This window comes from Adiantum capillus-veneris, chromosome 24, assembly GCF_014529385.1.
Source record: "Adiantum capillus-veneris isolate H3 chromosome 24, ASM1452938v2, whole genome shotgun sequence".
Taxonomy (NCBI): Eukaryota; Viridiplantae; Streptophyta; class Polypodiopsida; order Polypodiales; family Pteridaceae; genus Adiantum; species Adiantum capillus-veneris.
This window is the reverse complement of record NC_140954.1, coordinates 32472338-32544426: the sequence shown is the minus strand read 5'-3', so window position 1 is coordinate 32544426 and position 72089 is coordinate 32472338. Positions and strand designations below refer to the sequence as shown.

Below are 72089 nucleotides of genomic sequence, written 5' to 3'. Positions count from 1 at the left end.
TTGTAGCAGATGTAAATAATCATGATTATTTACTCCAGCTATTTTTTTGCAAGTTTTTGTTTCAATCTTGACATAGATCTGGTAAGTATCTCAACTTATTTTCCCCATCCAAGTTTCATCAAGTTTGGACAATTTTTTGTTCAATTGGTCATCGGTTTTGTATCTGCAGAGACTGACTTTACAAAATTGGCCACAATTTTCAATCCAATGATCCAAACCTTACCAAATTTGATTTGTGGGCTTATTATAACATGCTAAAGCTAGTGGTATGCTGACTTGGTCAAAAAAATTGAAAAATGGGACAGATATAAATAATCATGATTATTTACTTCTGGTAACTTTTTGCATCTTTTTTATTAACTGAGCATGTACACATGTTTATCACATCAATATAAGCCTATGGCTCAAGTTTCCTTGAGTTTGAACAAAATTTCCTCAATTTACACTTAAGTTCGCGAAAGTTAGTACATAATTTAGTTTTTACCCAATTTTTGGTCAATTTGGTGATCCAAATTCTATGTGCCTTTACAAAAGTTGTTTGTACACATGCATAGAGTCTGTGGTATCAACCTTGGTCACTGTTGAGCCAAAAGTAAATAATCTTGATTATTTACTTTAAGCCCAAAATGAATACTTTTTTAAACTTTTGCACTGGAAAGTCTTTTCATGAGCTATTTTAAGCCTCTGTGTCAAGTCAAAACTTAAGTTGGCCTAAATTGTCAAGAAAAAGTAAATAATCTGAGTTTTTGCAAACTCTTGAAATTTTTACCTCATTGTGTCCTTGAGCTTACCCACTGGTTCATACAACTTTTAAAGCATACTCTCCAGTCGGATTGAGTGGTTGACAATCTTCTGGTGCTATTTCTACCCGTGGACCTGAAATTCTGCAACTTCACATAACAACTCACAATTGATTCTTTCGGAGAGAGCAATGTTCTGAATTCCACCTCGGATTCTACTTACCCTACTCCTAGGTTCTACTGCAATGGGGTTGTGGAAAGCGTCCACAAACACTCATTTTCTTGTTTTTAATGGTTTTTTGAGCCTTGATTTTAAGACTTGTCTCGTCCATTCTCAAAATCCTAATCTAATTCTACAGTTCTACAATTCTAAAGGCACTCAGCAAGTACGATTACTTCCAAGCTACCTCTACACAACAAAAGACGACACTCTTAAGCTATGCAGTTTTAAAAGGAAAGTTTTTACTCTAGGAGATCCTAGAAAGTTAAAGGATAACTTCATAAGACGCTTGTGTTTTTCCTTAGTTTAGTCTCTTCGATCCCTGGAAGCAGCGCCAAATGTGGGACGGGTGTCTAACTTCACTCCTATCTTATTGCAGACATAGCGAGAACCACGGATATATTGTTAATCCATGGGACGAATTTGACTCGACTAGTGCATAGAGGCTACAAGAGGTTGTCAATCGTTTGGAAAACAACAAACAACTTGCATCTAACTCAGGCTACACTCAAATGATAGAAATCACCAAAAGCCAATCGCTCATAGGCAACAAATAACATCCGTTACAGCATCAAATGACATTCAAACGTAATAAAAATTCTAGGACATGTTTATAAGACCTAAGCACACATGCTTATGGTCTCAAATTCCACTTTAGGTCAAGTGCAAAAAAAAATTGGTTTTTATACCGTAGCAAAGGTTTTTGGTGGTCAAAACTAATAATCTAGGAGCTCTAACTAAAGACAGGTTGATACAATCTGAAGCTTGTAGCCCCGGCTCATCAATTACAAAATTTATCTGAAAAATAGGAGTTACAATATTCTCGATTCATCAAAATAATAAATGTTTTTACAATGAGAGCTCCAAAAAATGGTATCCGAGTTAGCTTTCTGCTAACACCCTGTTAGGAATCTGTTGAGGAAGTGGAAACATACCACCTCCCATCCTTGTTGGCTTTGAACAATAAGTGCTGATATAACTAACTTCACCACAATCATAACAGGTAGGGATGAACCTCCTTTGCGGCTCAAAGACACCTTGTCTACAACCCGCATTAGCATTAGGCTGATCTTCACATGGCTGGGCCATTCCTCTACCACGACCATGACCATGACCACCTCCAAGAACACTGAGTTGTAATTCTTGCATCATGGTTATCATGTCTTACATATTTTGTTGTAACTATTCAGTGTTCGCAACCCTTTCAGCAGGTTGGGCTCTAGCCTTTGTCTGATTTTCTACATTTTGGCCACCATTACTTTGCACATGGACCCCTTTCCCATACTCATTGAGTCTTTGAGCCTTCCATTCTTTCTCCCTGGCAATAGTGACTGCTTCCTCAAATGTAACAAGACTTTTTAGCTCAACTTTGAGCTTCAGACTTTCCTTTAAGTTTGCCACAAAATGTCCTTCTTTAACATGGCTGGAGGGATTTCATTTCCCAAAGCTCGGGCCCATTTATCCCATAAACAACTAAACTACATGACAAAATCATCAACACTTTGATTAACCTTCTGAGTGTACCCCAAAATTTCATGCCAAACTTCATCAGGTACTTCAACGGATCTGTATAGTGCCAAAAAAGCCCGCTTCACACGATTGTAGTCCAAAATCACCCATGGAGTTTGTGTCTGCACCACCTCTACATAATTTTGTAACCAAACTTTTGCATGATCCTGTAAAGTGTACTGCAACAACCGCAATAATATAGCTTGATCTAGTATATTTTGTAGTGAGCAATTGACTTCCAATTTCTCAATAAAAGTCCATGCATTCTCATTAGGCAATCCATGAAACTGTGGAAACTCGTCCTCCATGTTTGATTGCCACAAAAACACTTACATGTGACGTCGAAAGTTCAAGGGATGTCGATGGATCACTCCAGTACCTAATCCACCTCACACTAGGTAACCCGGCCCCCAGTGCTCGTCTTCACAAAACCTCACGACCCTCCAAAGGCTGCGATCCAATTACACGACCGCCTCAAGTGTTGTCCACAATTTGCACATACATAGGCGGTTGTCCATAAGGAACCACATCCCCTTTACATTCTCTGCGTGCAGAATAGACATATTTCACAAGGATTGGAGCACAGGAGCACTTGCTCCTCAGTGGGGGAATCAAAACGATGTTAGCGTGCAAACGACAAGGAAAACGAGTGCCACTATAGCCTTGCACAAGTCACACCGTCGGAAGGAGGAACTATTGCACTGCCCAAACCACCTGTGAGCACATGTAAAGATTTCTAAAGAACCCTTCAAGCATGAAACACACTTGGAAATAGAAGAAACCAAGGACATCATGATGTAGCTCATCTCGTGGAGATGTCTGTAGAGTATCCATAGGCAAAAAACTGATGAAAGATAAGAGAGTTATGGCCACTAAAAACTGGGGGTGTACTCTTTCTAGCTCAAAAATGAGCTCTTTTGGAAAGTTTGCAGGTGTTGTAGCTATTAAAAACAGGCATCTCTTATTCTCTTTAATCAAATTTTCCTCTTCTCTCTCCTGAGTCGACATGGCCTCTTGGGGTTTTTATTTAATTGGTTCATTTTGGGCCCTTTTTGGTAAAGCCTGGAGTTAAGTCGGTGACTTTGTGCACATGGGAAGGGGGGGCATTTGTCCAGAGGACCAAAAGGGGAGAAAAGCGCTTGGGCAGGCAAATGTGGAGAGCTGGAAAAGGTGCCCCCATCTCCCAAGAGCCTACGAGCCCAACAAGCCAAACTCCTCACCAAGTGACACAACCTATGGGAGTTCCCCCTTTGCCCTATATACCCCCCATTCTCTCCTTATCCCTTCCCATGTGGAATAATTCCCATGCCACATGTCCATTTCCTCCACAATCCTCCCAACTCCCTTATATGCAAGTTAATTTCCAGCTTCCCCCCCAAGTGAGAGAACTTCTCGGACAACTTTCCAGAAGCTTAACTTACTGCTCCTGTCACCAAATGACACATCGTAATATACGGCTTGGAGCCCATCACCTCGACTACTTTTAGAAATCTCAAATCTCAGCATTTCTAAGTCAAATTATCAAGTTGGCCAAGTTGCCCTTGTCGCATGCAACTGGTGCACATAACTCATGATGTACAAGTCCGATTCACGAGCTATAAAGCACGACTAAGAATATCTATTAGAAACCATGTCTTGGGGACTTGAACAACCCAAAACATCAGCACCCAAGCCTAGAAAAACCAAACCTTTGTACATGAAGTTTTACATGGTCACTTCCAAGACTCGAAGCACTATGTACACATATCAACATAAGGCTAGTTAGCAAGCTTTTTGGCATGATCTAATGACTTTATGCTCATCCAAAAAATGCATGACAGCATCTCAAGATGCAAACACTATCTCTATCTGTTCAAGGGGGTTCACTATCATAGCACCACGTTATGGATACACCAAATTCCTTGGTTGTGAGCGAACCTAAAACTCACGATTGACAAGTACACCAAAAACTCGAGGTATCATGAGAGTGGTCTGTCTAGTTTTGGCTTGAGGGGGGGATTGTTGGGTTCAAGCTCTCGTTCAGTTTTTGGTGTCAACCTGTGGGAAACGCTCCAAAGGCATGCAATTAGGAGAGCCAATTTGCATGGCAACTTTTGTTGTATATTGTAAGGTACAAAGGAATATCATAATATATCATAGCATGTTTTTTGCTTGCTTTGTCGAGTTCATCTCTCTCATTCTTTTTTTTTTTTGCTCCTCCATGCCATGGCATCTCCTTGATGGCACCCTCCATAGCCGCCATGTCCTAACAATCCTCTCCAAAGAGACTCACGATATATGGACATCTATTAAAGACAATAGACTAATTCCATTCTTGATATTTGAATAAATTTGGATATATTTGCGACAAAAGGATATCTATTAAGGAATGGCGTTGAACCATAATGGATATATTAAGGTTGAACATATCTGTACTAGTGTTTGGATACCCTTTTTCCCCATGGAAAGACTCCAGAAGGCCAAAGATAAAATCTATGGCTATACTTTCGCATGCACGTCTCTAATATCAAAAGTGGTTGCAATTATTCACATTTGATCTTTGGGGATGTTATAAACTCAATGAGATATGTATTCTATAATGTACTTTTTAATTGAAGGCCAATAGAAATTGTTCAGATAAACAACTCAACATGCTATTTGCTTGAATGACTTCTCACCTACATTTAGCATTGGCATGAGGTAGCAGAGACAAGGATCATTGCCAATGGTACTACAACTTGACTTTACCAACGTCTACCTACCAAGAGTGATAACCTCTTGTCTTACCAACTCTCTCTCTAGTGGTTTGCAATTGACCATCATATAGTCAACTCATTATGTTGTATTTCCTACTTATGTTTTGTACATCTATATTGTCATTTGAGTAGTGAACTTGAAGAAGTAGCTTTCAAACTCCATCTCTGTGGTGTGTTGGCGTGTTCTCTCTTAGTGTGTATGTATGTGCTTGTAAGAGCTCAAGCTCTATTATTTTGCATCTTTTTACATGGCATTAGAGCCCCTTGTTAGAGCCTAGCTATGGATAAGGAGCTTTGATTAGCAACCAAGAGCAGCAGAGGAAGTGGTTTGAGGGTATTAAGGATTTCTTCATTCTCTCCCCTCCTTGTTAGCACCACATTCGTCAGTAAGCTTTCCAATATACATTGGAAACTATCTCCCATTTCACCAAATTTCATGTGAGACTGTTCATACAAAAACTTACTTTTTACAGCTAGATTTCCATTTTGGAGTTAAAAGGACTTTGCATGTAGGAACACTACAGTTTTAGGTTTGCAAAACTGTTTTTTTGTGGTTGCAAGAAACTCAATTGGTGCTGCAATTTTTGTAGCCACTATATGACAATATTGAACATAAGATTGGGTGATGTGTGCATGTTATGATTGAAGATTGTGACAATTAATTGCTACTGCAAGTTTTATGTAGATTTTTGATTTTTTGCAAACAAGTTTAGCAATGATGAGACCAACCACATTGTAAGTAGAAGTTAGATAAGAACAACTTCCTTGCTACTTGAAAGTTGAGATAGCCCAATATCTTGATGCGTAAAGCTTATTCAAAGTATATTGAAACTGAGCAAGAAGATGCACCATCGTTGCTTGAGGAGAATCTTAATCCTGATGCGTAAAGGTTATTCAAAGTATAATGAAAGTGAGCAAGAATATGCACCATCATTGCCTGAGGAGAATCTTAGTCCTCAATGGGTGAAATCTTGGAAGGATTGAAACTAGGGAGTACAAAACATTATGTGCTTATCAGAATATACCCTTATCCCGATACTAGCCCAATTTTGGTATAGCTTAAAATTTTATCTATGTTGTATTGTGATGTGTACATGATATCATGTGCCATGAAGATCAAGGGAGCATTACGTTGTGATACCAAGCCCTTCAGCAAAAACAAATTTTGATTTGAATTAGGTACAATATGTTAAAAAAACTCTAGAGTGCTACATATTCCATTGAAACAACATCAATATTGGTTATGTTTTTTGCTAAAATTTGTAATATCAATATTCTATGTCAATTAAAAGCATGATGGCATGTCAAAAACTAGTAGAGCTAGTTCTCTAGCAACATGAAAGAGACCGTATAAGTTAAAAAGTGATCTAAATTGCAACTTTGAGAAAAATAGTAAATTAAGCGTTCTTTTTTCCATATAGATTAGGGTCAAATATATTTTAAAGAATATGGTGGAACCCATAGATCAAGAAAAATGTCAAAGTTTTTTTTTCATCTCAAAATGTAACTGCATAGATATGAAGCTCTTAAAAAGTCATTCTACGTATTTTAACAAAATTCTTAAAAGTTTCTTGGTTAACAAGACATAGAAGTGTTGGAGGACATGAAAATGTCCGATTTTTTACCTAGTATTAATACCACTATTCATAATAGAGGACATTTTGGTTCAATAGATCTTGTATCTATATCAAGGTGCAAGTCAAAGAGGTGCCTTTGTAATTACCACAGTGATTTACCTCACCCTACCAAAATCACCCAAACACTGTGGTTATCCCTACCATTTCACTGTACATAGGCGTGCGTGAGTCACGGGACTTTTCCCATATCTTCTTAAAAAACCCTCAATTAGCTAGTCATTGGGCTAGTTGAGCCAAAATATATATATATATATATATATATATATATAAGTATATTATGGCCCATGCGTATGTAAATATTTCTTTATATATAGGGCCTAAATAAAAGATTTTTTCATAATTATTTTGGTATTTATTTAAATATTTCTACCTAAGTGTGTGTTATTTACGCTCTGTACATTGCCTCACCATTACCACAATTTTTTCTTACCATTTTTCATACTCTTTATTCCATATAGAAATATTTTCATGTAAGCTTCTCTTATATTTGGTGTAACTCCACCCCAACAAAAATCCAAAAAAAAACTAGTTTTATTTATGTGTATATTTTTTCACTATTTTGATTTTTCCCTTCCTACATCTATTTTGTTTTTTTCTAAAAAATTAGAACACCAAAAATATTTATCTTTTTATGGTAGCCTCATAATGAGAGAGATTTCTTTTGACCCCTTTATATTTTTTCCACTTATATTATTTATATTTGACATGTACATATTTTTTAGACCCCTCAATATTTGATTTTCTTAGTTGTACTATTCACTTATATCCTAATCTCAACAATATCTTCAATTATAGACCTACCAAATAAGGTCAAGGGTAGGTGGCATGCATACATGCACTATGGAGGGCTCACTCTTGGAGGTATTCAAAAGAATCATCCAAAGAAGGACCCCACAAGGACCTTGCAGTGGAAAAAAACGGTCGGTTTTGCTGAATTTTTAAAGTTCACTTGCTCTCCAAATTTGAAAAGGTGATACAAACAAAAGTTGTAGCTCGTGGGCTGAACTTTTGCCTCAAATTTTTTCATATTTTTTTGAGGTACGAGCTGTGAGCTATGATTTTTTTAGTGGACCCCAGTTTTCCCATGCTATGCAGCCACACTCTCTCTTCCACTATCATTTTCCTCTTTCACACACACTTCTCCACTCATCATCCCCATCTCTCTCACCACTCCTCTCTGCACACTACTCACCTTCTCCTCAACCTTGAAGAATAAGAGAAACCATGGTGAACTCATACCTCCCACACACAATTCCATTCCAAAATTGACCACCTAGTCTCATTTTTCCTCCTCCAATTTACCCATATCTATCAAAAAAACCACAAAATTCGGCCTCTTCTCTTAAAAGACAGCATCATGGTGGTTGATTACTCAGCTTCAATTATCTTGTCTCTCAAGGAAGGTCAAGAGTGGAGAAAAAATGTACCGTCAAAGCTAGTGGACCGTCAACAGGCGTCAAAATCGGCCCTACTCAAGACACTTGGAGCATCAACCTTGTAAGAAAGCCACCTTTTCTTACCTCTTAAGAGTTTTTTTCTTCCTTATTTGTATCCTACATGGATACTCCCATTGTAAATATCCAATTCCATTTGTAAATTAATACTAACTCTACTAACACTAACCCACTATGAAAAGTCCTATCACCTCCATTTCTCTCCTCTCTCTTTCCTCACCAACTTCTTGATAATTCCAAGCAAAAGAAATTAGATAAATTGCTGAAAATCTAACCCAACCATGGTTAGAGGAGTAACCCTAGCCTTCAAAATTGCTATAAAAGGAGGGTGTAGCTAGCACAAAGGGGGAGCCATAAGCAAGAGCACTATGCTATAGCTTGAGAAGCCAAGCTCAACCTCTCTAGAAGGAGCTCTTGAGTGGAAGCTCATTGTCTTATGCATGTGCATGTGTTGTAATAGGGGATTAGCAAGGGAACACTATGCCATTGTAAGAGAGAGAGTGATCATTCAATTGAGAGTAGGAAATCTATCATTTCTCCTACTAGTGTAAGCCCAACATTCGCTAAATCAAGGAGGGTGGATTTGGACTAAGCTTGGATACTTTGTCTCCCTTCCAACGTGAAGTAATGGACAACAATGATGCGTAAGTGTCTTGGTGTTTTTTTGTTTAAGTTCTTGATAGCTTGTCTCTGGTGTTGTCATCAATCTAGCCATAAATCCCACATACTGTAAGAGGGCGACAGGTTGGAGAGGACTCCCCTGGCCTTAAGACAGTGATTGGGGTGGATTTTCTTGTGATGTGTTGTGGTGAAATTTACGCAAGCTATGTTGAACAAGTACTAATCTCACTTTGATTTGTCATGACAGATTTGTAAGAAGGTATTAATGCAACAAGCACCCCCTCCCCCTTTCTCTCTCTTTCTTAAATATATAGTTGTGTTTGCTTGATCATTGCCGACACGTTTCAAAGCAGCCCGAGCACTATCTCTCTCTCTCTCTCTCTCTCTCTCTCTCTCTCTCTCTCTCTCTCTCTCTCTCTCTCTCTCTCTCTCTCTCTCTCTCTCTCGTGTTTTAGGGTGTGAGAGTATTCCATTTGTATTAGGGTTAGTGTAAATTCCTTGCTTGTTTGTGGGTTGCTCTAACGATTCTCCTCTTTTGCGTCCTAGTTCGCTCTTAAACTAGGTGGTGCCCCTTGTGTAGTTGGGATTTGGCTGTGGGTTTGTTGTTTTGGTTTGTGTTGTGTTGTGCCCCAGCCCCATTGAGCAGCACGGGAGCCTTGAAGGGTGTCTAGAGGCCACTCTTCTTGTTGCCCGCCCCGGACCGCCTCAGTAGGAAACCTAATTTGATACACTTGTATTGCATATGTGCATTTGTCAGAGATTTGCAAACTAAGCTTGATCAAAAGGCTTAAAGATAAGTTTTTATGGGTTAATTCCTTGACCAAAAAGCATATAAATGTTTCAACTCTATCACAAGTGTAATGATGATGAGCAAGGATGTTATCTTCGCATAAACAAGAGGTTTGTATGTTGATATAAAATAGGACCCTAGGGCCGATGCAGAGGAGAACGTGGCTACAAAAATGTAGGTGTGCAGTGTTACATGTTTTGAGTAGATCACAAGGGTCACCTAGTCCAAAAGAATTACATCCTTATTCATTGATTCATCAATGTGCACTAGACCATTCGCAAGCATAGTCAGAGTGATTCTCTTAAGAAACAATTCATCTTTGTTTTTTGGGTATTTTATGAGTTGAAGGGAGAATATCAACATTACAAGGTTGGAAGAAGGGTCACCTCTCCTGCTTGTATACTGTAATATCTTCAGGTCATTGAGCACTACTTGCATTATATTTATTTGATCCGCTTTCTCATAACCAGCCATACTCTTCAAAATGTGATGAACAATTCATCAATGGTATCTTTCTTTCTTTTTTGAGGGTCTTCATCTTCAATTTTAATGATGTGCACTTCATTTTATTCTCAATGTGAGTCTCTGATACTCTTGCTTGACAATGCATTCATACTTCCTAACTGCATCAATTTCATGCTTTTTAAGAATATCCTTTCATTTTCATCGGCGTATGAAACAATTTGTAGACATTGTCAAAGTCATGGATGGCTATGGAGACATTTGAAAAGGTAGTGCCAAAGAGTCAAGAGAGCAATCTGCAACAATCATCTCTATGGAGATGTAATGGAAATGGCCTATGAACATTGAGAATAGCAAAATTAAGGGAACTATAGTGAGCATTTTGATGAGACTACTTTGAGAACATAGAGGGTGAAATTAATTAGCGGTAGCAACATAACCATTATACTTAATTAACTTGTCATGAACGATACTTTGTAAGAGAGAGAATTATGGAACTTGACAACATTTGAGGACCGGATTTATGTGGAGCCGGTTCCCCCTCCAAAAGGCTTTTGTATTATAATTTCTCCCATAAAGAGAGACTTGATACAATACAAGCTTTGTGTACCTTATGACCTTGATGGTGCAATGAAGATAGAGAGCTTCATGCACCACAATTAGGCCCGTAGCTTAGTTAAATGAAAGCATTAACTTGTCGTCGGTCTCAGTCCCAAGACCTCAAACAACTTTGAAGGTCGAGAGAGCTAGCATGGATGAGAATAGGGAAGAGGAAGAAGAAACATTCTTACGAGAAAGAAGTAGTTCCTCACTTATCATCACTCTTCTTGCTTAGAATAGCATAATAGAAAAGTAATGAAGATGGAGTAGTAATGAAGATAGAGAAGATGGCAAGCTTAAGCATTGAATCATGGCTCTTGGTTGGAATTGCATTTTATATCTAAGAGTGTTGGTGTCGGCTCTCAACATCTCAACAAGTTTGGAGAAGGAGATGAAGCTCTTGCACTTGGCACTTCACACACAATGAGAGAGAGAGAGAGAGAGAGAGAGAGAGAGAGAGAGAGAGAGTACCCCTCAAGCAAGCCCAATACTTGCATGGTCAACCCCCTCTTCTAGCTCATGCTTGCGATTCATTGGCTCTCTTAAGCCTAGCCAATCACAAGCCTTGGTCACAACTAGCAATAGAGGTAACCTTTGGACAAGCGTCCTCATTTCCCCTTTGAGAGAGAGGACTTGATAAATGCTTAAACAATTAATTTATTTAGTTAAAAGCTTATTGGACCTCTTTAGAGGCCAACCAATAGGCTTTAGGCACCTTATGAGGGCAACATGGAGAGGAGCTTGACATGTGTCCTTGTTGCCTCTTTACACTAGGCTTGCCTTGAGTGAGGGTTTGTGTGTTCTCTCTCAGGCTCCTACAAGTAGGGCTTTGCCCCCCATATTTAGGGATCCTTGTTGACTTTTGGAACACCTTAAGCCCCTCAACCACCTTAGTCATGAAGCACCTTAAGCACCTTAGTCATGAAGCACCTCAAGCACCTTAGTCACATCAAGCACGACACGCACCTTAGTCAACAAGCACCTCAAGCTTGGGCTGGGTTCCCACCTCCTGCACAACCCTAGCTTACCTAAGGTCCTAGTCTAAGGACTTTTAACACTAACCTTTGGAGGTCTTTAATGAAGTTAACCCTAAGGTCTTTCAAGATCCATTAGCTACCATTGCTCTTTGACATACCATCTCTCACTTGGGCCCATTGACTTTGGCCTCATGTCAAGATAGATCCATAAGCACACATCTATATTCTAACTCTTGTTCTCGTTTATTCTCCCACATTAAATGATCGATTTAGCATGAGAAAAACATTTGGGTAAGTTAGATATTAGAGTTTATGACATTACTTCTCTCTTGAAATCATAGTCATCCTCGACTATGAGGTAGAGGAGATAAAGGCTTAGTCATTAGTCTATGTTTCTTAGCGGGTAGATGATTCCTTTTTACCCTACAATATCATTCCAAGATGGATGACTAATCCATTTGGGGCTTGGGATACTTAGCTACTGCAAGCATGTATGCTCTTGAGTCCATTTCATTCTTCCAAAGTAGAGTGACAAATTCTACTTGGTGTTTAAGAGACGTCGTCATCACAAACATGATTTTAAGCATGCAGACCATTTAAATTTGTGCACAAGAAAAAGAGAATTAATCTTATAAGACAAAAACATTGATCAGTTAAAAGAAACATGTACGTTTTCTTACTCTAATGTAGTATTGTAAGCATTTACAAGGTTCATACTATCCTTAAGTTGTATTCCTTGCATCCATCTAGCATCTTCAAAAGGATAATTTTTTAGCTTAATAAGATACCATCGGATAATCTTACCATGTCATAGTACCTTGTCCTCATGCCGAAGGATAACTTCAGGTTGTAGCACCTCTTCTTGATCTTCGATCTCTGGTGGGTCTTTAATAATTGGTTCTCTTGGTAGCTCTCCTTTGTAGGGCTTAAGTAGGCTCACATAATAAGCATTGTGTATGAGCCAATGGTTGGGCAACTTAAGTCGATAAGCCATGTCATTGATTAGCTTGAGGATTTGAAAAGGACCATAGGATCTTTTTGCTAGTTTAGCATAATACTTTTGATGGCCCGTAAGATTTTTGCCCATCGTTTGCCTCAATCGAGCCTTGGGAAACGTGAGTAAGACCCAATCATTTTCTTTGAACGTTCAGGCCCTTTTGTGCTTATCAGTAGAATATTTTTGCCTTTGTTGAGAGATGGATATAGCCTCCTTAATCTTTTGAAAAGATTCTTGTAGGTCACGGCTACACTCATCGGCAGTGAAGATCTTCCCATGTACTTTAAGTAGCAAGGAATTTTAGGTCTTTCCTCTATTATCTCAGAAGGTGCCTTTCCCATAGTAGTATGGATAGTATTATCGTATGCATACTCTACAAGGGGTAAGTACTTCTCCCATTGTGAGCGTTGATCTACTTCTGCAACATACGTCTTTAGTAGATCGAGTATCATAGGATTGGCTATCTCACTTTGGCCATCCGTTTGTGGGTGATAGGCCAAAGAGAAATTCAATCTTGTACCTAGATTTTCAAAGAGACCTTTCCAAAAATTACTGGTCACTCTAGGATCTCTATTTGACACGATGGATGCTGGCAATCCATGGTGTTTGAAAATCTGAGATATAAAGAGGGTTTCCATTTGGTGTGCCTTAATAATCTTTTTGACAGGAATAAAGTGTGCTTGCTTGCTAAACCTGTCGACTGTTGTCCATATTCCCATGGATAGACTTGGGTAATCCAAAGATAAAATCCATGGATATACTCTCCCATGGTGAATTAGGGATTGAAAATAAATGGAGTAATCCAGGTTGCTTCCCTATATCCTACTTGGTCTTTTGGCATACCACACATTTTGAAAATACTCCTATATGTCTACTTTTATGGTAGGCCAATAGAAGTACGTCTCTACTCCTTGAAGAGTAGGTTGGATACCTCTATGTCCCATATAGGGAGGAGCATGGGATTCATACATGACTTTCTCATGAAGGGAGTGGGTAACACATAGCCTATTTTCATGGAAAAGATAACCATCCTGCAAGGTGAATGGTTCTTCTTTCTTCCCCAATGCACGGACTGACATCATGTTTTTAAAGTTAGGGTTAGTAGCATACTCATCTATCATAGAAGATAGATCATTGTGAGTTACTATAAACATCGCATTGACTCTTGGTCGTCGTGGAAGTGCATCGGCCACCTGATTATGCTTACCAGCAATCTGTGAATATGAAAATAAAATTGCGAAAGAAAATTCTCCCACCTCATTTGTTTGTCCCAAAGCTTGGTTTGCGTCATGAAGTACTTGAGACTTTGGTGGTCCGTTTGCAAAATAAATGGAGTCCCCAATAGATAGTGCTTCCATGTGTCTAGGGCATGTAGAATAGCTAAAAGCTCTTTTTCATATACTCTCTCTCTCTCTCTCTCTCTCTCTCTCTCTCTCTCTCTCTCTCTCTCTCTCTCTCTCTGACACACACACACACACACACACACACACAAATGCCAAGGAATATTGACTTAAAAGTGGAAATGGAATTTCCCTTGGCCAGAAATATTGCATGTTTCGTGTGTAACTAAGCTTAAAAACCTTTAAAAGTAATTTTTCACTTGGTAGGCATTACTAAAGTTGGGATAACTTAGATCAAGTGGAAGTGGAAATGGTTAATACTATGCAGTGCACTAACTCTGGGCAGAGAAGTCGGGATTCATCACATCTGTAAATGGAGTCTGCTAGCGATGCACATGGGCCATTTATGGCAAGCCACCTCCACCAAATGCATGGATGAGGGTGAGCGGCAGGACTCTAGTTGGGGCTTTGAAATCTCATCCTAATCCGCAGCAACACTATAAAGGTGAGGGTCTTCCTCACTTAGCTGGCTCATATATGCTTTTGTATTCTCTGTGTGTAACTGAGGGTTAGTGCCTGAGTGATTGAACTTGGAGTGTATTAAACTATGGCGAAAGAGAAGCAGGTCCTGGAAGTCCACCCTTTGTCTTCTTCTTCTTCTCAGGTCAAGTTCCTTTGCTTGATAAGTAAAAAGTGGGAATGATACTAGGTATTGTGAAATCATTTCAAGTTGCTATGTATGGTAATATGCATAAGGACATGGGTCTGCCTGCGGTATATGTATAAACTGGTATGGTAATAGGAAGGACTACTTTAACTGCTAGAGACTATAGTTGGTTGACATTAATAAGTAAGATTGGAATGGTGACAGCATGATAAGTAAAAATTCTAAGAGGCATATTGAATAAGCATGAATATACAGGAAAATTTGGTCATTATGCAGGTCCTCCTAATTAGTGTATTGAATTTTGGGTACCATGATAACCTGTCTTGGTTTTTTGGTATCGGATGCCGGTCATTGTTCTTAGGCTAGCAGTGATATGCTTTCAGAACTTTAGAACATCTGACCTTACACTTTTATGGACATTGCCTAAGGCGGCAGAAAGTCTCGACCAAAGTATAGGGTCTCGACCTTGGGTAGATTGGCTGGAATTTTTCCGTCTAATTGGGCTGACATGGTATACTTGCTGGATATGCATTTTGACTGACCTACTGCTGGATTCTTAGCGATGAACTAAATTTCAGGAAAAGCGGTCCTACCACTTGTGTACTGAATTGAGTTACTTAGGAGGCTATGGTAAACTGACTCGAGGATAAGTGTCAGATGCTGGTGTACAAAGATGATCATGCTTTTAGCGTGGCATGAGAGTGATTTCAAAGACTTAAACACCTTTGTGGACCCGGCCTCAGACAGTATAGGGTTTCGACCTAAGAATAAGGTCTCGACCTTGGGTATGGTTTGTTGGGTAATTTTCTTCAATTACTGGTTTACTTTGGAAGCTATTCCCTTCCAAGTGCTGACATTGGTTTACTCTAAACTCATTAGCTACTAATGTCTTGACAAAATACTAACCTTACCTGGCTTAAAGCAGTGTAACCAGGTATGTGTCGGTATAGAGATTTGAAATGAGGTGTGATTTACTTGTTGTGGATATGGTTTGTGCAGGCTTATTGCTGAATTTTAGGGTTTTACATAAGCTCGACTTTAGATATAAAACTCCTGGGATTTTCATAGATATAGCATGATAATGTATATATCCTTGTTTGCTTTGTACTAAACAAGCTGGTTTCGATAGACTCCTTAGTCTAGATCTGAAAGCTTACTATACCGAAGCAAAATTGGTTATGGTCTACTGACTCTTTGCTGAAATGTTATGGTCACTTAGCTAGACTCTTTTCAATTTCCTGTTTTTGAATGCTATAACTCCTGATGCTTTCAATTTTTAGAGATTCTCGACATAACATTATGTCTAAGGACATAAACGGAGGATTGACCTGCTAATGGCAAATAGAAGTTCATAAACTAGTGTTTCTTTTAAACTTTTTGACTATTTGGGCCTCGCCCTATCGACATTATCTGTAGTTCTCTTTGCTCCTTGTAATAGTCTTGTTATTTATTTGTGGCTTTATGTATTGTGGTGATGGTTTGGTGGTAAAGAGGTCTGCAATGGTTGTGTATTCTCCTTGGTGGGAACCTGCTTTGGATGTAATGGTGGTCTACTTTGTCTCAGCTTCGTTTTGTACTTCGGATAGGCCTAGGTGTAAAAAGCCCTGAATTGATTTTAGTTTGGTTTTGACTTTCTAATGCCATGGCTCATTTTGAGCATGGCTACTCATGTAATTCTTTTTTCTATGATTAGTATATACTACTCACTATTGTGAGTACTTCAAAAAGAAAAAAAGTCAATCCCTCTACGTTATTCCCAATCTTTTTTTTTTCAAATTTTACAATTTGTGAGAGGTTATATTCATAGGAGAAAACCATTATATCAGCACCATGGTCAATACAAGTGGCCACTTACATTCAAAAAGGAGCCCCATCCCCGCAAACATCACATTGATATAGACCTGGTAGTAAGAGTTACCTAATTCCACTTGTCAGAAGTCTTGCTTTTTCCAATCCCAATAATAGTTTCCTTGCTATCATGGATAATCTCTGCGTAGTTGGCTACTGAGAGATCCAAGATGAACACTCGACTATTCTTGGCCTTCCAAACATGGGGGAAAGTACAAAGCAGAATCGGTTAGCTTATCATCCCTTCCCTCCAAGAGAAAATCATTCTTGGAAAACCCAATCTTCCAAGTCCTTTGGATCCATTTGCACACCTTACTTGCCAGGCCTCTTACCCCCTGGGCACTCTAGGAATAAGTGGGATAAATCCTCCCTAGCAGTTCTGCAACTCGAAAACCTATCGGAGCCTATACCTCTAGCTAAGATCTTGTCACCTGTTGGCAAGGTCTATCATAAAATCTATTATCTAACTAACCAAAATGCTTTTCTCATATTAAACTGATCATTTAATGTGGGAGAATAAACGAGAACAAGAGTTAGAATATAGACATGAGCTTTTAGATTTATCTCAGCACAAGGCAATGGGTCCAAATGGGAGATGGTCTAAGCAAAGACAAATGCCACCTCATGGAGCTTAAAAGAACTTAGGGCTAGCTTCATTAAAGACCTCTAGAGGTTAATGTTAAAAGTACTTAGACCTAGGACCTTAGGCAGCTAGGGCTGAGATTGAGGTGGGAACCCGGTCCAAGCTTGAGGTGCTTGTCGTGCTTGCTGACTAAGGTGTTGGAGGAGCTTGTTGTGCTTGTTGACTAAGGTTCTTGAGGTGCTTGATGACTAAGGTGCTTGAGGTGCTTGTCATGCTTGATGATTAAGGTGCTTGAGGTGCTTGTCATGTTTTATGACTAAGGTGCTTGCGGGGCTTCATGACTAAGGTGCTTAAGGAGTGAGGTGTTCTGTTACGAGACTAGGCACCCTCCTGTTGTAGTGGTTAGATGCAATTGGGATAGCTGGGCGTAATGGTTAATTATGTGCTGTCTATTAATTTTACTAATTGAGTTGATGATGATTTTGTAGAGTGGAATGCGGGGAGTTGATGAAGAGTCGACGGCAACTACTCTTGGCCACTTTATATTTGCACAGTATCTTAGAACATCATTTCAATAAGCCACTATGGCTCTGTAAATAGTTGTAGTGGGAACTCCCCTTATGGGTCATGCAAGAACTAATGAGCTTCACTCATTTGCAAAAGTAAAGTGGTTGTAAAAGAGGGGCCTCAATTTTTGGCACCTTAAACTCAAAGTAATATATTAAATACCAACTCCATAAGAGAGGTGCCATGGAGTTTGGGGCTAGATTTAAGCCTTTCTCTTGCAGATTCTCTTCTCTACTCTCTTAAGCTATGGTTAATTTGCTGTGTACTCTCTAATTTAGTCTCCATCTCTTACACATCTCTTACACTCTCTTACAAGCATGTCTATGTCAATTCTATGTTTACTGTGTGTGTGTGTGTCATAGTTTAGGTGAGTGTGTGTGCTTGGAAATTGGAAGAAGAGATGGACAGTTTGATGGTGATGGCTTGAAAGCTTGTGTTGAATATTCTAAGCGGTCGATCTCCCCCTCTTCTCTCAACAGTGGTATCAGAGCAACCAGGTTCAAGTAAATTGGCATCGGATTTCAATTTCAAGAAGGGAATTTCTCGAATCGACAACCTCGAAATTGCAATTTATCAAATTTGCAATACAAAGATTCAAAGATTCGTGGAAATTCAAAGCTTAATCGGTCTAATTTGCAAAACAAATTCTACTCGGTCATCAATTGGTGGCGAATCGGCTACTGATCGGTAACCGCCTTCCAATTTCGGCTTCACGACGATTAAAAACGGGTATGCGCAACATCTATTTTGCGATAAATACTAAAATTTGTGGAAATATGACGATACAGGTAAGAAGGTGAAAAGAAGAGTCGAAAGAAGTTGGAATAAAAGCGATGGAACCGACTCGGCATAGGAGGATTTTGAAAGATTTTAGAAGGGTTGTACTCGACGGAATTAAGAGAGGAAATCTTCTCTAAAGCTTGGCAAATTTCACGTTGCGGAACGAAGTAGGCGATCACGGCTATCAAACAAAAGACGAAGAGAAATTGAAGGTCTTCCAAGGAAGCTTGAATCCCTCGAGCTGCGAATTCAAGCTTGAAATTCACCCCGAGCAACTCGAACCGAAGCACACTGTGGGACACAACCCTTGCACACAAAATCAATCTTAATTGACCTGCAATAAAAGTGCCTTTGATTGGTAGCAAGAGAATCGCCTTTGCTTGGGGAACATACTTTCCTACTATCACAAAGCCCAATTTCCATTGTAGAAAGTGCTATCTCCCAAATCATCACAGCCTGCTCGTTTTCCTCTTGTACTCGCTGCCAAGACATTATCATGCATAAAAGTTAACTTTGCTTTAACTTTGAAGACTTTGAATTCAGTCGTCTGCCTTTTTGAAAACTTAAAAGTCTCCTTTTGCTATTGAAGTATCAAACCCACCAATTTAACTCAAAAGTCTTCCTTTGCTAAGAAGTCAGTCACCCCTTCTTTCGATACTCTTGGTCCTCGACAAAAGTCACCCATCCGCCACGGCAGCGAATCTTGGTCGACACCGGTGGAAATTCTTCACCTCCGGACTGGCCAAAAATAAAATAAAATAAATAATCAACACCGGCGGAGAAAAATTTTATTTCGAAGTCGTCGAATTTTCAAAGAACAAAATTAATTCTTTTTGAAAATCGGCTATCACAATTGAGTCGACAATCATCCGCCAAGGAGTAGGTCACCTGAATAACTTGCGAAAAAAATTTGCGACTGCTACTGCTTTTTTCTTGGGGGTAGGAGAGATCGGGCGCCACGAAATTCAACCGACTGGCAGACGCACCATCGAACCGCTCACTCTTCTGGCAATTTCCTAGCGCATCACCATTCTGGACTGGACGCCAACGCGATTTTTAAGCTAAGTACATTTCATTTCTGTTATTTATTTTACTCTCTCTCACTTATTCCGCATATTGCATTTGTAAATATCACTATATAGCCATTTTCAGCATTTTTTTTAAAAAAAAAAACACACACACACACACACATACGCAATCATGGCACACCTTCCTCAGGCACCCACGATTGCAGAGCAACTTCAAAATTTGCAGCAGTCACTCACATATGAACGCATGCGAAGGCAAGAACTTGAAGATAAATTATTGCATTCTGTACGCACCGAATCTGCACCGGCATCCAAGCAAAACAAAATTAGCAGAAAATCCTTCACTTTCAAAGATTTTGATGGCACTAAAGATGCTAGCATGGTTCTAGCATGGGTTAGTCAACTAAATGACTATTTTCATGATGAAGACTTTCCCGAACGTGAAATGGTAAAGTGTGCATCAAATCATCTCACTAGCAGCGCTGCATTGTGGTGGAACGCAACCAAACAACACGATAGAAGACCACGCACCTGGCATGCATTCAAAAAAGTGTTTTTACCTCAATTTTTGTCCACACAATACAAAGCTAAAGCACGACGTCAATGGGATTTAATTCGACAGGGTCGAAATGAAGATGTACAGGGTTACACTGATCATTTTTGGAACTGTTTAATTCAACTGCAAGCTATTGAACATGTTAGTCGCAGGAAATTGAAGCGTAAGTACATATCAGGCTTGGCGCTACAAATTGGTGCTGAGGTAGATATGTTCGAACCAGATTCTCTGTCAAAGGCTATTAATTTGGCTCTCAACGTAGAAAAGAAGAAAAGGTGGACATTCCTCTCACACTGATCAACCTGCTAACACTAACCGCAACAAGAGATCTCCTTTCTCTACTAACTTTGACAGAAACAAACACCAAAGCCGTACTTTTTTCTAAAGACGTAGATTCGACAATTCTCCTACAACTGCTCAACCTCATACGAGCAACAACAACAACAACACCCAACAACGAGGCAACCAAAATTCTTTCAACCAACGTTCTGCTCCAAATTCTAATGGTAACAAAAAGGTGAAGTGTTTTAAATTCTTTTAGTATGGTCACTATGCAGATAAGTGCCCAAATGGTCATGCTAAGGGCAATGGTCAATCCAATGGCCATTCAAATGGAGTCAACAAGAATTCAAATCAAAAACCCTTCAACAACAACCACCCCAACGGAGCTACTCTTAACCTCATCGACGATGCTACACCCGACGACAATGAAGTGGAAGTTAACTACTGTGAGGGATATGATCCTGATTATGATAACGATGACAACCCATCCTCAGGTACTCCTATATATCCTCACACTTTGTTTAAAGTGCAAGGCACTGTTAAGGGTGAAAATGTCACCATTCTGCTAGATGATGGTAATAGCCATGATTTCATTTCCACATGATTGGCACAGCAACTATCACTCTCTGAAATTTCATCAACTCATAAGGTCAAAACTGTTTTTAATAATCAACGTTTTAATTGTAAAACTCAAGTCACTGTTGAAGTTTGCATTGGTGAATTCACACATGCACGTACATTTTTGGTAGCACCATTGCATGGACTCGATATGATTTTGGGAATGCCATTTTGTCACGAATTTGACCCGTTGATTAATTATAAAACACGTACAATGTCTCTCACTCATAATAATAAAACTTTCTCCATCCAAGCAACACTGGCACATCAAAAATTTCCACTCCTCTCTCACACTCAAGCCAAACGAGCAATTCGAAAACTGGGGAAAACATATTTAGTCTTGGTAAATCAAATTTCTGCTGAAACGGAAACTTCACATAACTCCACCCATGATGAATTCCTCTCTCAATTTAAAGATTGTTTCATGCATGATCTACCACCTGGAATTCCACCATCACGTCCCGAAGACCACAAAATTGACATCATACCGGGTAGTGAACCTCCTTGTAGAGCACCTTATCGTGTAAATCCTACCGCACACAGGGAAATACAAAATCAAATCACTGATTTACTTGACCGAGGCCTAATCCGACCCAGTAGTTCACCATACGGAGCTCCAATACTTCTTGTTAAGAAGAAAAATGGAACCTTTCATATGTGTATCGACTACAGGGCTTTAAACAAGATCACCATTAAGAATAGATTTCCTATTCCTAGAGTGGATGATCTACTAGACAAACTGAAAGGGGCAAACATCTTTAGCAAAATTGACCTTAAATCAGGGTATCACCGAGTCAAAATGTTTGAACATGATGTCTACAAAACTGCTTTCAGAACACAAACTGGGCACTATGAATTTCTTGTCATGCCATTTGGTTTGACAAATGCACCAACTACATTCACACGCAGGATGAATCGCATTTTCATTGACCATCAAGATTTTGTGATTGTATTTTTTGATGACATTTTGGTATTCAGTAAATCTGAAAGAGCATAAGCAACATTTAACACGTGTATTTGATCTGCTTGCACAAAATCACTTGTATTTGAATCCTGAAAAGAGTTCATTTTTCCAATCTGAAATTGAATATTTGGGACACATTGTATCGAGTAAGGGAATACATGTCGATCCAAAGAAAATTGAAGCCATTCAATCCTGGCCTAGACCCAAAAACTTGCATGAGCTACGATGTTTTATTGGTCTTTGTAGCTATTACAGGAAATTTGTTCGTAATTTTGCTGACAAAGCACATTATTTGACTCTCTTGTTGAAGAAAAACACGCCTTATGAATGGACTGATTTGCAAGAAAGCTCATTTAATGCACTTAAACATGCTTTGACTAATGCACCTGTATTGCAATTGTCTGATTTTGAAAGACCATTCTTTGTGGTAGTCATTGATGCTAGTGGGAAAGGTATCGGTGCAGTCCTTATGCAAGATAACCATCCAATTGCTTTCGAAAGTGGTAAATTCAAACCATCTGAAACAAAGTTTAGTACTTATGATAAAGAGTTGACTGCTGTGGTACACGCATTGAAAATTTGGAAACATTATGTAATGGGTATTGACTTGATCATTAAAACTGATCAACAAAGTATCAAATATTTACTTTCTCAGCCCTTAATAGATGATAGACATATTAAGTGGCCGCTTTTATTCAAAGTTTCCAGCCCAACATTCAATACCAACCTGGTAAAGAAAACGTTGTAGCTGATGCTTTGAGTAGACGACCCTCACTTAATCATCTATCAACCATTACAGGAACTTCCTTTGACACTATGCCTGACACTTATGCACATGATGATGACTTCAAAACGACATGGTTGCACATGCTTGATAATTCTGTACACACATTTCTCGAATACACTATTCAAGAAAACTTCCTTTATTTCAAACAAAAATTGTGTGTGACTAAATCTTTTCGTACATTGATTATTGAAGAATTGCACAAACCACCTTATGCTGGACATAGAGGATTTGCTACAACTTTTCAAAATTTATGTCGTGATTTCTATTGGCCTGCTATGAGAATGGATGTTAAACAGTATGTGTCAACTTGTTTGATTTGTCAAAAAATCAAAGCAGCTACCGGTAAGAAATTGGGACTTTTACACCCTCTCCCCATTCTTGAAAGACCTTGGGAACATATTTCCATGGATTTTGTTACTGGTTTCCCACTCACAACACACAAACATAACATGATATGGACTATTATTGATCGTTTCTCTAAACAAGCGTACTTTGTTCCATGTAAGAAAACACTCACAGCACATCAAGCTGCACTTTTGTTTCTGAAGACTGTTTTTCCACATCATGGTTTGCCTAAAGTGATTATTTCTGATCGAGACTCAAAATTTTGTAGTGCTTTTTGGACTACTGTATTTGGAAATCTTGGCACTACACTTGACTTCACTTCTGCATTTCATCCTGAATCTAATGGCCAAACCGAAGTCACCAACCGCACTATTATTGACTTGTTGAAGGCTTATGTTTCCTCTCAACCTAAGAAATGACCTCTAAAGGGGTCCAATGAGAATTTAGTTTATTTAATTACTTTTTCAAGCATTATTCAAGTCCTCTCTCTCTCAAAGGGGTAAGGAGGAAACTTTTCCTATCGCTACTCTTGTTGCTTGTTATGCACAAAGCTTGTGATTGGACAGCATGCTTGAGGAGGTCCAATCATTTGCACGCTAGAGCTAGAAGAGGGGTCGACCCAAGCAAGGAGGGGGGTAGCTTGATCATATACTCTCTCTCTCTCTCTCTCTCTCTCTCTCTCTCTCTCTCACACACACACACACACACACACACACACACACACACTCATTCTCATGGTGTGTTGTGCAAGAACTCCATCTCCTTCTCCAAGCTTGAGAAGTTGAGAGCCTACACCAACAACTCTTGGCTATGGAATGCAAATCCAACCAAGAGCCATGCTTCAATGCTATGCTATTCATCTCCATTACTATGCTACTATGCTATGCTAAGCTCTATGAGTAATGGTATGAGAGGACACTACTTCTTTCTTGTATGTTACTTCTTCTTCCTCTTCCCTACCCTCATTCCTTGCTAGCTCTCTCCATCTTCAAAGGTGTTTGAGGTCTTGGGACTGAGGCCGGGGATAATTTAATGCTTTGGTAAGAAGGTAAGGGCATAATCTTGGTGCATGAAGCTTTCCATCTTCAATGCAGTAAATACGAGGTTTCAAGGAACATCAATCTTGTATTGTACCAAGTCTCTCTACATGGTAGAATCTATAATACAAAAGCCTTTTGGAGGGGGGATTGGCTCTAAGTAAATCTGGTCCCCAACTATTGTCAAATTCTCTCTCTCTCTCTCTCTCTCTCTCTCTCTCTCTCTCTCTCTCTCTCTCCCTCTCTCTCTCTCTCTCTCTCTCTCTCTCTTACAAGTATTGGTATTGTTCATGCGAAGCTAACTAGGTTTAATGCTCATTTTTCTACCTTCAGTCAATTACTCTTCTTATGCTCTTTAAGAATCCTCTTAAAGGAAATGCTCACTATTGTTATTTCATTTCCACTACAATCAATGTTATATCCATATTTCATTACATTGGTATCAGAGCTATTGGTTTCTCTTTTCTTGCTTAAGAAAAGAGGTCCTTAAGTTGTTCATTAAAGGTTGGACATGTTCATTGCAAGAGGGTAAGTGGGACACGGATCTATTAAGTTGGTTGAAAAGGACTTAGTTCGAGGTACACCGTTGGGAACTATAGACTTAATAATGGAGTCTTTCGAGTCTTGCCTTTGGCTTAACCATTATTGAGCTACTAGTAAGCCTAACAAGAACCATAATCAACTGAGCAATGTTAGACCCTCTTTACTACTCTTTGCAATCAATAGTTCTAAACCACGGGTGTGGGTGCTTGAGAGCTAATTTTCAAATGCAAAGAAGGGTAGCAACTAAGATTTTTGAGGGTACCAATGCACAAAGTAGCATATACATAAGTGTAATTAGGATGGCTGATAATAATAAAGAGAGTAGAATGAATATTGACAACTTTGATTTTGCACATGAAGGTGCTACTGATGATGCCCCAATGTTTGTGAACTATCGTGTTATTAGTTTGCAACAAGCTATGGGAAACCCTGCCTTGCAAGCCGAAGTTACCCAACAACTTCGTGCTCATGGGATTTCCCTACCTCTCTAAGAAGAGAGAGAGAGAGATTAGCAAGCCTCTTGTTGAGACTTCCAAAAGAAGAGGAGGAATCCAATGAAAACAAGAAAGAAGTGAATCTCCGAATTCCTCTGAAGATGTGGCTCCACAAAGACGGCGGTCTCGACGATCCCCAACTCCTCCCAAGAGGAAAAGATCATCCTATATTCCTTCTCCTCATCACTTCGAAAAGGAATAGAGGAAACAAAGGAAGAAAAAGGCGAGAAAGAGGTCACCCTCTTCTCCTTCTTCATCACCTTCCTCCTCTTTCGACAAAATCAGTGGCTATTCTCCTAGAGAATACAAGAGGAGAGGACATCACAAATCCTATCCTGCTTGGATATAGTCCCACAAGCTTAAGAAGTTCAAAGAGGGAGGAAAGAGTATCGCTTTTCTCACCTATGATGGCACCTTTGGTGCTACTAATAGAGTATTGGCCTTCATCCAGCAATTCGACGTGGCCTTTGGAGATGAGCACTTGTCAATGGTGGGCTAGCCTTTGTGGCAACAATGCAGCTCCAAAGAAATGGAAAACTCTACAAGTTTCCATCATGAAGCAATTCCTTGAAAGCAACACCAAAGATAAAGTACTCACCGAATGGCGGAGTTTGAAGTTAGTTTCTAATGAGTCTATCCACAAATATGTAGACAAGTTTTGGGACTTACATCTCAAAGTTACAGTCTTTCAAAAGATAGACTTTGCCAAGCAAAAGCAACAATTTTGTGCGGGATTACTTGAAGAAATGATCGAGTATGTCAACTCCCAATGGCCTGGTTCTGTCACCGAAGTCATTTACCACACTATGGTTGCATCTCGTATCAATTTTCAACAAGGAACTAAAAGGAATGCCAAGCCCATGGAAAACAAAGATTGAAATGATGCAAAAGGAAAGAAAAATTCTCAAAGTTCTTCCCAAGGCAATTCCAACAACAACTACAAGATCAAGGAGAAAGGAGTTTACAAAGGTAAAAACAAACTCTCTCTCAAGAAGAACTAGAGCGCTTTTCACAAAGATCACAAATGCTCTAAGTGTGGGGAGCAAGGACATGGCTATCATTCTTGTCCGGAAAGAAATGCCCGCAATGAGACTCCTAGAGCTTCCACGGTCGAAGCTCCAAAAGAGGATGCTCGTTGCAAAGGATCATCCCTTTCATATGCTTGGGGAAAGGTGAGGGAGCATGATGCCTTCATCCGATTTGATCTTGGCTCTACTCACAACTTCATATCAACGTGGGTGGCCACAAAGCTGGGCATACAAGCTTTTAAGATGGGAGTTACTATAACTTCCGATGGGGCTTTCAAGGGGCAGCCAACCTCTGTTACTCCCTTGATTGGAAATTTGAGGCTTCATGTCCAAAGCTATGTCAACAAAGAAGAACTTTTCATCTCTCCTCTCCAACATGAGGATGTTATCCTAGGGGCACCATGGTTCAACCGCATGGCTACCAACATGAAGTTCTCTGAAAAGAGAATCTACTTGACCTACAAGGAAAAGAGCATGTATATAAATGTTAATGAGTCCGGTCATACTATACCACTTGCAAATTCACCTACTTTTGATAAGTCAATGAAAAGCTCGGTTTCCTTGTACATGATTTTTGTCAAAGAGTCTTCAAATTATGCTAATGTTTTAACAAAACAAAGTGGTAGGAATCAAGAAGAATTAGCCTTTTCTAATTTTCTAAATAGATTCCAAGATATATTTATCACTGACATCCCTATGGAGCTACCTCCAAAACGAGGGGATGATGGCCATACGATAGACCTTCTACTTGGGAGCTCACCGCCTAATAAACCTCCTTATAGAGTTTCTCAAGCTCAACAAGAGGAGATTATGAGGCAAGTGCATGAGCTGGAAGACAAGGGGATGGTGCGGCCTAGCTCGTCTCCCTTTTGTTCACCAATCCTTTAAGTGAAAAAGAAAGATGGCACATATCGCATGTGTGTGGACTATCGAGCACTAAATCGTATCACTATCAAAAATATATTTACTGTACCGCGGGTAGAAGATCTGTTTGATAAGCTATAAGGTTTGACATACTTTAGTAGGATTGACCTTAAAAGTGGCTATCATCAAATAAGGATAGTGAATGAAGATATCGTAAAGATCGCGTTTCGCACAACGTTTGGTCTTTGTGAATATTTTGTCGTGCCTTTTGGTTTGAAAAATGCTCCAGCCACGTTCAATCGCTTAATGGAGAAAATATTTAGACCCTACCACAAGTTTACTGGAGTTTTCTTTGACTACATTATCATCTACTCCAAATCTTTGGAGGAGCATAAACAACATCTCCAGGTAGTTTATCAAGCTATGAGGGAGAATAAACTTTTCGTTAACCAAAAGAAGAGTGAATTTTTCCTCCAAGAGATTCAATAATTAGGTTGTATTATCTCTCAAGATGGTATCCGTATGGATCCAACCAAGCTTGAGGTAATAAAAGGATGGACTACGCCAAGGAATCTACATGAGCTACGAAGCTTTATTGGTATGTGTGCATACTATAGACCCTTCATAGCTAAATTCTCCCAAATAGCAGAGCCACTACATGACTTGACCAAATGTTAAGTACATATGGACTCCTAAAGAGAAAAGTGCTTTTGAGAAGCTTAAAGAAAAACTTACCTCTCGACCCGTGCTTACACTACCGAATGTCTCAAAACCATTTGAGGTCCAATGTGATGCTTGTTGAGATTGCCTTGGAGCAGTTTTGCTTCAAGAAGGGCATGCTATAGCATATGAGAATCGAAGACTCAATTTCAACAAGTGAGTATTGGGCATCTACGAAAAGGAGCTACTAGCTGTCCTACATGCCCTCGACACATGGAAGCACTATCTATTGGGGACTCCATTCATCCTACGAATGGATCACCAAAGTCTTAAGTACTTCATGACGCAAACCAAGCTCTTCGACCAAACAAATGAGGTGGGAAAATTTTCTTTCGCAATTCAATTTTCATATTGCTTCACATTGTTGGCAAGCACAATCAAGTAGCTGATGCACTATCATGACAACCAAGGGCAAATGCAGTGTCCATAGCAACTCAAATGATCTATCTTTCATGATAGATAAGTATGCTACTGACCCCAATTTTAAGGATGTAATTTCATCTCTTGCCTTAGGGAAGAAAGAAGAACCATTCACCTTATAGGATGGTTATCTTTTCCATGGCAATCGGCTATGTGTTACTCACTCTCTTTGTGAGAAAGTGATGTATGAATCCCATGCTCCTCCATATGCGGGGCATAGAGGGATTCAACCTACTCTCTGAGGAGTAGAAACATATTTCTATTGGCCTACCATCATGATAGATAAGTATGCTATGACCCCAATTTTAAGGATGTAATTTCAGTCCTTGCCTTAGGGAAGAAAGAAGAACCATTCACCTTATAGGATGATTATCTTCTCCATGGCAATCGGCTATGTGTTACTCACTCTCTTCATGAGAAAATGATGTATGAATCCCATGCTCCTCCATATGCAGGGCATAGAGGAATTCAACCTACTCTCCGAGGAGTAGAAACATATTTCTATTGGCCTACCATCAAAATGGACATACAAAACTATGTGTCAAAATGTGTGGTATGCCAAAAGACAAAGTATGATAGGGGGAAGCAACTTGGATGCTCCAACCTTTGCCAAATCCTAATTCACCATGGGAGAGCATATTCATGGATTTTATCTTTGGATTGGCCAAGTCCATCCATGTAAATACAGGAATATGGACAATCATTAGACGGGTTTAGCAAACAAGCACATTTTATACCTATCAAAAAGACTATTAAGGCACACCAAATGGCAACCCTCTTCATATCCCAAATTTTTAAACACCATGACTTGCCAACATCAATAGTGTCGGGTAGAGATCCTCGAATGACCAGTAATTTTTGGAAGGGTCTCTTTGAGAATAGGCATTAGACTCAATTTCTCGACGTCCTATCACCCACAAATGGATGGCCAAAGTGAAATAGCCAACCTTACAATTCTAGATCTACTTAAGAGTAGATCAACGTTCACAATGGAAAAAGTACCTACCTCTTATAGAGTATGCGTACAATAACACTGTCCATACTACTACGGGGACGGCACGTTTTGAAATCATTGAACGAAAACCTAAAAGTCTCTTGCTACTTAAGGTACGTGGAAAGATCTTCGTTGCCGATGAGTATAGCCGAGACCTACAAGAATCTTTCCAAAAGATTAAGGAGGCTATATCCATCTCACAACAAAGGTAAAATGTTGCTGCTAATAAGCACATAGGGGCCTTAGATTTCAAGGAAAATGATTGGGTCCTACTCAAATTTCCCAAGGCTAGATTGAGGCAAACTACAGGCAAAAATCCTACAGGCCACCAAAAGTATTATGCTAAATCAACAAAAAGATACTATAGTCCTTTTTCAAATTCTAAAACCAATCAATAAGATGGCCTATCAACTCAAGTTGCCCAACCATTGGCTCATTCACAATGCTTTTCATGTGAGCCTACTTAAGCCTTACAAAGGGGAGCCACCACAAGAACCAATCATTGAGGACCCGCCTGAGATCGAAGATTAAGAAGAGGTGCTTCAGCCTAAATCGATTCTTCGACATGAAGACAAGGTACTAAGACATGGTAAGATTATCTGACGGTATCTTATTAAGTTCAAAAATTATCCTTTTGAAGATGCTAGATGGATGCAAGGAACACACCTTAAGGATATTATGAACCTTGTCAATGCTTGCAATGCTACATTAGAGTAAGAAAATATAAATACCTTTTGAATGAAATTTTTTTTGGTCTTATAAGACTAGTTCTCTTTTTTGTGCACAAATTTAAGTAGTATGCATGCTTATAATTATGTTTGTGATGACGACGTCTCTCAAACACCAAGTAGAATTTGTCACTCTACTTTGGGAGTATGATATGGACTCAAAAGCAGAAATGCTTGCGGCAGCTAAGTCTCCCAAGTGCCAAATGGATTAGTCATCCATTTTGGAATGATGTTGTAGGGTAAAAAGGGATCCTCTACCCGCTAAGAACATAGACTAATGAATAAGGCTTTATCTTCTCTACCTCATAGTCAAGGACGACTATGATTTCAAGAGAGAGGTAATGTCATAAAATCTAATATCTAACTAACTCAAATGCTTTTCTCATATTAAACTGATCATTTAATGTGGGAGAATAAACGGGAACAAGAGTTAGAATATAGACATGTGCTTTTAGATGTATCTCAACACGGGACCAAAGGCAATGGGTCCAAATGGGAGATAGTCTAAGCAAAGAGCAATGCCAGCTAATCGAGCTTAAAAGACCTTAGGGTTAGCTTCATTAAAACCTCCAAAGGTTAATGTTAAAAGTCCTTAGACCTAGGATCTTAGGCAAGCTAGGGCTGAGATTGATGTGGGAACCCGGCCCAAGCTTAAGGTGCTTGTCGTGCTTGCTGACTAAGGTGCTTGTCATGATTGATGATTAAGGTTCTTGAGGTGCTTGTCATGTTTTATGACTAAGGTGGTTGAGGGACTTCATGACTAAGGTGCTTAAGGGGTGAGCTGTTCCAAAGTCAACATGGATCCCTACACAAGGGGGGGCGAGCCCTACAAGTAGGGGCAAGAGAGAGAACACACACACACACACACACACACACTCAAGGCAAGACAAGTCCAAAGAGGCAACAAGGACACAGGTCAAGCTCCTCCCCATGTTGCCTCATAAGGTGCCTAAAGCCTATTGGTTGACCTCCAAAGGGTTCCAATGAGAATTTAGTTTATTTAATTAATTTTTCAAGCATTATCAAGTCCTCTCTCTCAAAGGGGTAAGGAGGACACTTGTACTAATGCTACCCTTGTTGCTTGTTATGCACAAAGCTTGCGATTGGCAAGCAGGCTTGAGGAGGTCCAATCATTTGCAAGCTAGAACTAGAAGAGAAGGTCGACCCAAGAAAGGAGGGGGGTAGCTTGACCATATACTCTCTCTCTCACACTCACACAGACTCTCATTCTCATGGTGTGTTGTGCAAGAACTCAATCTCCTTCTCCAAGCTTGAGAAGTTGAGAGCCTACACAAACAACTCTTGGCTATGGAATGCAAATCCAACCAAGAGCCATGCTTCAATGATATGCTATCCATATTCTTCATCTCCATTACTATGCTACTATGCTATGCTAAGCTCTATGAGTAATGGTATGAGAGGACACTACCTCTTTCTTGTATGTTACTTCTTCTTCCTCTTCCCTACCGTCATCTCTCTCAACCTTTAAAGGTGTTTGAGGTCTTGGGACTGAAGCTGGGGAAAAGTTAATGCTTTGGTAAGGCATAATCTTGGTGCATGAAGCTTTCCATCTTTATTGCACCAACGAGGTCTCAAGGAACATCAATCTTGTATTGTACCAAGCCTCTTTACATGGAAGAATATATAGTACAAAACCTTTTTGGAGGGGCACCGGCTCCAAGTAAATCCGGACCTCAACTATTGTCAAAATTCTCTAGCAAGTCCCGCAGTGCTAAAGGCAAGAGTGACATAGAATGCTACCATTGTGGCAAGAAGGGTCACATGAAAAGCGACTGCAGAGAATGGAAAGCAGAAAAAGGCAAAGAGAAAGCTGAAGACCATGGTGAGAAGAACAAGTCCTCAGTGAAGATTCAAGAAATAAATGTGACAAACACTGTTGCAGAGGATGACAGTCTAGTGTCAGGAGACATCTACTTCTTGAAGAATACAATGGATTCAGCTCTTCTTACAACATCTGATGGAAATGCACTGAGTGACTGGATTATAGACTTAGGGGCATCACTTCATGTGTCTCCAAACAAGGAGTGGTTTACCTCTTATGTGACCACTAAAGATCATGTTCGGCTAGGCAATGGGCAGACATGTGAGATCTTAGGTGTTGGAGATGTTCAATTGAAGTTTCAGAATGGCTCTTCTTTCACGCTGAAGAATGTGAGACATGTTCCCGCAATTACAAAGAGCTTGATCAGCAAAGGTTTACTTGATGATGCTGGCTACGTCACCACTTTTGGACAGAACATGTGGAAGATATCCAAGGGTTCTATGACAGTAGCACATGGAGTAAAGTCTGGAGGACTTTACATGATTTATGTATCAAATGTCTCTAAAAATGTAATCAATGTAATCGAGCAGCCGAACGTTTCTTTGTGGCATAGCCGGTTAGGACATATGTCCAAGAAGGGAATGGAAATCTTGTCTCGTTCTGGTTATTTGCCTGGCTTTTCATTTAATGATTTTGAATTCTGTGAACATTGTCTGTATGGTAAGCAAACACAGCAGCCACATAAGCATAGAAGCAGTAGAAGAGATACACAGTTGGCACTTGTTCATAGTGATTTGTGTGGACCTATGCCTAACCTATCTCTAGGGGGAGCTTCTTACTTTATGCCATTTATAGATGATTACTCGAGGAAAGTATGGGTTTACTTTCTCAAGCACAAGGATGAAGCGTTTAGTGTTTTCAAAACGTTTGTGACACTTGTGGAGAATCAGAGTGGCAAGAAGCTTAAATGCTTACGCACTGACAATGGTGGAGAGTATGTTTCAAAGGCCTTTCAGGACTTTTGTGAGTCAAAAGGTATAAAACGTGAACTTACTGCTCCTTACAATCCTCCTCAAAATGGTGTTGCTGAGAGGATGAATAGGACCATACAAGAGAAGGTCATAAGTATGTTGTCTAATGCACAGCTGCCAAATGGGTTTTGGGCTGAAGCTGTATCAACAGCTGTTCATCTTGTAAATAGATCTCCTAGCAAGGTTTTGCAAAAGGATTCAGTGCCATAGATGGTATGGTCAGGCAAAATGCCCTCATACAAGCATCTCAGAGTCTTTGGCTGTGAGGCATATACTCACATTCCAAAGGAATTTAGGAACAAACTTGAGCCAAAGAGTAGAAAGTGCATCTTTCTAGGCTATGGTAATTCTGGTGAGATGGGGTACAAACTTTGGGATCCCGACTCCAAAAAGGTTGTCCGCAGTAATGATGTTCACTTTAATGAATCCAAATATCATTCTAAACCAGAAAGGGTTGAGGAGATTAGAAGAGTTGTCTTCCAAGAAGATGGACCTGCACGTGCAAGACAAAATGTCAGGGCTCAAGAGGAGCAAGGACAGGATAGAGTGGAACCACAGGTTGTGGCTAAGCCTGAGCCACCTATTGTGCGTAGATCTGGACGTGTCACGCGACCTCCTGATAGGTTTGTTCTATCTATGAACTATGTCATGTTGACTGATTGCAATGAGCCTTCATGTTACAAGGAAGCAGTGCAAATGAAGGACTCCGGGAATTGGCAATTGGCCATGCAGTCAGAGATGACAGCTCTGCATAAAAACCAGACATGGAAGCTAGTTAAATTACCACAAGGCAAAAAGGCTCTACCCTGTAAATGGGTTTACAGGTATAAGATCCCATTTACAGGTATAAGATCACCGCTCATGATAGTCAGCCAAAGTACAAAGCAAGGCTTATTGCCAAGGGCTTTGAGCAAGAACAAGGCATTGACTTTGATGAAGTCTTCTCTCCGGTGGTCAAGATGACTACAGTAAGATGCTTTCTTGCATTGGTTGCCATATTAGATTTGGTGTTGCACCAAATGGATGTCAAGACAACGTTCTTGCATGGTGATTTAGATGTGGAAATTTACATGCAGCAGCCAGAAGGGTTTGTTGAGAAAAGCAAGGAAGATTGGGTATGCCAGTTGTTAAAGAGTCTTTATGGCTTAAAACAATCACCGAGGGCATGGTACCATAAATTCCACAAGTTTATGCTTTCTCAAGGCTACAAACGTAGTGAGTTCGATCACTGTCTATATGCAAAGAAGGCTAAGGATGGTAGTTGGCTGATCCTTATTTTGTATGTGGATGACATGTTGATTGCTGGCAAGCACTTGGAAGAAATTTCAGCTTTGAAGTCAAAGATGGCAAAATCGTTTGACATGAAAGACATGGGTGAGGCAAGTCATATACTTGGTATGCGCATTGAGAGAGACAGATCAAAGAAGTTGATTTGGTTATCTCAAACAGAGTATATTGACAAGGTTTTGCAACGTTTCAATATGGAGAAGGGAAAGGCACTGAGTGTTCCATTGCCACCATATGTGAAACTTAGCAAACAAGATTGTCCTGTGTCTGAGGAAGAACAGGCTGAAATGGATAAGATTCCATATGCGTCTGTAGTGGGTAGTTTGATGTATGCAATGATTGCTACTCGCCCAGACATTGCATTTGCAGTGGGAGTAGTAAGTCGATACATGTCAAACCCAGGCAAGAAACATTGGGAGGTAGTGAAAGGAATATTGAGATACCTGAAAGCTACAAAGAGTATGCGTATATGCTATGGGAGTCAGGAGCTAAGTGTAAAGGGTTTTACAGACTCAGATTATGCAGGTGACTTAGACAACCAAAGGTCTACGTCAGGGTATGTCTTTACATTGGCTGGTGGAGCAGTATCATGGCGTTCTAGATTACAAGATTGTGTTACTCAGTCTACTACAGAGGCTGAATATGTTGCAGCATCAGAGGCATGCAAAGAATCAATTTGGCTTAATCGACTAGTAACAGATTTGGGAATCAAAGAAGAGATGCCTGTGTTATATTGTGATAGTCAAAGTGCTATACAATTGGCTCGCAATCCAGTTTATCACTCAAAGACAAAGCATGTGGATGTGAAGTATCATTTCATCAGGGAAATGCTCAAGGATAAGCAACTTCAGCTTGTCAAAGTTCACACCACAGAAAATCCTGTTGATCTACTTACAAAAGGACTTCCCTCAGAGAGCTTTGCGCATTTTCGCAAGCAGTTAGGTGTAGGGTATTACATCACTTCTCTACATCTCTTGTATATTAGCTTGTATAGTAGCTTCTCTCACACTTAAAGTACCACATTGGACTTTAAGTGGGAGGTTGTTGGGGTATAAAGCCCAATGTGGTCGCCCAAGTAAGTGGGCGGGCCGCCAGGTATGTACACATATTCTTTTGTAAAAACCTAATAAGAACTCACTATGCTCTACACATTACAGTAGAGCGAGTTCACCATATTGTCGTGCTCTTCTTCTCGCACTCTCTCTCGCGTCGCACTTCCGCTCGTACTCCTTCACTCTTTAAGAATCCTCTTAAAGGAAATGGTCACTATTGCTATTTTATTTCTGCTACAATCAATGTTATAGCCATATTCCATTACAAGGCCCCCCATAACACCTTCCATAGAAAAATCTCGTAGATGTCAACCACCATCAAGCCTCTGGCCATTGCTTGCCCCACCATTTGTTCAGGCGGAAAACTAGTTTGCCTTGTGTATAAGAGCAAGGTACATGCCCTTGGTGTGTGGTTTGAGGAAGTGGCCACTCTGAGGCCATCGCCAAGCTTTCCACTCAAAGTTGGCTACACTTACGGGCATTAAGAGGTTGCCTAGCCTTTCCAAATATTTATTAGTTAGAACCCTCTCCATACCTTTAAGGTGAAATTGGGCGGCCACAAATTTCGCCTCTTTCCAGTTCAGAACTATGTCGTCCACAAGTGGGTCAGACGCTGGAGTCCTGTGTTATTCACCTTTCTAGCAATCTCTGTCCATTATGGGTCCAAAGTATACCAGTAGCTCTGGCTAGCCACAAGGACTAGAATGTTATAGAGTTCTTGAAGTATTAGGTTAACTCCCCCCACTCCAAAGGCTCCATAGCTTTGTTGCACTTTCTCACCAACTACGTTTTGTTGCTCATTCTCAATCTGGCCCACTAAGGGGCAAGCAGTTTGTCATGAACCTTGATCCCATTCCATTGCCCCCCTTGAGAGTAGAGCTTCCCCTGGTCCATCATAACGTAAAGTCATAATAGCCCATGATGTTTCTCTATCAAAACCACAAACTTGGCACAAAGGGCCTCCGCATGAAGAGAAGGGTTGAGGATCCCAACACCACCTTGCTCCACTGGTCTTGCGACTACATCCCATTTCGACCACTGCCAAGGTGTCGAGGAGTTGGTGTTATTTTTCCATAAAAACCTTTTAATCGGTTTCAGAAACTCTTTCCAGTTACATTTGGCTATTTTTAGGAGCGGGCTAGTAAACGCAATGTAAGGGATCATGATTCATGAAGGATTTGATCACTTTGACCACGACTGGGGAAAGGCAGAAGCACGTACTCCCACCTTCTCATCTTGCTCCTGATCTTTTCTATGACCCATTGGAACCTTTGTCTGTGCGTTAAGACCACCCCCAAGGGGGATCCTAGATGCCAAAAAATCTTACCTTTCGAGACAATGTCTCCTATCCAAAACGATGGGTCGAATGAGTCATTCTCTGAAAGAGAGATCAACCTTGATTTTTCAATATTGCATTTGGACCCTAAGGAAACATCAAACGTCTGCACAATCTCAAATGGACAACTTGGGCGCAAGATTTAAAAAAGATGAGTGAATCGTCTACAAATAACTTCACTAGGAGCTAGTTGTTGTCGAGTAGGGCCAATCCTTGTATCTCCCCTCTTGTTGCACAATCTTCAAGCATAGTGATTAGCGGGTGCAAGCTGATGGAAAACAATAAGGGGGAAAGAGAGCACCCCTGTTTGATAGATCTTTTGAGTTTGAAACAACCCACAATCCTATCATTGAATAGAAGCTCAGAGTGACATCTCCTAGAGTATGGACCAATTGACATAGTTGAGACCCAAAGCCCAACGATTTCATTACATCTTCTATAAATGACCACTTAATCTGTCATAGGACTTGTTCAAGTCTAGCTGTAGTAAAATACACTCTTGCTTAATGAAGGAAGCATACTCAATTCCAACCATTGCTGCCAAAATATTGTCATAGATAGACCTGCCTTTGATAAGTCCATGCTGATGGGGGGAGATGGCTTTATCAAGCAGTGGGGAGATCCTAAGGGCGAAAACTTTGGCAATGATCTTATATGCCACAAACATCATAGAGATGGGGAACTAGTGCTTTAGCTGAGCCATCATACCTGCATGCAATGCACATAACATGGGGAGTCCGAGCACCCCATCACTGGCTACCACGGAGCCTTCACCAAAAGGAGATGAGAGAAGAAACTGTGGCAATAAGTGCCGCATGTTCCATGGCCATCACATAGGTTGATCGATAGTTGAAACTAGAGGATACAGGCTATTTCAAGGAGTCGTGGCCCATCAGTGGGCCCCACTTGTTGCCACTGAGCCGCCCAAGTTTGACACACCTTGAAGCAACCAGTGAGTGGAGAACCATAGAAGATCCAACCAGTGTCGACCTCCTTTTCCCCCACAAGGGGAGGTGGGAGGGAGGTTCTCTCCCACTGTGAAAAATAAAGGAGCTACTGTCTGCACATATTCGTAAGGGGAGGGTAGCCATGTGCCCCTCTTGGAGCAAACCTTTGTTTCTCGTGGCATCGCCAGCCTCTCGAACCCTTCAACACCATGGACCATGTACGCTTTGTACAATAGACGGCTCCCATGAGCCCCCCTAGCTATGAGCCCTCGTAAGCAAAGCAAGAGAAGGGCCATGTCGGTCACAGAATTGTAGCGAAAACCTACATGTCTTGCATTTTATACAATTATTATTATTTTAAAGCAATTTCTTCCTCGCAAATAATGTTGAGTTTTAAGCCTCAAATATTTGTTTAAACTACACAAAATTGTGCATGTGTGATCAATTTTTTTTAAACTACTTGCAATTTATTTATGGCTTGTCATAGTTTTATTTTGATGGCACGTGCGTGCAACATGCATCCACCTCGAGCATCCACGTACATATCATAAACAAAAGTAGTAGAGAGATTATATGCATGCACTTTTAAATGTGTACTTTATGAGCACACAAAAGCATAGATCAACTCATGGAGAAGCATAACCCCCCTCAACACTACTAACACGGGGTCTTAGATGAAGCTAAGGTGGTGGCATCAACAACGTGGAAGTGTCGGCACAAAACCAAATTCGCACGTGGACGTCCCATGCTGAAAAGTAAACAAGGGCAGGAAAAGTAAACAAGGACTTTTGGGGGGAGGGGGGGGGGGGGGGGGGGGGGGGGGGGGGGGGGGGGCATGCAAGGAATCTTCTTAACAACATTCAAAAGTTCTAAGATTCATAATCAATGAACTCCATCCCAAAATTTTGGCCCAGCTACTCAAGGAACGTTTAAAACATTTCAATGCAAGGTATCTAGCAACGGAGTCAATTAAACACTTTTCTCTTATTCCCTCATTGTGTATTTTGATAACATTTGTCATGGCTGAATGGTGGTCCCCTTTTGTACACATGCAAGCTACGACCCATGAATATCTGTAACACTAGGATACTCTCTTTATTTATCTCTTTGAAACTCTCTCTCCATATATTCTGTTTTGGTCTCCTCCTCTCCCTATATTTCACCATGCAAACCATCTCTATATGTTTTTGCAACATTAGACCAAACAAAACGAATGATATGTGAGTTAGTTGAACTACCCATGCTATGGCAAAAAGTGCCTTCCAAGCTATGATTCCACTACATACTTGCTATGGTTTCTAGTCGAGCACACCACACAACTATCAAACGCTTCTAAAAAATTACGTTGGATGCCTCTTCGTAGTGCAAAATTTGCCAAATATAGGTTGTTGGTTTAGTAGGAGACATCTCATCACTCTCCTCAGATTCTTAGCCTCTTGTGCTTTGAGATTGCATGCTCATGCTGCATCAACCCTCTTGCACTGTGAGATTACATGCTCTCAAAATTGCCCCTCCTTGTCCCCTTGCCCTAGGTAAAGGGTCCACTTCTACTTCTGCATTACTTTCTTTGGCTTACATGTCTGTCTCTGTTTCTATTTGGCTCATGTTGCCTCAATACACCATCTCTTGGCCAAGTAAAGTGTGGACTTGAGCTTGTGCGTGGTTCCATCGATCTTTGTCTCTATTTGTACCATACAACGATATATCTTGAACATACGTCAGCACGTCAAGCTTGGTCCCCATTTTGCGTAGAATCGAGGCGCCTTTCGCCATTAGTTAACGTACCTCTCTAATATTGGACAATGGAAATGGGTCCCATTACTTAATCTTCCCATAGTCTATGCAAGTGTATGGGGAATTTCCAATCATTACAGGGAATAAATTAACTCAAACTTCAAAAAAAGCAACTCAAGTTGTGCTGTCCTGGCCATACTGTTGTATTTGCGCGCAAACCTCCCCGCACGTCCGAGAGAGTGAGAGCGAGACTTTTCTACGGGAGGTTTTTCTGCACGGAAAGAGGCGAGACACGGAGAGAGGCACACAGCAAGGAGGGTTTTGTCTGCAGGGAGAGGCGCCCGGCGAAGATCTGAAAGAGCGAAAACGCAATGGCGTCCCCACCCAAAGAAGAGGTAGCAGTGGCAGCGTCTCCCCCGGCAGCCTCACCGCCAATCACTCTCAGAAAGCCCACCTTCGTAAAAGTAGATCAGCTGCGCCCGGGCACATCTGGCCACACTCTCACTGTCAAGGTTGTCAGCTCCAAGGTTGTTTTGCAAAAGGCTCGCCCTGATGGTACCCACCTTCGCCATGTCCGCATCTCGGAGTGCCTTGTTGGTGATGATACTGGAGTTATTGTATTCACAGCAAGAAATGACCAAGGTCAGTTAAAATAGTCATCGTTACTTTTTGTTTGCCTTACAAAGCACTGAATTTCTCTGCATTTATCTTCAAAATTTGGCAGAGTTTGTGGATCCTCATACAGTGAATTGTGAAACGTACCCCATGCCAGAATTGTCCTTTTTGTGATCTTTCTTTTTGAATCTTTACATCGTGGGTTGTAGAAATGCACCCTATAATGTGTGCATGCACCTGAGACATAATTATACAATACGGGCTCATGGCTACTACACATATCTTTGCATTTTTTGGGGAAGCTTTTGCTGCGAAGAAAATTTTCTTAACTTTTAAAAGATTCTATAAAGTCCCCTTTGTTCTTTCAAAGTGCTGTTTCCAGCTTGATAAAGCCTTCACTTTTCTTGGGACTTCCATATATGTGTTTGTGCAAAATTTCAAACATAAGAAGGAAAGGATGTTTTTTCCGTTTGCCAATCACTGGTGCACATCTTGGTTATCAACAGGATATGTCACTCGAGCTTTTACCACTCTGGAAATGTGTTTATGCAGTAGGCATTTGCATTAGTGTGAAAGCATTCACATAGTTTGCTGGGTCTAAGCTGGTATGTCTTTGTTTGTTCTTGTATGAAGTAATCTGGACAAAGTGGTGCTTTATCCTGAAGGAGATGAGAGAGGCACACATAGATATCGTGACAAACACGGCGTGAGAGAGAGACGAGGGAGAAATAACTCGAGCAGTAACTCAAGAGAGACGAAAATGAGATTTGATACTTATTGTGGCTAGGGGTCACTCTTATACCACCTGAGACATTGTAAAATAGGGTTTAGGTCAAAATACAGCCTGGCCGAATAATATGCTTGGACAAAATTTGGCGTCCAACTAATAAGTGAGCCAAGCTAACAAAAAATGGGTAAATTGACCAATAACTAGTCTTGGACAAAGATAACTAGGCTAAAATGTATACTCAGGGCTAGTGTGGCTGTACGACTGTGACATGCAGCCTAAGGACCACGAAGTGGTGATGACACAATCTCCAACATATCGATCTACCTCGATGCTGGATAGCTCCTTGATGTAATATTATGATGTCAAATCACCAAAATCATGAAGGCAGCACACCTAGGGTCCCAAGTGTGTGAATTGATTAGTAGAGAAAAATAGACATTTTGCAATAGAAACCTACAAACATATAAAGGATCACTTTATAGCTAATTGTAGGGACCTACCTACCTTGTCACTTTTCCGACTTGTACGTTGACAATCGCACATACCTATTACGATATACATGTACTTCAAAGACAATATCCTTGAATTGTATGATGATATGATCTCAAATTTCGATATCACAAAGTGATAATTGATTAAGGCTCATTGCAAGATGACACCCTAAATCCTAAACCGGTGTTTGGCCCTCTCTGCACTACCTGCACAGTACACTCTCTGTAGAGACTCCTTGGTTATACTTCGGCCTAAAGTCGGCTTCAAACTTTCGTAGAAGTACTGAAAATCCCTTGCTTCACTGAAAGGAACTCACGCGGACAATTAGGCCTCCCCAAAAAAAAGAGAAAAAAAGAAAAGAAAGAAACTTCTATGGATTTGTACTGTATGGATGGATCTGTATGTATGTTCGATGCAACCTTGATGTCACGTGCACATCTAACCCTATGTGTACGTGGACAAGCTACTTCATGACATGGGTTGGGTTCAGTTCAGTTGAGTTAGCCTAGATTAGGAAGTGATTTGGCACTTTTGTGAGTCTGTCCGCAGGCTGTGCATGTCCAGGCACTTGGATTAGATGCATATCCTCTGGTTGCACACAACATGATCATTAGATTTACATCAGAACCCATCAGGAGCATTTTTACAGTGCATAGACCTATTTTCCCTATTTTTGACATTTTTCATTTATTATTGTTAAGTGACTTTTGTTGGGAACTAGGTAGGGCAAATTTAGCAAGCAAGTACATAAGCAAACTAGTGCTGCACTTTTTGGAGAAGAGGCAGCAAGAACATCTGTTCAACATGCACCTTCTCAACAAGACTCCCCCCCCCAAATTAGCAAACCTAGCGTTTTTGCATTTGCAAGGCCTAGCGTTTTTCACCTACAGCAGCCCTGGCGTTTTTGCATGGCAGATCAGCCCCGATAGTAGCAGAACAGCAGATCCCCTAGCGTTTTTGCATCAAGACCACAGATCACCCTTGCGTTAGCAGATTTGCATCAGCAAGACAGAATTCAGCCTAGCGTTTTTGGATCAGCAAGCAAGCTTAGCGTTTTGCAGATTCACCGCGACAGAACTCAGATCTAGACCAACGTTTTCAATTTTTAGCACATAGACATTGCAGTAGAAGTCCCAAACCTCGCAGACCTCACCTTCTTTCAGTAGATCCTCGTCGCATGGTCAGATCCATCGAAGTTTGCAGTTTCAGCCCGGAAAACGCAGATCTCAGCATCTGCGTTTTCAGCACGTTGTCGTTCCATCGTCGTCATTGCTGTCGTCACCGACATAGAGTCAGAATTCAACAGATAAAGATTTGCAGATTTCAGCCATTAGCGTTTTCAGATTTCAGCCCGTCTCGTCGTCGTCCTCATTGTCGGCAAGTCCAAAGCATTGCAGAGATTTGTGCAATCAATAGTAGAGCGCTCTTGCCATAGAGAGTGGGGCCTTCGGAGGAGGGTTTGACAACATTCTGGTGTCGTATTCTTCTCTCTTTATCTCTCAGTCTCAGCACCTTCGTTCACAGTGTTCACCATTTTGTTTGTGTCCATTGCACTCTCTCACTAAAGCAACGGAAGGCTCTCTCTTCCGTAAGTAAAAGGAACCTTGAGCACAGTTCAGAGCACTCATCTTGAGCAAAGTTCAACATTCACTTCTGCTGCACCTTACGTTGGTATCAGAGCTTTGACAGTGTTCTGTATCACTCAAGAGAAGAACCACAAGAACCGTAGATTTTTTTTTTTTTGGCTTGTTGCGGTCGCACGTAACCCAAGTCCACTTGGGCGTGTCGATTTATAATCGTGTTTTTGAAGAGTGACAGGAAACTCAAGAAAGAAGGGCTTGTCCAGCCTCCCCTTGATTCTCTTTTCACTCATTAAGAGCGGACCGTGCACTTAGCGGCCGGCCAATCGACGTGAGGTGGGAAAAAGCAACCTTGGTGTGAGCGCAAGGCCGCCAAGGGGTGCACCCGCGGGAAAGAGAAGAGCTCGGGTGAAGAGAAGATCCTTCTCTAACACAGATTGCAACTGAAAGAAGAATCTCAAGACCCTCAAGAACCCGAGGCCCAAGACCCACAAGAACCTAAGTTCCTTGTGAACTCAAGAATCCAAGACTTCAGTGGATGGTCGTTACCCGAAGGGGAATGGATACTTCGCATGGAGATGGTGAGCATGGGAGTGGCGTAGAAGAGTTTTCCCCACCAGGAGGTTTTTCTGATCCTCCCCCTTCCCCATCTACGCAAAGGATTGCACTAACTCCTATGGAGGCTTGCAACAAGATGATGATGGACAGGAAGTTAGAACGCGAAGCAAGGAAGTTAGAACGTGAAGAAAGAAAGGAAGCTATTGAGCGTAAGCGTTAGCAAGCGCGCTTGGCGGCCGAAGAAAGAGAGGAGAAATACAAAGAAAGAATGGCAACCATAGCGCGCGAGCGCGAGCAAGCGCGCTTGGAAGCCAAAGTAAGGATCGTGAGCGCGAAGAAAGACAAGTAGAAAGAAAAGCAGAATTTAATTGTGAGAACAAAGCAAGAAAAGCGATGAGCGACCAACACATGAAAGAGTTGTTGCGACTTTTTTCTATTGTGCAGACGCAGTTTGAACAGAATCAGGAAAAAGAGACTCTCTCAATCTCTTCTTTTTCAAAGCATGACACACATGATTTGCGTGATAATGATAAGCATGATGATTTGCATGATCAAGATGTGATTATTCACGAGCATGATGATTTACAGGTAGAAACTGTGATTGTTCACAAGGATGATGGTTTAGTTGATACTTTTTCTAGTGAAGCTAACCTCATTGCAGATTCGATCGATCACGAAGAACCGATCTTGGCTCTCGAGTCGAGGTCCAAAGAACTCCCACAGGAAGTATTATGTGTTCGAATGATTAGTCAGCACGCATTGTTTGAGTGTTTCATTCGTGATGCTTTCTTGTATTTTAGTCAACGTCCTTATGTGATCCCTTTTCCTAGGCATGACATATTGTACAATGAACACGATTCACTCATGAATGAGCACGGATGTATGCGGAACTCTTATGAAAAGATGAAATGTTTGCACCCAAGGAATTCACATTCAATGTCTCTTCTTTGGCATGACACAATCTCAGAAAGAGCACAAGAAGGATTGAGTATCAAGCAGCGGCATTTTCATTGTGCTTTGCCACAGTTGATAGATTTAGATCAGAAAGACAAGTTTCGATTTTATTGTTTGCGTATGTTTGATGAACGGTTTGGCACTCCGTCTCTATGTTCATTTATATTGCATGCACAGTCTTTAGAGAAGACTAGAATTTTTCTAGTCACTTTACATGGAATGGGTATGTTCACGTTTTTGTGTTGAAGTGGTTTCAGGAATTTTCAACCTCGGAGATTCTTGAAGAAGGTAGATGCACGACTATAGACGAAGTTGAAGCATTGAAGGAGCTATAGAAGACTTTGTGTCGCTTTCAGCGCGGCCCAAAGAAGCAAGCGTTGCAGACCTTTATGAAGTTCAAGTATCGCATTACCCATGCATCAGAGTGGGCCGGTGAAGAGTCCTTTCCAGGATTCCAGACGCTCCTCGATGCCATACAATACGGTACCAATATCTCACTTTGAAAAGAAGGGGATGTCACGTGCACATTTAACCCCATGTGTACGTGGACAAGCTACTTCATGACATGGGTTCAATTCAGTTCAGTTAGCCTAGATTAGGAAGTGATTTGACACTTTTGTGAGTCTGTTCGTAGGCCGTGCATGTTTAGGCACTTAGATTAGATGCATATTCTCTGGTTGCATACAGTATGATCATCAGATTTACATCTAACCCATTAGGAGCATTTTTACAGTGCATAGACCTATTTTCTCTATTTTTGACATTTTTCACTTATTATTTTTGAGTGACTTTTGTTAGGAACTAGGTAGGGCAAATTTAGCAAGCAAGTACATAAGCAAACTAGCGCTAGCACTTTCTGGCAAAAGAGGCAGCATGAACATCTGTTCAACAGGCACTTCTTAGCAAGACTCCCCCCCCCCCATCAACAAACCTAGCGTTTTTGCATTTGCAAGGCCTAGCGTTTTTCACCCACAGCAGCCTTGGCGTTTTTGCATGGCAAATCAGCTCTGACAGTAGCAGAACAGCAGATCCCCTAGCGTTTTTGCATCAAGACCATAGATCAGCCCTAGCGTTAGCAGATTTGCATCAGCAAGACAAAATTCAGCCTAGCGTTTTTGGATCAGCAAGCAAGCTTAGCGTTTTGCAGATTCACCGCGACAGAACTCAGATCTAGACCAGCGTTTTCAGTTTTCAGCACATAGACATCGCAATAGAAGTCCCAAATCTCGCAGATCTCACCTTCCTGCAGAAGCAGATCCTCGTTGCACGGTCGGATCCATCGAAGTTTGCAGTTTCAGCTTGGAAAACGCAGATTTCAGCATCTGCGTTTTCAGCGCGTCGTCGTCATCGCCGTCGTCACCGACATAGAGTCGGAATTCAGCAGATAAAGATTTACATATTTCAGCCATTCGCGTTTTCAGATTTCAGCCCGTCTCGTCGTCATCCTCATCGTCGTCAACATCGTCAGCAAGTCCAAAGCACTGTCGAGATTTGTGCAATCAATAGTAGACCGCTCTCGCCATAGAGAGTGGTGTCAACAGCCAATCGCAATTCCATTTTTGTTTAATTTTTCTTTCTTTGGGGAATTTCGTTTGTTTTACCTTTTCGAAACACCCCTCTGGAAATCTAACTGCCCTGCATTGCATAGCCAGTGTGGAACTGTTCAGAGAGAGTCCAGGCCTGAGGGCTAAAGAGCACTAAGGTTGGACAAGGACTATGGTTAGCCAAAGTGGGGTCATTGGCTAGCCAAAGCGGAATTCTTTGCTACATAGGCTACATTTCAGTTCTGGGTGTGGCTGCAGTGTACAAAGAGGGTCAGATGACCTAGAAGAATGTAATGGCAGAAACTCCTAAATTTTAGGGACTGCTATTTTTGGACGGCAAAATGTCTTCGCGTCATTACGTGCAGTTTGACATGGGGATCATTTTGTTACTCTGTGGCCAAGTCAACAGAGGCTGCAGGTGAGATATTTTTAGACCCGAGGGTCTATAGCATAAAAATGCACAAATGAGTGACACTTGGCACTCTGAGGCCAGGCCAGTCTACTACTTAAAGAGAAGGCAAAAACGTGATTTTCAGCTGTGAGCTCGTTTTTGAGTGCTCTCACAGGTGGGAGAGCTTCAATGGAGTGCTGGCTTACCCTCTATGTACAGTGAGGTGCAGGATGTCATGACCTGCACACCTCTCACTGCTCTCTCTCCCCTATTCTTTATGGTTATGCCCCTCTAGTGGGCTCATTAGATTGACCAATGTACAGTTGTGTGGATTCATGCACGATTGCCGAGGCAAGAGTCTCTTGCACAGGTACTGGATTAGCTAGCGGCTAATCCCCTGCAGCAGGTACAGGTGATTCGGAGAGGTTTCACGTGCGAAATCTTGTCCGATTCAAAGGGCAAGTAGCCCTACAGGTGCGAGAGCTCGAGGACTTGCTACGGATGCGACCGGCACGCGAAACGGAGCCCGAAACAGTGAATTACAGCCTGCTGTGTATTTTTGCAAGTTTAGGGTTTTGGCCCTAAACGGACCCTAATACCCCCAGGAGGTTCAGGGACGCGAGGGGACCGCTGTACAAGTGATCTGGCGCATTTTCGGGGTAGAAAACAGAGAATTCAGCGTGCTGCAGATTCTCGCCAGGTTTTGCAAAGTGTTCGTATGCGTCGGGAAAGTCATCTAATGCGTGGGAATACTGACTGTGAAGGGTCCTAGTACAGTTATGTTGCCGAAATCGGGCCAGAACAGTTGAAATTCAGCCAAGGTTGTGCGGGGCAGCTTGTAGGGAACCACAGCTTTTATTCCCTCTGTAAAAGAATAAAGAAATACCGAAAGGGGCGCTTATTTATGGGCCAATCTAGTGTCTGACTCGCATACAGATGCATTCTAGCATCTAGAATGCATCTATATCCCATTCCCCTCTCTTGTGTCATTATAGCACATGTAGAATAGACGACTAATAATGGGTGAAAGCTAAATCAAGGTTTGAAGTAAAGTCTACCGCCCTTTTTGAAGTTAACAGGCCGGTTATAAGTGGGGCCTTTGGAGGAGGGTCTGACAACATTCTGGTGTCGTATTCTTCTCTATCTCTCAGTCTCAGCACCTTCGTTCACAGGGTTCACCACTTTGTTTGTGTCCATTGCACTCTCTCATTGAAGGAACAGAAGGCTCTCCCTTCCGTAAGTAAAAGGAACCTTGAGCACAGTTCGGAGCACTCATCTTGAGCAAAGTTCAACACTCACTTCCGTTGCACCTTACACTTGATGATTGGTCTTGTTTTGTGTTATGTCCCACTCATAGGAGAGGGGATCTAGCCCAGACGCTGTTGGGATGGGCGTCTAGTGTCCGGGCGGACATAGTGTGAACCCAGCTAGTGTGGCCGGCCATTATTATAAAAGGCAGAGCTAGTTTATAGGCAACTTGGTCAATCTGCCCTTGAACTCCGGAGTCATGACAAAAACTCACTACCGAATTTTGTGTTGATGTATGCTCATATGTGTGTGTGTGTGGTGTGTGTTGCGTTGGGGAGCATATGTTAGTATTTAGTTCTACACCCACTATTGGGCACTGACAACGTTAGTGGGGATGTCGTGGTATCTAGTCAATACTATGCATGATGGAGCTGATGGTTATATTGTCTTGTGGGTGACTACCATGGGTCTATACCTTGCACTTTCCTTTAAGGGTGAATCTGGGTTTATCCTGGATTCATCTAGGTATAAAAATCTTTTTGTGACCAAGAATGGACCACAATATCTAGTTGAAATCTTATAATGCTTTCTCGTTCGCATAGTTTTGGAATCCTTGGGTATCTTCAGATAGACCCATTGTCCCACATCTAGAGTCCTTGGAGACCTCTTTTGATTAGCATAAGTAGTGACTCGATCACTAGCCGTTCTTATACTATCCTTAGCCAATTCGAGCATTTCTCATACAGGAAATCACGAGCTTGGCGTTCCTTGACTTTCTCTAAGCCAATAGCAATTGAAGATTTAGGCTCAAATCCATACATCAACATGAATGGGCTAAATCCAGTAGCAGAATGCTTGCTACTATTATAGGCAAACTCTTAACTATGGAAGATACCTTTCCCAATCAGACTGCCTGTGAGAGACATAGGCTCTCAACATGTCCTCTAACGTCTGATTCATCTTCTCAGTTTGTTCGTCGGACTCAAGATGGTCAAAAGACGACATACTCAGCTTCGTCTGAAGATCGACAAATAAAACCGCCAACTCATGGCTTTTTTTAGTCGACTTCGTTGGTATAAACTTCGCCATTTTTGTAAGTCTATCGACCACAACCCAAATAGCGTCATTGCCCCGACTAGTATTTGGCAAATTAACGATGAAGTCCATGGAAATACTTTGCCACTTGGCATCTAAGATTTCCAATGGATATAGCAGGCCAGCTTTCCTAAGGCGCTCTGCCTTATTGACCTGACACTGAGCGCACCTTTTCACATAGCTCTCTATGTAAGAGCGCATCCTTGGCCAATAGAAATATTGCTTGACCAAAGCCAAAGTTCTTTGAATGCCTGGGTGCCCAACGCTAGGAACATCGTGGCATTCGCACAAAATCCTTTGTCGAACCTCATCGATTTCTGGCACGTAGACTTTATCATTCTTGAACAGTAGTCCACCTCTAATGGAATATTGTCGCTGTCTTGTCTCTCTGGCACGACTCACTTGGGTCTCCGGACCACCCAAGCCTGTATGCGAGTCATGCGCCGCTTCGATCTCGTTCCATATCTTGCCAAAATAGCCATCGGAATGACATAGCCCTCGAAGAGAGAGAGAGAAATCCGTCGAGATTTCAGCCATAGACAAGGCATTAACCTTAGGAATCCTGCTAAGTGCATCGGCAACTCGATTGCTGGATTCTTTTCTATTACGGATCTCAAAGTCGAACTCTTGCATAAGCTCAACCCATCTAGCCTTCCGGCCTCTGAGATCACCCTGATCACAGACATAGCGCAAGGAGTGATGATCTATCCATGCAACAAACGTAGAGCCATACAAGTAGTGTCGCCATTTCCTCAAGGCGTGGACTACGGCGTAAAGCTCCTTCTCATACGTTGGGTAATGTATCTCAACATCAGAAAGTTTCTTACTTTCAAACGCAACAGGACGTCCATCCTGGTATAATGCCGCAGCAATGGCATAATCACTAGCATCCGTTTCAACACGAACGGTTTGCTAGGATCCACAATGTGCAATATTGGCGCAGTAGTCACCAAGTGCTTTAGTGTCCGAGAGCTCTCGTCGAAACGCTCATTCCAGACAACAGGGGGTTTACCTTTACGGTGAGGACCCAAAGTCTTTGGCCCTTTCACCCCTCCTTCTAAAAGTTGTGTAAGCGGAGCAGCAACTTTAAAGTAATCCTTGATAAATTTGCGAAAGAATCTTGTAAAGCCTAAAAACGACTTTACTTGGCGCACATTCTTCAAAATGAGAATGGGCCAATTTCGCACTTTATCCAACTTTTCAGAGTCGACGCGAATTCCATCGCGAGTAATGATGTGACCCAAGTACAGAAGCTCTTGCTTGAAGAATTCACACTTGGAAGCCTTAGCATAAAGCTTCTCAATTCTCAGTTATTCGAGAACAGCGCATATATGCGCTAAGTGCTCAGACAAACTTCGAGTGTAGATCAAGATGTCATTGAGAAATACAACAACGAAGTTGCCTAGAAACGGTCTCAGCAGATAATTCATCATCTGCTGAAACGTAGGAGCATTGGTCAAACCAAAAGACAAGACCAAAAACTCATAGTGACCATAACGCGTCTTAGGAATATCTTTCAGTTTGTCCGTATCTGGTGATAGTGAAACCGGCCCGTGGGGCGGTAGGCGTTGGCTTTCACCCGAAATTCTTTACTTTAGACACACACAGAGCACTAATGCAAAGGTAACTTGTAGCGGGAATTAACACCTAAGTACACACACGGCTCGGAAGCTAGAATGCCCCGAGCAGACGCCGACAACCTGTAGGCCCCAAAATTGGCGCCCCTTTCGGTATTTCTTTATTCTTTAAGAGGTAAATTACAAAGTAAGGTCCTGGGAATCCTTCACGTGTATCCACCTAGATACCATCTGATTTGGCCAAATTTCGGCAGCATAATAGCCCCAAAACTTGCGCGAAACCAATTCCCCGGTTGGAACTCGCTTCTACTGGTGTATACCCTCTGATTCCTGCCCAAAAACAGTAAATTCAGCACTAACTGTTCTCTGCAAGTGGGGCACGATTCCCAATGGTCCTGGTGTCCGTATGGCTGAAAAACAGTATAATTACAGCGCATACACAGCGCTGTAATTTTACTGCCCAAAAACAGTAAATTCAGCACTAACTGTTCTCTGCAAGTGGGGCACGATTCCCAATGGTCCTGGCGTCTGTATGGCTGAAAAACAGTAAAATTACAGCGCATACACAGCGCTGATTTTGCACCTGTACAGTGAGGTTATGACCCTCACCAGTGCCTGCTTTGGAGTAGCAGCTAACTACCCCTATTCCTGCTCAAGGAGGCTCTTGCCTCAGCACAAAAGCATGAACCCACACAACTGTACATCAGTCAAATGAGTAGCCCTCTTGTGGGGCATCACATAACTGCACGTAGGGGGGAGAGAGAGCAGTGTGTAGCGTGCAGGGCATCACTCCTGGCACCACACTGTACATAAGAGGGAAAGGAAGCACTCCATAGCTCTTAACTTGTGACAAAAGCTGAAATGAGGCCTCTCCCAGCTTAAAAATCAGCGCCCATTTTTCTGTAGGAGGAAAGTCCATGAAAAACTGACACTTGGCGCATTTACAAGCATTTTCTCGTTTCGGGTTCGCCGCTTAAAAATATCCTGACCGGTTGCTCAGTTGACTTCACGGCAGAGTTGTAAAATGTTCCCCTAGTCATACCGGAGGTAATGACATGAACACATTTCACGGCCCAAAATAGTAGTTTCCTATATTTTAGGAGATGCTTCTGTTGGGCTCCCACTGGTCTTCTGACCATCTATCCTCATTGGGACCGCATCCAAAAGTGCAATGTGGCCCAAATGTCGGATACTTTTTGTTGGTAGTCCCACCTTGACTTTCTATCGCTGAATCTCGTTCCCTTCGGATGTTAGTGTACATCTAGTGTTTCATGTCAGCCGCCTTAAAGTTAAATTGGGCGAAGCCGACATTGTTGTGTCTATCGAGGAAAATGTATGGCAAGATATGCAAACTGAGTATATTCCTCGAGAACCAGAGGCAGTTTTAGATCATCGTACCCGTCATTCGCGGCAAAAGGCTTATGACGAGTACTTAATTAAACGGAAGGGTCAATCTGAAAGGTTCGCCACTTGGGAATCAGTTAGAGCTTTGAAAGCTTAGTATCCCCACTTCATTGATGAGAACACCAATGGTTCTTAAGGGGGGAAGTATGTTATGTCCTGCTCATAGGAGAGGGGATCTAGCCTAGACGCGGTCTGGATGGGCGTCTAGTGCCCGGGCGGACGTAGTGTGAACACGGCCAGTGTGGCTGGCCATTATTATAAAAGGGAGGCCAAGGCCTCATTTGCAGTTATCGGCCCCCACTGGCAGAGTACCAGTGGTTAGCCCGCGAGGCTAGGAGTGCGCAAGGTCACCTCGAGGAGGTGAGGCCGGGTGGTATGGGACGCTCGGTCTTACAGGTGCACGCCTACGTCCTCGGACGTGGCCCCAGCACAGGGGAGTTGCCGGATGTGGCTATGGTTGGGTGGTTTGTCCGACGCGTGTCTGTAGGCGGTCCGTGTAGCCGGGAGATCCTCTCCTTGCGTTCGTTCCATTTTGATTTTGCAAGATTTTTTGAGGCTTAATAGGATGCTTGGAGTAGCAGTTTGGGAGCAGTCTTAATGCAAGAGGGCCATGTTATAGCTTATGAGAGTCGCATGTTTTCTAGACACGAGGGTTGCACAGATCTATGAGAGAGAGTTCTTAGCAGCAATCACGCTCTGACCAGTGGAGCCATTACTTGCTTGGAGTTTGAGGTATTTCTTGTGAGAAGCGGATGAGGTGGGTGAACATACTGGCGCAATTCCATTTCTAGATCTTTTATCTCACAGGAAAGAAGAATTTAGTGGCCGATGCATTGTCTCGCAAGCCACATATATCCGCTATCACGGCAATGCATCATTGAAATTTTGAGGAGACGATAGAGCAATATGCTACGTATACAGATTTGGCAAAAATCTCTGACTTGATATAGAACGGGGAGACAATTGCATAATATTCTCTCAAGAAAGATTATTTGATGCAAAAATTCATGTTGTGTGTGACACACGGATTGTGACAAAAGGTCTTGATAGAGTGCCACATTTCTTCTTTTGTTGGGCATAGGGGAATAGAGGCAATCTTTAAGGTTGTTGAAAAGTATTTCTACATTTGTCTTAGCTCAAGAAGGACGTGGACAAGTTTGTGCATACTTGCTTAGTGTGTCAGAAGGTGAAATTTGATAGGCACATTGTGGTAGCACTTCACCTATTCCGGATTAACCTTGGAAAAGTGTAGCAATGGATTTTATCTTTGATCAACCAAGGACTCATAGAGTCGGCATGATGGTATTTGGACCATAATGGAGAGTTTCAACAAGCAGGCTCACTTCATACTAGTAAAGAAGACAAGTGAAGGCCAACCATTTGGCTAAACTATTTGTCTCACATATCTTCAGATTACATGGCATGCCTGATTCTATAGTGTCAGATAGAGACTTGGATTCATGCGTGATTCTATAGTGTCAGATAGAGACTTGGATTCTCGAGCTTGTTCTGGAGAACAGTGTGAGAGAATATATGCATGCATCTTAAATTCTTTGCATTGTTTCATCCATAGATTGATGGGCAGTTGGAAATAGCTAACTTGGCGATTTGGATTTGTTGAAGGACTATATTTCTGACAATAAGACTTAGTGGGAACATGATTTGCCATTAGTGAAGTTTGCCTACAAAATACTGTTGACACATCTATGGGGAAGGCACATCGTCAAGGGTGTCGGAAAGGTTCTACTGATTGTGCACCAAGAACATTTTTTTTGAAGCAGATTAGTACACAATATGTGGAGATTGCTTTTGCTAAGGTGAAGGAGGCTTTGGAAAATTCTCAAGTATTCGAAAACTCTTAAGCACCACCTAAGCAGAAAGCAAACAAGCATTGACGCGACTTGCAATTGAAGGAGAATGATTGGGTGCTACTTCGGTTTGAGAAAGCACACATACTGAATAGGAAGGGTAAGGAGAGGCTTTTCCCAAAGCTTGGTATGCAATACTATGGGTCCTTCTAGATTGAGGAAAACATAAATGATGTATTCTTCCGATTGAAGTTGCCAAATACTTGGAGGACTCACAATGCTTTGTATGTGAGTCTTTTGGCCCTTGGGACCTTTCAAGGGAGAGGTCCCAAAGGATAGGGAGCCAAAGTAACAACCAAAAGTGGAAGAGAGGGAAGAGATTCTCGTTCCAAAACAAGTCCTAGCGCACAAGGAAAGGAAAGTGAAAGGTAAGCTTATCCGTCGTTATTTGGTCTAAGTTTAATAAGTTCAATAACTATCTGGCTCTTGATGCAATGTGGATGGAGGAGGAGGACCTAGTAGATACTCCTCGGTTACTAGAGCTATACCTTGAGGCTTTTGGTTTAGCTCTAACTATTCCATAGTGTACATCGAATGGGCGGGTTGAATGTGGTGAGATGCCTGCTGCACTAGAAGGCATGAAGTCGATCGATTTCTCTTTGAGATATCAGGGGTATCGACAGATTGATAGTATTCTACGAAATGACTTCATGAAAAATGTACATTGAAAATGGGAATTTCTAAAAGAACTTGTTACATGTACTCTCTCATGTGTGTGTGTTTGACTGTGTTTGAAAGATGAAATGATTGCAACATTTTATCTGTTCATTTGACGGGTAATGTAAATATGTCACGTGACACATCCAACCCTATGTGTCCGTGGACAAGCTACAGCATGATCAGGGTTCAGTCAGTCCAGTCAGTCTAGAGTCAGTCTAGATTTAGAAGTGATCTGGCACTTTAGTGAGTCTATTCGTAGACCGTGCATGCCCAGTCACTTAGTGTAGATGCATATCCTCTGGTTGCACACAACATGATCATCAGTATTCCCACCAGAATCCATCAGATTCCATCAAGGGAATTTTCCAGTGCATTTAGCCTATTTTACCTATTTTTGACATTTTTCACTTATTATTTTTAAGTGACTTTCCAACAAAAGTAGGTAGGGCAAATTTTGCTAAGTTTGTTTATAAGCAAACTAGAGCTAGCACTATTTGGAAGAAGAGGCAACGGGAGCCAAGCTCAGCAGGCAACTTCTTAGCAAGACCAAGCCTTGGTGGATTACCTCCAACCAGCAGATCCCCCCCATCCTAGCGTTTCTTCATCAGCCTTGCTTGGCGTTTTTGCACCAGCACATCATCGCCATACCCCCCAGTGCCTAGCGTTTTGCATCAGCACCCTCGCCAACAGAAACCAACTGACCTAGCGTTTTTGGTTACCATCAGCCTAGCGTTTTTGACAGAAACAGCCCTGGTGGTTTTCCCGAGGATTCAGCCCTCGAAGAGTAGCAGATTCAGCCCATAAAGAAGTAGCAGATTCAGCCCGAAAGAAACCTCAGTTTTCAGCTCTTAAGAACCTCAGTATTCAGCCCTAAAACCTGCAGATTTTTAGCGTCAAGGACCTACAGAAACAGTCCCAGAATCAGCGTTTTTGGACTAGTCGCAGATTTCAGCCCATAGCGTTTTTGGACAGCAGATACAAGATTGCAGATTTCAGCCCTAGTGTCGGCCTCGTCATCCCCGTCGTCGTCGTCAACATAGCCTAGACTTGCATCAGTCACATGCATACAGTTTGTACGAGTTTGTGCAATCATAAGTAGACCACTCTCGTCGACGAGAGTGGGGCCTTCGGAGGAGGGTTTTACGTCTTTGGTGTCGTATCTCTCTTCTCTCTCTATCTCTCAATCTCATACACTCGCACGCACAGTGTCCATTCACTTTGTTTGTGATCATAGCATTCTCTCATTAAGAGCGGAAGGCTCTACCTTCCATAAGAACAAAAGGAACCTTCAGCACAGTTCGGAGCACTCATCTTGAGCAAAGCGCAAGCATTCATTCCGCTGCACCTAACATTGGTATCATAGCTTTGGCAGTGTTCTGTATCACTCAAGGAAAGAACCACAAGAATCACAAGATTTTTTTTTTGTTTGTTGCGGTCGCACGAACCCAAGTTGGCTTGTGTGTGTCGATTCTTAATTGTGTTTTGAAGAGTGACAGGAATCCCAAGAAAGAAGGGCTTCTCCAGCCTCCCCTTGTGCCTCTTTTCACTCATTGAGAGCGGACCGTGCACTTAGCGGTCAGCCAATCGACGTCAGGTGGGAAAAAGAAACGCGCAAGGCCGCCAAGGGATGCGCCCGCGGAAAAGAGCAGAACTCGGGTGTAGAGAAGATCCTTCTCTAACACAGATTGCAAGCGAAAGAAGACCCTCAAGAATCTCAAGACCCGCAAGAACCTCAAGAACCTCAAGCACCCAAGAAACGCAGGAACCCAAGTTCCTCGTGAACTTAAGAACCCAAGACCACAAGAACCCACAAGAACCCACGACTTCAGTGGATGGTCATCACTCAAAGCAGAATGGATACTTCGCTTGGAGGTGGTGAGCATGAGAGAGGCGAAGAAGAATTTTCTCCACCAGGAGGTTTTTCTGACCCTTCCCCATTTGCGACAAAGATTGCACTAACTCCAATGGAGGAGTTGGAGCTGATGTTTCTGGAACAGAATTTAGAACGCGAAGCAAGAAATGCATAAAGAATAGCAGAAATGAATTGCTGACACGCAGAAGACAAAGCAGAAAGAGAAGCAGAAAAAAAGGCAAGAGTAGCAGAAAGAGAAGCAGAAAGAAAGGCAAGAGTAGCAGAAAGAGAAGCAGAAAGAAAGGCAAGACAAGAATAGAGAGACAGACACATGCAGGAGTTCTTGTGACTCTTTTCTCACGTGCCGGCACAGATGCAAGAGATTCAGGAGACGGAGACTCTCAGTCTCTTCTTCTCCAAAGCATGACACACAGGATTTGCATGATTATGAGAAGCATGATGAGTTGCATGAACATGACGTGATTGTTCACAAGGATGATGGGTTAGTGGATGCTTTTTCTAGCGAAGCTAACATCGTTGTAGGTTCGATCAATCAGGAAGAACCGATCTTGGCTTTTGAGTCGAGGTCCAAAGAACCCCCACATGACGATTCGATCATTCAAGAAGAACCGATCTTGGCTCTCGAGCCTAGGTCCAAAGAACCCTTACAGGAAGTATTATGTGTTCGCATGATCGATACGTACGCATTGTTCGAGTGTTTCATTCATGATCGTTTCCTGTATTTTAGTCAGCGTCTTTATGTGATCCCTTTTACTAGGCATGACATATTGTACGTTGAGCACGTTTCACTCATGAATGAGCACGGATGTATACGGATTGTTCATGAAAAGCTGAAAAGTATGCATGTAAGGAAGTCACATTTCGTGTCTCTTCCTTGGCATGACACATTCGTAGAACGAGCACATGAAAGTATGAGCACCAAGCATGGGCATTTCCGTTGTGAATTGCCACAGTTGATTGTTTTATATCAAAAGAGAAAGATTCGATCTCATTGTTTGCGTGTGTGTGGTGAACGGGTTCGCACTCCGTTTATTTGTTCATCTACATTGCATGCACAGTCTTTTAGGAAGACAAGATTTTTTCCATTCACTTCACATGGAATGGGTATGTTCATGGTTTTGTGTTGGAATTGGTTTCAGGAATTTTCAGCCATGGAGATTCTTGAGGAAGAAAGAAGCACGACTCTCGACGAAGTTGAAGCATTGATGATGACTTTGTGTTGCTTTCGGCGCGGCCCAAAGAAGCAAGCGTTGCAGAACTTTATGAAGTTCAAGTACCATACGACCCACACATCAGAGTGGGCCGGCGAAGAGTCCCTTCCAGGATTGTGGATGCTATTGGCGATCTCCCTCGACGCCATACAGTTCGGTACCAGTACCTCACTTTGAAAAGGAGGGGATGTCACGTGACACATCCAACCCTATGTGTACGTGGACAAGCTACAACATGATCAGGGTTCAGTCAGTTTAGATTTAGAAGCGATCTGGCACTTTTGTGAGTCTATTCGTAGATCGTGTATGCCCAGTCACTTAGTGTAGATGCATATCCTCTGGTTGCACACAGCATGATCATCAGTATTCCCACCAGAATCCATCAGGGGAATTTTCCAGTGCATTTAGCCTATTTTACCTATTTTTGACATTTTTCACTAATTATTTTTAAGTGACTTTCCAACAAACATAGGTAGGGCAATTTTGCTAAGTTTGTATATAAGCAAACTTGAGCTAGCACTATTTGGCAGAATAGGCAACATGAGCCAAGCTTAGTAGGCAACTTCTCAGCAAGACCAAGCCTTGGTGGAATACCTTCAAGCAGCAGATCCCCCCCATCCTAGCGTTTCTTCGTCAGCCTTGCCTGGCGTTTTTGCACCAGCACATCATTGCCATACCCCCCAGTGCCTAGCGTTTTGCATCAGCACCCTTGCTAGCAGAAACCAACTGACCTAGTGTTTTTGGTTACCATCAGCCTAGCGTTTTTGACAGAAACAGCCCTGGCGTCTTTCCTGAGGATTTAGCCCTCGAAGTGTAGCAGATTCAGCCCATAAAGAAGTAGCAGATTCAGCCCGAAAGAAACCTCAGTTTTCAGCTCTTAAGAACCTCAATATTCAGCCCTAAAACCTGCAGATTTTCAACGTCAAAGACCTACAGAAACAGTCCCAGAATCATCGTTTTTGGACCAGTCGCAGATTTCAGCCCATAGCGTTTTTGGACAGCAGATACAAGATTGCAGATTTCAGCCCTAGTGTCGGCCTCGTTATCCCCGTCGTCGTCGTCAACATAGCCTAGACTTGCATTAGTCACATGTATACAGTTTGTACTAGTTTGTGCAATCATAAGTAGACCACTCTCACTGTAACCGGCCCGTAGGGCTGTAGGCGTTGGCTTTCACCCGTAATTCTTTACTTTAGACACACACACATAGCACTTTGCAAAGGAGACCTGTAGCGGGAATTAACACTTAATCACACACACGGCTCGGAAGCTAGAATGCTCCGAGCAGACACCGACAACCTGTAGGCCCCAAAATTGGCGCCCCTTTCGGTATTTCTTTATTCTTTAGGAGGGTAAATTACAAGGTAAGGTCTTGGGAATCCTTCACGTGTATCCACCTAGATACCATTCTATTTGGCCAAATTTCGGCAGCATAACAGCCCCAAAACTTGCGCAAAACCAATTCCCCTGCTAGAACTCACTTGCACTGGCGTATACCCTCTGATTCCTGCCCAAAAACAGTAAATTCAGCACGCTGTATTTACTGGTTTTTGCCCTGTTTTCAGCCCCAAACAGTCCCCTAACTGTCCTCTGCCAGTGGGGCACGATTCCCAAGTGTCCTGGCGTCCATATGGCTGAAAAACAGTCAGATTACAGCGCATACACAGCGCTGATTTTGCACCTGTATGGTGAGGTTACGACCCTCACCAGTGCTTGCTTTGGAGTAGCAGCTAGCTACCCCTGTTCCTACTCAAGGAGGCTCTTGCCTCAGCACAAAAGCATGAACCCACACAGCTGTACATCAGGCAAATGAGGAGCCCTCTTGTGGGGCATCACATAACTGCACGTAGGGGAGAGAGAGAGCAGTGTGTAGTGTGCAGGGCATCACTCCTAGCACCACACTGTACATGAGAGGGAAAGGAAGCACTCCATAGCTCTTAACCTGTGGACAGATTGCATAATGAGGCCTTCCCAGCTTAAAAATTCAACGCCACTTCTTCCTGGAGAGGTAAGTGCATGAGAAAATGACACTTGGCGCATTTACAAGCATTTTCCCGTTTCGGGTTCGCCGCTTAAAAATATCCCAACCGACGCGTCAGTTGACTCGCGGCAGAGTTATAAAATGTTCCCCTAGTCATACCGGAGGTAATGACGCGAACACATTTCACGGCCCAAAATAGCTGTTCCCTAAATTTTAGGAGATGCTTCCGTTGGGCTCCCATTGGTCTTCTAACCATCTATCCTCATTGGGACCGCATCCAAAAATACAATGTGGCCCAACTATCGGATACTTTCAGTTGGTAGTCACACCTTGACTTTAGGCCTCTATTGAGTTCACTTCCTAGTATCCACCAACTTACTAAGTGCGACGGGGGAACCTATATGATCTTACTCTGAGCCTAGACATCCTCTTACCATACGAATTCCAGTGCCGACCACTTTCCGTCTGCGGGTGAATCTACCGTTCACATTGGCCATACAATGTCCGACCGTTTGCTACTTCAAAAAGAGGGTCTCAAAACAAATAAAATAAACACCATTGGAAAGAAACCAACAACCAAGGTTAGCAGTTGCCACTTCTTTGTGACATGGTTAATAACTGCCACGTCCTCGTGACATACCCTCCTCTTGAAATCGCAAACGTCCTCGATTGCATACCATAAATACACGCCACTGATGATCTTGTGCTATCAACACTCTTTTATCATCGCATGTATCCGCAAGAAAGGTCGTAACATACATAGATACAAATGACTTAATGAGACCTTCATACTTTTGCCATTTCCATCTATGGCACTGAATTCATATGTACATTTGATGTACTAGCTCTATCATTACCCCTCATTTGCACACGTTGGGTTGGGGCATAAGTAGGCTGTAACCCAAAGGCTTCAAGGTAAAGCTGCAATACATTTGGTGACTCTAACAATTCATGCTCTTCCATCCACTTTGCATCCATAGGCGGATAGTTTTTGAACTTCACCAAATAGCGTCTTGCAACTTGTCCTTTAGCTTTTCTGTCCTTATGTGCCAAAACTTGCTCAGGTACCAGGATCTCATCAAGTTCCTCAACTTCTGGCTGATCCTCATCTGGCATATCTTCTGGCACATCACCCACGAAGGGTCTTAGAAGACTCACGTGAAACGCATTATGAATCTTCCATGCATCATGCAATTTCAGCCTGTAAGCCACATCGTTGATCTTGTCAAGCACTTGAAAAGGCCCATAGTAACGCATGCTGAGCTTAGGAAACAGCCGTTCCTTGCCCTTCATCTTCTTTAACCTTGCCTTTTCGAACCTTAACAGAACCCAATCACCACGTGATAGCAGCAATTCACGACGGTGACGATCAACAGCCTTTTTCTGCTTTGCCTGAGTCTTCTCAAAGGCAACTTTAATCTTTGTTCTCAACATATCGATCTGCCTCAAAGATCTTGTCCTTTGTATGCAAAATGGGAGGAACTTTTTTGCTGCCTTCAACAATTTCAAAAGGTGCTTTGCCAGTAGACGAATGCACCGTATTATTGTACGCATACTCAAGCATAGGCAAATATTGTTCCCACTTGCCCTTATTATCTGACACATAGCATTTCAACAGATCTAAGACAATAGAATTAGCCTCTTCTGACTGTCCATCAGTTTGTGGATGAAACGAAGACGAGAACTTGAGCGTAGTACCCATGTTCTCAAACAATCCTCTCCAGAACAAACTGGTCATGCGAGGATCACGATCACTGATAATCGACTGTGGCATACCATGGTACTTAAACACATTGTACATGAACAAGCGTGCCATCTGATCAGATTTTATCTTCTTCCTGACAGGGATAAAATGGGCCTGCTTGCTGAACCTGCAGATAATGGTCCATATACCATCATTCCTTGTTGGCGTCCTTGGAAGATCAAAGATAAAGTCCATAGCAATGCTTTCCCATGGCTTATCCGGAATCGGCAGTGGTTGTAACAACCCTGGTGCCTTTTGCCTGTCAAACTTGACCTTTTGGCAAACTATGCATTCTCGCACAAAGGCATCCATATCTCTCCTCAAGGTAGGCCAATAGAAGAACGTCTCTACTGCTTTAACTGTTGCATCAATGCCACGATGCCCTGGATACGGTGGGACATGACTCTCTTCCATGACCTTAGGTCGTAGTGGCCTAGTGACACAAAGTCTGCCATGCATCATCATAAAACCATCTCTGAGGAGGTAGTGCTCGTGATGTTGCCCCTCTTGTAACTGTTCAAAGATCCTTGCAAAATCTTCACCAGGAGTATACTGTTCCTTCATGTCATCTAACTCATGATGATAAGGAATTGACACAGCTGAAATTTGTGGCTTTCTTGATAACGCATCAGCCACAACATTCTTCTTGTCTTCCACATGCATAATCTGGAAGTGGAACATGGAAAGAATGTTTGCCCATCGCAGTTACCAAGGTTAGCAGTTGCCACTTCTTTGTGACATGGTTAATAATTGCCACGTCCTCGTGACAGTCGCCGACAAGAGTGGGGCCTTTGGAGGAGGGTTTTACGTCTCTGGTGTCGCAATGGTGGAGTTCAATCGCAACACAACCGCATGCTCCAAGGACATGGCAAGCTTTCAAGACAGTTTTTGCACGTAGTTACATGACTCCGATGTTTGAAGTTCGGATTTTGGCAGAGTGGGGCAACTTGAAAATGCTTGCCACCGAAACCATGGACGACTACAACCAAAGGTTTCTCGACGTGTACCTTCCGGTGTCCTTCTTTAAGTTCATTCCCTTGGAGAACTAGTGCGAGCGTTACACCATTGGACTACCATCACCATTGCAGGAATTTTGTCTCTCCTAGCAAGTCTCTACCATGCAGGAGCTTATGGACCATGCCACGGTCGGCTACAAGCTCATGAAAGGAAAGTTGGAGTTTACCACAGAAGAACCTTCGGCCACTAACCAGAACTCCCGGCAACAACGAACAAATTCTTGGGAATCCCGTGAAAACCAACCTCAATTGCCTCGTTTGACACAACGTCAACGAAACGCCTTGTTACAAGAAGGCCAATGCTTCGAATGTTTCCAAACAGGGCATACGTTCAATACATGTCCTGAGCAAGCCTCGACGTCCTCAGTGCAACCTTCTGCTCCCACGATAGACACATCCCAAGGGCCACCTCCGGCCAAGAAGGCTAGACTTGCTATTGGACTAGTACCCGATATTTATGGTATACACCTCGAGAGTTTTAATGAATTATGCAGAGCTTACGGAAAAGTCAATGGCTTGAAAGCCCTTATTTTCTTTGACCCTGGAGCTATGGAGAACTTCATCCATCCTGAATTCTTAAAGCAGATGCACTTTGATTATGATGCAGAGGGTGGAGAAACTGAAGCTGAGCTAGCCACGAGGCAAACTCAAAAAGTGGTACCGCTCATTGGTGCACTTCTAATGACTATACAAGATTATCATGGAAAAGCCGATTTCCGCATTATGAAGCTGGGCAATTGCGACGTTCTCTTGGGCATGCCCTGGCACGACAAGAATGATGCAACTCTCCAGGTCCAAAACCGAACCATCACCGTGATGCAGAAGGGCAAGCCCGTTGTCCTAACAAAACCCTGAATGACCTCTCTACTTGTTATCTAGTTAGATACTTTTGAACATTGTTTGAGAAAGTATTGTTTGAAATTTGTTTGAAATGGATGCTATCTGTTTTAAACCTGTCTTGGTGCATTTGAATTGTTTGACTCTGGTTTTAATACTGGTTTCAATAATTGGTCATTTTACTCCCGGGTGGAGAAGTGAGAAATACTGTCCAAGCGACGCAAACTGCGATTTGGGGAGCGTTTGGTTCTACAGTCCTCTGAGCTCATGGCCCGGACCTTTTTAGGTTATTTGCGGAGGGAGTGATGAGGTAGTCATTGAGTGGCTTCATACCGCAGACCGTTTGTCTCGGGGGAGTGCTCAGCGGCGCTGTTTGTTGTGTCTTGTAACATGCATATGTAAGCATTTGTGTTGCATTGTGATGTGCCTAACCTGAATATCCCTAATTGGATGAGATTGCCTGGGTATGTAATTTTAGTGCATCAAGACACCCGTGGAAGATAGTACGGTCTGGGTGTGATGGCTAATTTTACTACGTCGGAATATCAATCTGGACGAAAGGAGAAGCTAACTCCTTGATCAAAAGAACCAAAAGGAGAAGCTAACTCCTTAACAAAAGAGCAAACTGATTGTCCCTCGGAATGACCCTCGGAAATTTTTAAGCTAACTTGAGTTGTTTTGCAGATATGTTGTAATCGCGGACGATTACTCTCTTTCAAGAAGGGGAGATGTCACAAACTGCTGACGTGTCAAAGCCTAAAGAATGGAGTCAACTGACAGATGCCGGCCGAGGGGCCTAAACCCTAAGAATAATAAGTAGCAGAAGAAGAAGAAGTCCTACCAACTAATAGGGACCCCGTTCGATGGGGCCCCAGTGACATAAAGGGATTAAAATAAAAGCAGGACTCACACACACAACTCACGCAAAGCTGATGACGTGGCAGCTGTACGGAAGTTGCGGAAATTACGCTGGCTGATGATGTGGCAGGTTGTACGGATTTCTGTGTTTTGCGATGGTTGATGACGTGGCAGGCTGTACGGATTTTTGTGATTTACGCTGGTAGCTTTTTGGCTTTGCTTTTGGACCAGATGCTTTTGAGTTTGAAGGCTTTTTACTGTAAACTGCTTTTGGGGCCTAGGGCCTTTAAATATGAGGTTAGGGCTCATTCTTTGGCATGCTTCCTGGCGAAAGGTGCAAAGTCTCGAGTACCGGCTTGTATTGTGTTGATGCAATATAAAGAAATACCGAAAGGGGCGTCAACGTTTGGGGCCAATACTCTCTGGGGTGGAAATCCGCCACTCTGTGTCGCGTGTCGTCTCTCTCTCTCTCTCTCTCTCTCTCTCACAGTTCAGTTGTTAATGAAGTGCTAAAAGTCTGTTCTTTTCTATTGGCAAGTGGTGCCCGTCTTGTGACAGATCTCCTTCTTGTAACTGTGTGCAACCCTCTCTGGTTTTGACAACATCCGACTCTCGTAAGCTATGACATGGCCCTCTTGCATAAGACCGCACCCAAACCGTATCCACAAGCATTGTAGTAAACCTCAAAAGATTTTTGCTAGTATGGCAAAATCAGAATTGTCCTTGTAGTAACATCTCTCGAATGCTTCAATTTGTGAAGGTCCTAAAGTTAATGGTACCTCTTTTTGAGTCTAGTTATGTAACGACGAAGCAATCTCCCGCAAACCGTCTAATGAACTGCCTGTAGTAAGAGCCTAATTCAAAAAGCTCTGAACATTGTGTACATTCATCAATGTAGACCTATTTGAATAGCCGCCATTTTAGCTGGAATAACAGCCTTGGACAAGGCAAAACCAAACGTAGTGTACCGTACGGATATGTACGTACAATACGTTTTACTGAACGGTTTGGGGTTGAAGGTACGGAAAAATACGTACAATTGTAAAAACCATAACTATAGGAACATATTAGTAGAGATATTTGAGATATCTATCCACCATACTTATTTGGACAACATATCCTGTCACATTATTACTTGGAGACTTAGATACCAGCCTACCAGGAGTACAATTACAAAAAACGATTCCTAAAAATTAAGTAGATTTAACCACATACAATAAACCTCTGCCAAAGAACATTTTAGAAGTTGGAAACAAGTTCCAACCTTGAACCTTGAATTTTCAATTGTCAAAATATGTCCCATGTCAGAGTGCACACTTACATGATTCAATTGAGATAAGACATTCTCATGTTTACAAACTACAATGTACATTAAAGTCAGGAATCTTCCACATGAGAGTCAATAACCAGACCTGAAATGCAATAGTCAGACAAGTTTACAAGATAGAAAAACCTGAAATGCAATTCTCACACAATTTTACAAGATATAAACAATACAGCAATGACAAGACCAATTTAAAGCCTCAAGTGTTCCTAGTTCTCCCACAACGTGGTCCTTTTTCTTCTTGGTGGGTATGGCACCTGTTTGGTACTTCTAAAGAAGTCCAAATCTTGACGAAGAACGATAAATGGTTGGGTTAGAACTTAGGGCTCTTTCAAGCTGTGGTCTTTGATGAGAATATGTTCACTTTCATTGTTCTTCTGTTCTCTTCATGTCATGCATGTTGTGTTTTGCTTGTGTGGAGGATGTTGCAGGGAAGAGGACCTTTAAGTGGCTAAATCTTATTTTCTTGTGATTGCTAGTTGATGTTGTGAAGGAGGGAGTCACCGTGATACTACGGAATGCAAAAATTGACATGTTTAAAGGATCAATGCGTCTGGCTGTGGACAAATGGGGACGTATTGAAGTAACCGAACCAGCAAGCTTCACTGTGAAGGAGGAGAACAACCTCTCTTTAGTGGAGTATGAGCTTGTGCAAGTGGAAGGACAATAGAGGCTGGTTGTGTTGGCTTTAAACCTTAGCATTTGGATAAGAATGGAAGAAAGATCGTGAAACTGCTGCTGCGACTACGTGTAGCATAATCGAGCATTTTCTTGGTGGAATCTTCAAATAATGTTCTTGAGTTGATTTGTTCTTGGAAATGTATGGATTATGCACACTGGCTGTGCTTTTGTTTTCAACACTCCATTTGGACTCATTTGCTGCAGGGAGTGGTGCACTAGCTTTTGATTTACTGTTCAAGAGAAGGGGATCAACAAGGCCATAGTAGCTGTGTTTGTGGGCTATTGAGTTCATGTACCATCACGTTTTAATCAGAAGTCTAAACTTAAATGCTGCTCATGCAAGCACTTGGTTTTGGTCAAGTTTAATGAGTAATGTGCTTTAACGATTGATCTTTGACATTGATCCGGATTTTTTGCAGAACTTTTGACTGTTATTGAGTATATTCTGTTATTGAGTATATTTTGGACTATGGTTAATGATATTCATTTTGGTGAAACGATTTCATTTGAGATGGAGGCGTATCTGCAACAGGACCGAGTAAAAGAAGTGTCTTTGGGACTAACCTTTCTTTTGTTTGGCGTCAATTTGGTGCGATTATCCATGGTGGCGATCGCCATGCCTTAGTCAAAATGGTCTGGGAATAAAATGGTCTGGGAATTTTAACAAATGTCATGAATTAGGAAAAACCACATTTTTGTATAAGACAATTGCAATATGACAGGCTATTTAGTGCCAAAGTGTATGGAAGTATAGTGATATGTGGGTATTGGTTTGTAAGTAGCTTACTTCTCACCACATAGGGAGGCTTTGATAGATTGCTTTGGAACATATGCGGTGTCTCAAAAAAAAATTAGCAGCTTGCCTTATGGTGAGCTTGAGGCGGGAAAAGATTTATATACAATTGCTTCTTGTCACAAAATTCGTAACAAACAACACAGGCAAAACCCCCTACGAAGTCCTTGGAGGTGTATTATTTGAATCAATTGATTATGAGTGAAATTGCTAGCAAATTTAATATGGAGTTCAATGTATGCAGGGCCACACGTGCTGAAGGAGTGCTATTTGTATGTGCTCAAAAGCTTGGTTTCAATGCCCAGTTAAATCATCTCGCTCCATACTTATCATTCGCTTGTGCCCAAACTATCTTTATGAAATGTAGCCTTGAGCACTTATAATTATAAAGATTGGATGATGTTTTCTTTTTTGCTTTCTAGAAGGTCCCTGTCAAGGGAAGGATAGTGTAAAGCTTAATGTAATTATCTACTTTTAGGGCCAAGTGACAATTGCCTCCACCTCTTAAAACTCTCTTTCCCTCTCTCTCTCTCTCTCTCTCTCTCTTTACACACACACACACACACACACACACACACACACACACACACATGCATGCATGTGCATGTGCGCACATGCACACACACCCGTAGTCTATGTGATAGGGCCACAACCTTGGGCAAACATTTGCCATAGTGATGTCACCTTTTCCCATGGGCCATAATGAATTGAAGGATTGAGCTGTTGTTCCTATGGTTGTATTGTTGGGGTAAAGATGGTGTGCCTTTTATCTCGATCAAATGCGTTTGAGGCGTTCAAGCGTCCATCACTTGTACACATCTTATCCTTATTAAATAAAAGAATAAGGGGCTCTCTTGTAGATTATGTGTTGAGTTGCTCCACTTAAATTGTGCGCTTTTTAGCTGCTTCTTCGCACTCCGTACGCATCGTGCACTGCTTCCGCACCCAAAGCACTCCACAAGTGGTATTAGGCTTGATGGGTTTCCCGCTCCGTTTCGCTTGTGCACAGGCTTCACGACAGAGAGTTGAGATTTGAGTTTGATTCAACTTTGATTCAACTTTGAGTTGCTGCACAGAGCTCAAAGTACACACGATATCAATGGATTTTTTTACTCTCCAATAATAAATAGGAAAGCAAAAAGTAGCGTTGATGCAAACTAAAGATATGCAGCACTGCAAATTAAAAGTAGTGTTGGAGAATTCTTGAGGTAGTGTAAACTCTGCAATAATTGAACAGCAAGAAAAACTCGACGTCGGTGAGTTTGCTGTGTACGGCAACAGAACGAGAGGAAGAGAGAGAGCACTAGGAGATTGCGCATGTGGAGGCAAGAGCTCGCGAAGCTTGACAAGGCTATGTGTGCGTGCGTACACACACAATCATAGTTTCGAAGAAGTAGAGTGTGTGGAGAAACACACACACATACTCGGCCTCATCCACATGGAAAGAGAGGGAAAGAGAGAACATTGGCTCTCCTCCGGCATCTTCGAGTATCGGAAAGGCACTCCGGTGGCGAAAGTCGACATCGACACCCATCGGCATCGACGAACCCAACTTTCAGATTTTGGCATCGACGATGAATTTTGACATCCGGCTTTTCAACATCAGCATCCCATCGCATCCTTGTCATCGACATCCTTGCATGGCTTACCTTCGACATCCTCTTCTCAACTTTAGCATAGCACTTAAGAGAGAGAGCACATCCACTCTCCTCTGGCATTGACTACATCATCAACATGCTCAGGTAAGGCGCCTCTTCTACAGAGGTGTGACACCCACCATCAACATCGGTGATGATGGCAACATCAATTTGTCGATAGTGGGAGGCAGCTATAGGGGGAGCTTCATTGACATGTTTTGACAGATTCTTCTTTCTTCGGAGTCATCTACTTGGCATGTACTTCTATCTACCCACGTAGACATACTCGTGCTCTTCTCTGTGGTTTGAGATTTTGATAGCCATATTGCATACGGTCTTGATGTATGGTCAATGTGGTTTTTGAGAGGTATATTCTCTGTTCTTTGTGCATAGCCTCATCGGCTTTCGGACCTCGTTGGTCAAAGGTCTTGACAAGTTTCCACATGTTACTTTGGCAATGATTTCAGTGCATCGGTTTATGATCTTTTGCAGACAATTTACATATGGTTTTGGCATATGATGTATGCCTTCTTCATGTATTTTGATGAGCACTTTTGAGTGCCGGTTAGCTCAATTTAGAACACTATTTTGCAAAGATCAGATCTTCTAGATTGCACACTTTCAACGCTTGCTTATGCACAATCACTCCGTTGATATACATTGAGTGTGGGTTGTCATTGTATGTGGCTTTGTGGATCCATTTTAGCGTTGTACTCATTGCCATTGAGTAGTGTTACCAGTTAATGGTTTTGAGTCCTCTTTTGGAGACTGTTGTGGTCAAGGTTCACTCCCACTTTGCCATACTTTTGGTTGATATTTTTTTGGTTAGTTTGTAGACGTCAAGATCATTTTCCACTTTGGCATCTTAGATGCGAGTTTTGGTGGTTGAGATTTGCATTGAGATTTTACTCATTTTGCAAGGGAGGCTGTTCGATTCTCCCTAGATTTCTTGTCATAGTTTTGGCTTGATTGCCATACATTCTTTTGATGCATTTGTGTTCATTGAATTGAGACAGTGATTCCCTTTTGTTGTGGTCAACTTTTCTCCCACATCGACATGCATACGGTAATTTTGACCACAGACAGATATTCACATATCCACATTTGTAAGAGTTTGTATGAGATGTATGCCCATGTGTCTACGAGTTACAGGTAGTCGGACTTGAGTTTTGGCAGTGGTTGAGTCATTCTCCTACTCGCTCTACATATTTTATGTACATTTGGCAGTTGAGACTTACATCAGTGTGACGATTGTAGAGCACAATGTGGTTTTGACAGTGGTTGAGTCGTTCTCCCATTTGCTCTATAGGTTCTTGGCACATGTTCCATGTCCATTTGGCAGTTGAGACTTGCATCATCAATGTGATGATTGAAGAGTACAGTGTGGTTTTGGCAGTGGTTGAGTCGTTCTTTCACTAGCTCTACAGGTTCTAGGCACAGATTCCATGTACATTTGATAGTTGAGACTTGCATCAATGTGACAATTGCAGAGCACAATGTGGTTATACTACTGCGGGAGGTTTTATTTGTCGATGTGCTTGAGCACTACCAATGCTGGTGAGCTCTTTTGAGAGCATTTTCTCCATGTAGGGAGCTCCTTTTGGTCTAGCTTTGGTGCACTTTTCTTTGGCATTGGTTTATGCACATTGCCCTTGTACATGGTAGGCCCATAACTCTTGTTTATCCCACATTGATATTGTTTTGGTGATATTGATCTGAGTTGATCTTCCACTTTTACCATTCACTTATGGCTATTGATAAGCGTTACAGTTCTGAGTCCATGATGATGAAGGGGCTCAAGCCCTATGCGCCAGTGCGTGCAAGGAAGGGGGGAGGAGAAGAAGAAACACAATGGGGAAAACACACTGCTGTTAAGTTAGAGCAGGTGTCTCTTTATTCTTTTGTATATGTATGAACAATGAAGGGTCAATGTTAATGAGTTAGGTTCACATGGGTGCCCGACTGCATGGCCTTTACACAATTGCGTGCAAGGAAGGGGGAAGGAGAAGAAGAAACATAATGGGGGAAACACACTGCTGCTAAGTTAGAGCATGTGTCTCTTTATTGTTTTTGTATATGTATCAACAATGAAGGGTTAATGTTAATGAGTTAGGTTCACATGGAAGCCCGATCCCATGGCCTTCACCAACAATCTCCCACTTAAAGGCCAATTTTGCCATAATTGGCGACTATATCTAGTATGTACAATTGTGAAGCTCAACAGCTTCACCCCGGTACAAAACTTCTCACCCTACACCCATTAACTCAATGCAATGTGAAAATCGCTTCGTAGCTAAGCTTTTTGTTAGAGCATCTGCTAGGTTGTCCACAGTATGGACCTTGACAAGCTCCGAGCACTTATCCGTCAATGCATCTTGAATGAGCTGACACCTCATCTCATTGTGTTGTGACTTGGAATGAAACTCGGGATTCCTTGCCAAAGCAATGGCACTCTGATTATCACAATGCAAAACTGGAACCTAATGGATATCTAGATCTCCCACTAAATGTGCCAACCATATAGTTTCCTTTGCTGGCATATCTGACGCTACAACATCCTCAACCTCTATAGAGGAAAAGGATGCACAATCTTGGATAGATGATCTCCAAGAAATGGCTCCTCCTGCGAATATGAAAATGTAGCCAGACGTAGATGTGCATTTGTGTAACCAACAATAGATGCATCACTGTGCCGAAGCGTAAACACCTGTTTGCTGTACCCTTCAAGTATCTGAGGATATGTTTCAACGCTATCCAATGCTGCTTGTCAGGATTAGCCATATATTGACTAACCACTCCCACTGCAAATGCAATGTCTGGCCTCGTAGCTACCATAGCATACATAAGACTGCCTAGGATTGAAGACTATGGCACATTTTCCATTTTCTCTCTCTCAGCATTCACTTGGGAGAATCTTCTTTGCTAAGTTTCAAATATGATGATAGTGGGGTGCTCATTGCCTTCCCCCTCTGCTTATTGAAACGCTGCAAGACTTTGTGGATATAGGATTTTAAGATAACTCGAGAACGCCTCTTTTCTTGTCTCTCTTGATACCCATACCAAGAAAATGATTTGCTTCGCCCAAATCTTTCATAGCAAAATTTTTGCTCAACATTTGCTTCAAATTTTCCATTTGAATAGCTTCTTTGTAACAAGTGGGCTTGTCGCAATCAATGACTAACACATAGTCCAACCCTGACTCAAACCGCTTAGGGACACAAGATACACGCATAGATCTCCTCACTGTATAACTGTTGGATTCCATTCTCTCTGGAGCGCTACTAGTGGTAGGAACTTCATCAGTAGAGTGAGTTGGTTTTACCAAATTTGTGGAGGCTACATTCTTAAATCTGACTTTCCAATATTTGGCCTCTTTAACAGGTTGTCTATGCATTTTAGATTCACTTGTGAGCTGCGAATAGCCTTTCTAGATTTCGAGTGCCAGAAATGATATCCATCTCTCCATCTGCACCATAACCAATGAAGATGCACTTGTATGATTTGGGATCTAGCTTCTTGCAAAGTTCTTTGGGAATGTGTGAGAATGCTTCACACCCAAACACACATAATTTATCATAAGTTGGATTCTTGCCAGTCTACATCTCCTACGAAACCTTGAAATTCAACGAAGTAATAGGCGATTTATTGGTGATGTGTATCGCTGTCATAACAACCTTTCCCCAAAACTCATGAGGTAAACTCGCCATAGATAACATGGCTGTGACTCTTTCTTGAATCGTGTGATTTGTACATTTAGCAATGCCATTCCGAGCAGGTGTCTACGACATAGTAAACTATCATCCAATCCCTCGTTTACTACATAAATTCTTGAACTCTGTGGAGACATACTCTCCACCATTTTCCGTTTGAAAAGCTTTGAGCTTTCTACCGGATTGGTTCTCAACCATTGCTAAGAATTTTTGGAATGTAGCAAATACTTTGTCTTTCCCCTTTAAGAGGTAGACCCACTCCTTTTAAGTAGAGTCATCTATAAATGTCAAGAAATAGAGTGCTCCCCCTAGAGATTTGTGTGGCATAGGCCCACATAAATCGTTATGAACCACATCTAGAGGGTTTCCCAACACTCGATGTAATGGCGAGGAAGTTTGCCTAGTTTGCTTACCATAGATGCAATGCTCACATAAACTGAAATCAAAATAGTTTAACACAGGTAAGTAGCCCAAACTTTGAAGAATTTTCATTCCTTTCTGGCTCATATGGCCTAGCCGGCTATGCCACAACTCAGTAGAAGGCTGCTCGGCTACATAGATAGAGCTCTCTTTGACTGAAGAGACATATAAAGAGTACAATGA

The 72089-nt window shown here is 41.9% G+C and overlaps 1 protein-coding gene across 1 annotated transcript; it reads left to right on the top strand.

The window, feature by feature from the left end:
* Positions 1–39341: 39341 nt before the first annotated feature.
* LOC147426170 (Nucleic acid-binding, OB-fold-like protein) lies at positions 39342–65572 on the top strand. The gene is made up of 2 exons (XM_086497794.1): positions 39342–39747; positions 65145–65572. The coding sequence occupies exons 1-2, from the start codon at positions 39477–39479 to the stop codon at positions 65333–65335; spliced, it is 462 nt and encodes a 153-aa protein (XP_086353920.1). The 5' UTR covers positions 39342–39476; the 3' UTR covers positions 65336–65572.
* The last annotated feature ends 6517 nt before the right edge of the window (positions 65573–72089 follow it).

Coding starts and splice junctions, on each gene's coding strand:
- LOC147426170 (XM_086497794.1), top strand. CDS start 39,477: ATGGCGTCCCCACCCAAAGAAGAGGTAGCAGTGGCAGCGTCTCCCCCG. Junction 39,748..65,144: donor CACAGCAAGAAATGACCAAG/GTCAGTTAAAAT, acceptor TGTGATTGCTAG/TTGATGTTGTGAAGGAGGGA.